Source organism: Elephas maximus, chromosome 3, assembly GCF_024166365.1.
Source record: "Elephas maximus indicus isolate mEleMax1 chromosome 3, mEleMax1 primary haplotype, whole genome shotgun sequence".
NCBI classification, from domain to species: domain Eukaryota; kingdom Metazoa; phylum Chordata; class Mammalia; order Proboscidea; family Elephantidae; genus Elephas; species Elephas maximus.
Window position 1 is genome coordinate 95,790,684 of NC_064821.1, and position 60,948 is coordinate 95,851,631.

The following is a 60,948-nucleotide window of genomic DNA, read 5'->3' on the forward strand; positions in this document are numbered from 1 at the left end:
CTTCCCTGCACTATCCCTGACCTCTTTATTGTTAAAGTTAATGGACTTTTTCTCTGACCTTATCCTACTTGACCTCTCAACCTCATCTGACATTGCTGATTACGCTCTTCTCCCTGACATGTTCTCTCCCCTTAACCTTCATGCCACCATATTCTTTTAGCATTCCTACCTCTATGGCTAAGGAGCCCTGGTGGCACAATGGTTAAACACTTGGCTGCTATACAAAAGGTTGGTGGTTCGAACCCATCAGCCGCTCTATGGGAGAAAGACCCGGTGATCTACTCCTGTAAAAAGTACAGCCTAGGAAACCCTACGGGGCAGTTCTACTCTGTCCTATAGGGTCATTATAGATTGGAACTGCTTTGATGGCACCTAGCAGCAACAACACTTCTACGACTGCTTCTTCCTTCTCAGTCTCTGTTGAGGGCTTTTCCTCTTCTGCCCACCCCTACACTGTTGGTCTTCCTTGGAGTTCTAGGCAGTACACTCCATGTACTCTTCCTTAGCTACCTCATTTTTTTGTCATGGTTTTGACCACCATCCCTACCTTGATGACAAACAAATCTCCACCTTGTGTGTATACCAGACTCACATCCACCTGGTTATTGGGCATCTTTACAGTCACCTCAAACTCAACATGTCCAGAACCAAACTCATCTTTTCCTAGTACACCTGCTTCCCTTTCCACTTAGCCCTTGAGAAACCCTCCCAGACTTTCCCTCTCATGCACCGCTCATTCATTGACTCACCCACCACACTCTATTTTCTCATTGTCTATGCACCTGGCCCCTTACCCTTCAGTACAGTGTATTGACCTTAACAGGCTAAATTGAATTATGTAGAAAGCCATTTTTGAGCACCAGCTCCATGCCTGTCCCTGACTAGACCATATCTGGAGACCAAAAATAAGCAAATACATTCCCCTCAAAAGCTTATAGTCCATCGGAGGATTTTACACTCCCAATTAGACTTGCATTCTTATGTTGTTGTTAGGTGCTGCCGAGTTGGTTCCAGCTCACAGTGACCCCACGTACAACGGAACAAAAAACCTCCTGGTCCTGTGCCATCCTCACAATCGTTATGCTTGAGCCAATTGTTGCAGCCACTGTGTCAATCCATCTCTTTGAGGGTCTTCCTCTTTTTCACTGACCTCTACTCTACTAAGCATGATGTCCTTCTCCAGGGACTGATCCCTGCTAATAACATGTCCAAAGTACATGAGACAAAGTCTCATCATCTCCACTTCCAAGGAGCACTCTGGCTGTACTTCTTCCAAGACAGACTTGTTGGTTCGTGCAGTTCAAAGTATATTCAATATTCTTCACCAACACGATAATTCAAAGGCATCAATTCTTCTTCAGTCTTCTTTATTCATTGTCCATCTTTTGCATGCATATGAGGCGAGCACTTTAGCCCTCAAAGTGACTTCTTTGCTTTTCAACACCTTAAAGAGGTCTTTTGCAGCAGATTTGCCCAGTGGAATACGTCGTTTGATTCCTTGACTGCTGCTTCCACGGGTATTGATTGTGGATCCAAGTAAAATGCAATCCTTGTCAACTTCAGTATTTTCTCCATTTATATTCCTATAGCTTTATCAACTTGCTGCTGTCCCCAAATCCCCTCTAAAATGCAGAGACCCCTAGGAAAAATCTCACTTTAAATCCTTACTGTCAGCTTAGTCATTGGTTAACCAATATCTACTCACATCTTAGTTTTAAATTAATACATTAATACCCTGGTTATCAGCTAGTAATTGAGTAGTTAATATTTGATTATCTACTAACATCTTGGAAACCCTGGTGGCGTAGTGGTTAAATGCTACAGCTGCTAACCAAGAGGACGGCGGTTTGAATCCGCCAGGCGTTCCTTGGAAACTCTACGGGGCAGTCCTACTCTGTCCCATAGGGTCGCTATGAGTCAGAATCAACTTGACAGCAGTGGGTTTGGTTTTTTTTTTTTTACTAACATCTTAATCATCTTTTAACATGTAACTTATAAGCCAAATATTTTATTTAATAGGTTACATCTTAGCACTTAGTAGTTTAGCTATTTGCAAAGCCTTAATTATTAATCAAAGGAGCCCTGGTGGCACAATGGTTAAGCACTCAGCTGCTAACTGCAAAATCGGCAGTTCAAACCTATCAGCTGTTCCACTGGTAGTAAAGGCCTGGAGATCTGCTCCCATAAAGATTACAGCCTAAAAAATCCTATGGGGCAGTAATAAGACAGAGGTCCCCAGGCTGTGGAAAATTCCGCTGCCTGAAGCAGCTTGCTTGGCACCGTCCTCCCCCTCCTCCCCATAGATAAACGTTAAAATTCTGGTCCCCTCTCCTTAACTGCTCCCCAAAACTAGAGGAAATTGGTGAAAACTGGTTTAGGCACCATGTTGACATTCAGGATAACCTTTTAGCTCGTTAAGTACCTCATACATAGTAACTTCCCCACCTCTGGATGGAGTTTAACTGCCATTTTCTGAACACACGATGCTTGACTTTATATGTAAACCACATTGTGCCTGTGTAGTACGATTAACAATGTTGCCATTGAACTTGCATGAACTTTCTACTTGTAAACTTCTTAAAAGTAACTTTCCCCCTGTAAACTTCTTAAAAGTAACTTTCCCCCTTGCCCTTCTCAAGCAGTCCTGGCAGCAGCAGCCCCAACTGTTGCTTTCCATGCAAAGTGAAATAAAGGAACCTTTCTACTCTCCTACCTTGGTCTGTCATTTCTTGGCTGAGACGTGTCATGCCAAGCAGAGCCTGGGGTTTCCACTCAGCAACATTTCTACTCTGTCCTATAGGGTCACTATGAGTCAGAACTGACTTGACGGCACACAGCAACAATTATTAATCAATACTTCAGTTATTTGCTTAGATCTTATTACTGCCTCCTTAGCTATCTGCTCATAGTTTAGAGTACGTTAGCAGACCAGAGATCATCAGGAAAAAGGTTGGGCACAGATCAGTTCTTTTTCTTTTGCTGAGTTCTCCTTTTACACCCAAGTGATTCTCTTCAACATCGACTAGTCCCAAGTCCTCAAAGAAAGGGAAGTCCCACTCTAATCCCTTATTTGCTCCCTGAACTGGGTTGGAAGGTGAAGGGAGAAGGGTAAGACTCGAAGGGACTTCCTATACAGTTAGGGTTGGAAAGAACACTCATTCATCAACAAATATTTTTGTGTGCTATGTCACTATGAGTTGAAAATTGAGTCAACAGCAACTAACAACAAAAACTTATATGTCAGGTTTTGCACTAGGTTCTAGGGATATAACAGTGAACAAAACAGGCATGTTTCCTGCATTATGGCACTTAGAGAATAGTGAGAAGGTCAAACATTAAACAAATAATAATTAAAAACAAAAAACCACCATTGCCATTGAGTCGATTCCAACTCATAGTGACCCTGTAGGACAGATAGAACTGCCCCATAGGATTTTCAAGGAGCAGCTGTTGAATTCAAACTGCTGACCTTTTGGTTAGCAGCTGAACTCTTAACTACTGCACCATCGGGGCTCCAAACAGATAATTATACCAATTATTATATAATTGTGGTTATGATAAGCACTAGAAAGAAATACAGGAAACTATGAGAATGTATTCTGGGGTTTACGGACAGATAACTTCCCTGAGGAAATGACACTTAAGCTGAGAGGTGAAATTTTAGAAAGAGTTAATCAGGGGAAAGGGGTGAGGGAAGTCCTAAGGCAATGGAATGGTTTAGGCAAAGGCCCTCGGGAAGGAAGATGCTTGACAGAATGGAGCCACTGTGGCTAGAGCCAAGTGGGAGGAGAAGAGGTAGAGAGATAGGTAGGGGCTAGATCATGCAGGAACTTCTGGCATGCAGGTGGGAAAGGATAGTAGCCTGACTTAGCATGGCAGAGCCTGGCTTTATTAGGGGCATGAAAACCTTCCTTACTGTACCAAATCTGAAGGCCAGAGAAAACCCCTGGGGCAGAGGCAGATATTGAACTACTGTAGGAGCTGTAGATTGTTCTGGAGGCTGCCCAGAGAGTGGGTAACCATGGAGACATTTGTGGAATGTAGACAGACCTGAAACCTCCCGGCTCCAACAGAGCTGGGCATGGGGGAGGGTTTAGCTGGGGAAGGGATCAGAAGGAATTGCAGAGACCTGAGGAAAATGTTTGATTCCCTACGAATCTCCAAGCTACTTGTGCAGATTTCTGGGCCCCAACCTGAGTAATTATATTACAGGTGGTCCAAAGGCAACACTTTAAGAAAGAAACACTGCCTTGGGTTTATCAAAAATTCTACACAGCCTCTTCTCCTTCCCACATTTCCTTTAGCCCCTACATCTTAGCCCTCCCCATGGCTTCTACCACTTTGTATTATCAGGTTAGAGATTTTGCTGCTGTAATAGGAACCCAAAGTAAACACAAGCTCTAATAAAGTAGAAGTTTATTTCTATTCCAAAGTAAGTCAGACTTTGCTCCATGAATTTGTCAGGTGCCCAGCTTGTAGTTCTGCCGTTCCTAGGATGTTGCCACCATCTGTGTGATCCAAGATGGCAGACAGCCTCAAACATACTCCTTTGATGGCACAATATGACATCTTACAAATCAGAAAAACTTAGTCACATGGCAACACCTAGCCATGAGGATCACAGATAAAGTTTCTATTATGTGTAGCCATGTGCCCAGGTAAACACTGGGAGTTCCATTGACAAAAAAGAAGGGGAGAACAGATGTTGGGTGTAGGTAGGGACAAGTAACAATCCCTGAGCCACACTAAACATCTTTCAAATCTCTTAACTCTCCTTCTTGCTATTATCCTAGCTTGAGCTTCAGCACCCTTCTGGCTCATCTTCATGGCCCCAGCTCCCTCCTCTAATCAACTTTCCACATTGCAAGCTGAATGATGTTGTAAAAAGCAAATCTGAGCATACCACTCTCTGCCTCAGTGGTGTCCATTTAACCTTGGAATACAAGCTCAGTGCCTTAGTCTGTCATTAAAAGTCCTTGTGCCTCATTCTCCTCCATTCCCTACCTTTGGTGTTGCTGCAGCAACGCCAAACTGCTTGCCGTGTTCTTTTTCACGCTTTCTTCCATCGCACAAGTGGAAATTCTCTTGATATTCCTGTGCACTTTACCTCCTTGTATTCCTTGAGGATAGAATATCTGGTGTTCAAAAAACATTTGTTCACTGACTGACCTCATTGTCATTATCTGTGTCTGTTTCTGCCACCCAGGGATCTTTTTGAATGTTCCAGGAACTGTCTAAGCCTCGCACCAGCTAGGTTCTCCCTGAAAGACTCAAATTCTCCCAGGGAAGGAATTGACTACTCTGAGTGAGATGGGAGAGCCCAGTCAGAAGATCCCTTCCCCTTAATTCCCTGGAATATGAATACTCCCCTCTGATCACATGACCAATTGAACCCTCCTCATCATTCTGCAGAGGGAGTCCCAGGGCTACAAGGGACTTGGTATTCATGACAATTACATAGATCATACTTATACTAAAACTTTATTGTTGTTGTTGTTAGGTGCTGTTGAGTTAGTTCTAACTCATAGTGACCCTATGTACACCAGAACCAAACACTGCCTGGTCCTGCGCCACCCTCACAATTATTGCTATGTCTGAGCCCATTGTTGCAGCCACTGTGTCAGTCCATCTTGTTAAGGGCCTTTCTCTTTTTCACTGACCCTCTACTCTACCAAGCATGATGTCCTTCTCCAAAGTAAGTGAGACAGTCTTGTCCTTATCCAAAGTAAGTAAGACAAAGCCTTGCAATCCTTGCTTCCAAGGGACACTCTGGCTGTACTTCTTCCAAGACAGACTTTTTCATTCTTCTGGCAGTCCACGGCATATTCAATATTCTTCAACACCATAATTCAAAGGCATCAATTCTTCTTCAGTCTTCCTTATTCACTGCCTAGTTTTTGCATGCATATGAGGCAATTGAAAATACAGTGGCTAGGGTCAGGGGCACGTTGATCTTCAAAGTGACGTCTTTGCTTTGCAACACTTTATTCGTTGTTTCTCTGAAATTCAAATTTAACTGGGCATACTTTACTTTATCTGTCAACCCTAATCCAGGATTGAGACTCATGCAAGTGGGAGTTGAACTATATGGCCTCTAGGTCCTTTTCAACTCTAGGAAACAAAGATGCTAAGACTCTTATGATTTCCCTTAACCCTCCCAATGAAAGGAGAAACTCTTCTCAGGGTTACAGTAAAAGAGCTGAGAGAATAGTTAACAAGCTAATCAACATAACAAATGACAATACTCCCCTTACCAGCTGAGTAACCTTAAACCCATCACCCATCTGTCAGTTTGTTGTGCTGTGGTGTCCTGTGTGTTGTTGTTATGATGCTGGAAGCTATGCTACCAGTATTTCAAATACTAGCAGGGTTGTATTTGCTTTGGCAGTACATATACTAAAATTAGAATGATACAGGTGAGAAGATTAGCATGGTCTGTGAGCAGAAATGACATGCAAATTCGTGAAGTGTTCCATATTTTAAAAAACACTAAATAGACAATAGATAAGTGGAAACTTTGGTGAAGGGTAAGACAGTATACAATATTGGGGAAGCCAGCACAACTTGTCCAAGGCAAGGTCATGGAAGCTCCATAGACACACCGAAACTCTCTGAGGGACTGAATTGCTGTGCTGAGGGCTGTGGGGGCCAGGATCTCAAGGAACATTGAGCTCATCTGGCATAACAGAGTTTATAAAGAAAATATTCTACATTCTACCTTGGTGAGCAGCGTCTGGAGTCTTAAAAGCTTATGAGCGGCCAGTGAAGATACTCCACTAGTCTCACCCCATCGGGAGCAAGGGAGAATGAAGAAAACCAAAGATACAAGGTGTCATGGATTGAATTGTGTCCCCCCAAAAATCTGTCAACTAGGCTAGATCATGATTCCCAGTATTATATGATTGTCTACCATTTTGTTATCTGATGTGATTTCCCTATGTGTTGTAAAACCTATCACTATCATGTAATGAGATGGATTAGCGGCAGTTATATTGATGATATCTACAAGCTTAGATAGTGTCTTAAGCCAATCTCTTTTGAAATATGAAAGAGAGACGCAAGGAGAGAGACATGGGGACCTCATACCAAGAAAGCAGTGCTGGAAGCAAAGCGCATCCTTTGGACATGAGGTTCCTGCACTGAGATGCTCCCAAACCAAGGAAAGGCTAATGGCAAGGATCTTTCTCCAGAGCAGATAGAGAGAGAAAGCCTTCCCCTGGAGCCAGTGTACTGAATTCGGACTTCTAGCCTACTGGACTGTGAGAGGATAAACTTCTCTTTGTTAAAGCCATCCATCCACTTGTGGTATTTTCTGTTATAGTGGCACTAGATGGCTAAGACACAAGGGAAAGATTAGTCCAAAGGACTAATGGACCACAACTACCACAGCATCCACCAGTCTGAGTCCAGCACAACTAGGTGGTACCCAGCTACCACCACCAGCTGCTCTGACAGGGATCATAAGAGAGGGTCCTAGACAGAGATGAAGAAAAATGTAGAACAAAATTCTAACTCACAAAAAAAGACCAGACTTACTGGCCTGACAGTGACTGCAGGAACCCCGAGAGTTTGGCCCCTGGACACCCTTATAGCTCAGAAATGAAGTCGCTCCTGAGGTTCACCCTTCATCCAAGGATTAGACAGGCCCATAAAACAAAATGAAACTAAAGGGGCACACCAGCCCAGGGAAAAGGACTAGAAGACCGGAGGGGATATGAAAGCTGGTGATTCGGAACCCAAGGTCAAGAAGGGAGAGTGCTGACATGTCCTGGGGTTGGTAACCAATGTCACAAAACAATATGTGTACTAATTGTTTAATGAGAAGCTTGTTTGTTCTGTAAACCTTCATCTAAAGTACAATAATTAAAAAAAAAAAAAAATTACTAGCAGGGTTACCCGTGCTAGACAGGTGTCAGCAGAGCTTTCAATTCCAATGGTTATATACCTGGGAGTGGCATCGCTGGGTTTTAAGGTAATTCTGTATAGTTTTATAGGAACCACCAAGTTGTTTTTGATGGCAACTGCACCATTTTACATTCCTATCAGCAATGAATGAGGGCTGCTTTTGAACACTTTAAAGAGATCTTTTTTTTCCTTTTTTTTTTTATTGCGTTTTAAGTTTACAATTCAAGTCAGTTTCTCATACAAAAACTTATACACACATTGTTATGTGACCCTAGTTGCTCTCCCTATAATGTGACAGCACACTCCTCCTCGCCACCCTGTACTTCCTGTGTCCATTCAACCAGTTCCCATCCCCCTCTGCCTTCTCACCTTGCCTCGGGACAGGAGCTGCCCACATAGTTTCATGTTTCTACTTGAGCTAAGAAGCACACTCCTCACCAGTATCATTTTATGTCTTATAATAGCCCTGTCTAATCTTTGTCTGAAGAGTTGGCTTCAGGAATGGTTTTAGTTTTGGGCTAACAGAGAGTCCAGAGGCCATGTCCTCTGGGGTCCCTCCAGTCTCAGTCAGACCATTAAGTCTGATCTTTTTACCAGAATTTGAATTCTGCATCCTACTTTTCTCCTGCTTTGTCATGGATTCTCTGTTGTGTTCCCTGTCAGGGCAGTCGTTGGTGGTAGCCGGTCTCAGGTAAAGAGATCTTCTGCAGCAGATTTGCCCAATGCAATGTGTCGTTTGATTTCTTGACTGTTGCTTCCATGAGTGTTGATTGTGGATCCAAGTAAAATGAAATCCTTGACAACTTCAATCTTTTCTCTACCATAATGTTGCTTATTGGTCTAGTTGTGAGGATCTTTTTTTTTTTTTTTTTTATATTGAGGTGTAATCCATACTGAAGGCTGTAGTCTTTGATCCTCATCAGTAAGTACTTCAAGTCCTCTTCATTTTCAGTAAGTAAAGTTGTGTCATCTGCATATCCCAGGTTGTTAATGACTCTTTCTCCAATTCTGATGCCGAGTTCTCCATATTGTCCGGCTTCTTGCATTATTTGCTCAGCATACAGATTGAATAAGTATGGTGAAAGGATACAACCCTGACGTACACATTTCCTGACTTTAAACCACAAAGTATTCTTTTGTTCTGTTCAAACAACTGTATCTTGATCTATGTACAGGTTCCTCATGAGCACAATTAAGTGTTCTGGAATTCCCATTCTTCTCAATCAGTCGAATGCCTTTGCATACTCAATAAAACACAGGTAAATATCTTTCTGGTATTCTCTGCTTTCAGTCAGGATCCAGCTGACATCAGCAATGATATCTCTTGTTCCATGTTCTCTTCAGAATCTGGCTTGAATTTTTGGCAGTTCCCTGTCAATGTACTGCTGCAACTGGTTTTGAATGATCTTCAGCAAAATTGTACTTGCATATAATATTAATGATGTTGTTTGATAATTTCCACATTCTGTTGGATCACCTTTCTTTGGAATGGATAGAAATATGGATCTCTTCCATGCTTCTGTCAGTTTGTCATACTGCGGGGGCTTGCACATTGCTGTCATGCTGGAAGATGCGTCACTGGTATTGAAGTACTGGCAGGGTCACCCATGGTAGACAGGTTTCATCTGAGCTTCCAGACTGAGATAGACTAAGAAGAAGGACCTGGTGGTCTACTTTTGAAAAAAATTAGTCAGTGAAAACCTGTAAATAACAGCAGAACATTGTGTGATATAGTGCCAGAAGATGAGCCCCTCAGGTTGGAAGACACTCAAAAGACGAATGAGGAAGGGCTGCCTTCTCAAAGTAGAGTCAACCCTAATGATGTAGATGGATTAATATAGTAGTTGTCTGCAATTAATTTCGTTTACTGACCTTTTTGGAGGAAAGAAGCTTCCCTAGCCCTGCCATATTGTAGATGAAAAACATCATCTGGGACTCTAGAGTCCAGAGCAGTGGTTCTCAGTGAGAGGAGAAGGGTGTTTGTTACCCAAAGAACATTTGGTAATGTCTGGAGATATTTTTGGTTACCAGAATTTAGGTGATGCTACTGGAATATCGTGGGTAGAGGCCAGGAATGCTGTTAAATGTCCTACAATGCACAGGACAGCTCCCCACAGCAAATAATTATCTGCCCCAAAATGTCAACAAGTTGAGAAACCCTGGTCCAGAGTATATGGAGCAGGGTTCGTATCTCAGCTCTGCCACTGAGTAGCTGGGTAACGTGTGTGCAAAGTACTTCACATCTCTGGGTGTCAGCATCCTCCTTGGGACATATAAATTAGAATCGACTTGATGGCACACATCACACACACCTTATAAGCCTATCCATAAAGCACTTTGTAACAGTACCTGCTACATAATAAATATTCAGCAAATGATAGTTCATTTTTGGGGGGGGGGTTATTTAGATACTATTCTCCCCACTTAAAAGATGAGGCAATTGAGGCTCAGAGAGGGAAAGGATCGTCCAAGGTCAAGAGAAAAACAGTTCTAGTCATAGGGTTAATACACTTCACTAAGAATCTGTAGGCAGAGACTATAGTTTTCCAGTGTTTGGACCTAAATGAAAGATGGAACATAGTTCTTGGTGGAACATATCTGGTTAAGTGGAAAGAGAATTAATCTTTATTGAAGCCCACATACCTAAATCTCATCTCTAACAAGTAGGTATTATGATTTCTATTTTTCAGATGAGGCTAAGTGTGATGTCCAACATTACCCAGCAAGTCAGCTGCCAAGTAGAGATTGGAACCCAGCCTGGTCTGGTCTCAACGTCCTTACCTTTTCCTCTATGCCCTGCTTCCTGCACTCTGGTAACATTCCAGCAGGGACAGGAAGGGTTTAGAGTTAGAGACATTGACCCCGGGGGACGGCGAGATATTCCGAAGTATCAGAGAGAGTTCCAGAAGTGGCTGACTCCCAGCTGGAAAAGAACCCACGGAATAAAAATGCTTAATGATGTGTAAAGTGCTTGGACCAGAGAAGGAGGTAGGCAGAGGCAGTGTCCTCTTGAGCTTTGTAGACAGGCAGACCCAGGACAAATCCCAGTTTCTGCCTCTTGGCTGGGCCCTTGGGTGAGTAATCTAACCTCTTTGACCCTCAGTTTATTTCTACATAAAATACCCATATTTATTTATACATAAAATGCCTATATTTCAGAATTATTTGTTCATTTATTAATTCTTCCTTTCAAGCAGGATTGACCCATACAGCCATGTAAGTTGTCCAGCAAAAGAGACAAAGTACGTCCAGTGGAAGGGACAAGTGGGGGCTGAAATCTATTCTGAGCTCTAATTATCAGTCCTTGTCTTTGGCGTAAAAATAAAAAAAAAAACAACAAAGGCTTCGTGGTATAAAAGGAGCCTTGGTGGTGCAGTGGTTAAGAGCTCAGCTAGAGGAGTAGTGCAGATTGTGCTCACTTCAGTCTTGGCTTCACAGCACTTAGCCTAAAGCCTGGCTCTGATTCCTAAGTGAGGTGATGACACACAGAAGACACATTCAATTAATGGTACATGTATAACCAGGATAATGAGTGCTGACAGGAAGAATGGTGCCCTGAGAATTGGTCACAGAAGGGCTTCCTAGAGAAAAGGCCATAAAGAGTGGAGAGGCTTTAGATAGGCAGAAGGAAGGAAGTGAGGCTCTCTAGGCTAAGAGACATGGGCAAAAACCTGGGAAAGAGGAGGTTCTTCCCCAGGTCAGACTGGCTGAATCAGAGCCTCCTTTAGGAAAGAGACAGGTATAGCTGGAGAGATAGGGAGAGTTCAGATTTTAGAGGTCAAACTGGAATTATTGGGGCTACTTCAACAGCTCAGAGCAAGCCTTTTGAAGATATCTCTGTTGATAAGTTTGTGGAAGGGAAGAATCGTGCTGTTGTGCAAAGAAAAAAGAACTGCACGATTCTTCCTCAAAATTCAAAAGAATTCTATTCAACATTATACTGGAGATCCTAGACAATGTAATAAAACAACAAAAAACAAACAAAAGGCATCAGATATGAAGGAAAAAGTAAAATTGACTTTATTCACAGGCAACATGATCAAGTACATAGAAGATCCTAAGTAAATCTACAAAAAAAGAAAAACTACTAGAACTAATAAGTGAATTTAGCAAGATTCAAGGTGAATATACAAAAATCAGTTGTATTTATATATACTAGCAGCAAATAATCAGAAAACCACATTTAAAAAACCCACCTACACTAGTTAAAAATAAAAAGAAATACCTAGAGATAAATTTAACAAAATATGTAGAACACCTGTACGCTAAATGCTATAAAATACTGCTGAGAGAAATTTAAGTACTAAATAAATGAAGAGATATATCATGTTCATGGATTGGGAAACTCAAGATATTCATTCTCCCCAAACTGATCTGCTGACTCATGCAATCCCAATCAAAATCCCAGCAGGGTTTTTTCTTCGTAGAAATTGACAAGCTTATTCTAAATTTTATATGGAAACGCAAAGGACCTAGAATAATTAAAACAATTTAAAAAAATAAAAACAAATTTGGAAGATGTACACCACCTGATTTCAAGACTTATAAACAAACAAAAAACACAAATCTGTTGCCATCAAGTCACTGCTGACTCATGGAGACCCCATGTATTACAGAATAGAACTACTCTATAGGTTTTTCTTGGCTGTAATTTTTATAGAAGCAGATTGCCAGGACTTTCTTTCACAGCACCAGTGGGTGGATTCGAACCACCAACCTTTAGGTTAGTAGTGAAGCACTAACTGTGCCATCCAGGGACCTTTTATTTATAAAGCCACAGTAATTAAGATGGAGTGCCATTGGCTTAAGCATAGACACAGATCAATGAAATAGAATAGAGCTTCCAGAAATAAATTCACACATCTGTGGTTAATTGATCTTTATCAAAGGTGTCAAGTTAATTCAGTGGTGAAAGGATAGACCATTCAAAGGGTGATTCTGGAGCAGCTAGATATCTGTATGTAAAAAATGAACTTCGACTTTTGCTTTATACCTTACACAAAAACTAAGCCTAAATGTAGAAGCTAAAACTAAAAAGATCCCTGGGTGGTACAAACGGTTTGCACCCAGCTGGTAACCAGAAGATTGGCTGTTTGAACCCTCCCAGTGGCACCATGGAAGAAAAGCCCTGGTGATCTTCTTCCTCAAAGATTGCAGACAAGAAAACCCTATCAAGCAGTTCTAATCTATAACACATCGGGTCGCCATAAGTCAGAATCGACTTGACAGTACAAGATGAGCACAACAAAACCACAAAACTTCTAGAACATAGAAAATATTTGTGATCTTGGAGCAGGCAAAGATTTTTCAGATAGAAGACAAAAAGCACTGACCATAATAGAAAAAAGTGATAAATTGGTTTTTATCAAAATTTAAAATTTCTGCTTTTCAAAAGCATCCTTAAGAAAATGAAAGGGCAAGTCACAGACTGGGAAAAAATAGTTATATATATCTGACAAAGAACTTGTATCCAGGATCTACAGTAAAACCTGTGAAAGCCAGAACCCATGTTCCTTCTCTTGTCAGAGAAGGAAAACTCAAATATTTCCACTAAGAGAGTGATAGAAAAGTGGTACAGTGGAAAACAAGGCCGTCCAGCTGAGTTCTGGCTCTTACAGGTTTCACTGTATAGGAAATATTACAACTCAATTAGAAGAAAACACAATTTCAAAAAGGGCAAAACAGACATTTTGCCAGAGAAGATAGACGAATGGCTAATAACCCATTGCCGTCAAGTTGATTCTGACTCATAGTGACCCTATGCGACAGAGTAGAACTGCCCCATAGGGTTTCCAAGGAGCGGCTGGTGGATTCGAACTGCCGACCCTTTGGTTAGCAGTCAAACTCTTAGCCACCGCACCTGACACTGCACCTGACACAAAGGAGGACATATTATATGGTTCCATTAATAAACAACTCAAGAACAGCAGAACTAACCTATCGCGACAGACAGCAGAGCAGTGATGCCTGGGGAGAGGATCGGGCAGGAGGGTAACTGGAGAGGGGCACAGGGGTTGGTGACAGGTGATGGAAATGTCCTGTATCTTGACTGTGGTGGTGGTTACATAAGTGTATCGCACATGTCAAAACTCAACAAACTGTACACTTAAAATGTGTGTATTTTATTGTTTGTAAAATATACTTCAATAAAGTTGATTTAAAAAGAAAAACATTCAAGAGAGCATCATTGTTTGTAACAGCAAAAAAAGTTAGAAGTAACTCAGATACTCAGGAAAACAGATAATGGCTCATCACATATTCACAGGAAACCCTGGTGGCACAGTGGTTAACGGCTACAGCTGCTAACCAAAAGGTGGGCAGTTTGAATCCAGCAGGCACTCCTTGGAAACCCTATGGGACAGTTCTATTCTGTCCGTTAGGGTTGCTATGAGTCAGAATCAACTTGACGGCAAAGGATTGGGTTTTATATATTCACAAAATGGAAAATTACATAGTGGCAAAAATGAATGCATTAGATAGAACATACACACCAGCACAGACAAAACTCACAAACATAAGACTGAAAAAACCAGGTTCCAGATGAATACATGCAGTATGATGCCATTTATTTAAAATTTAATCACATGCAAAACAATTCCAAGATCCATACACATGTGATAAAACCATAAATAACAGAAGCATGACAATGATAAATGCCAAATCCAGGAGCGTGATTACCTCCTGGGAGGAGGGAGCCAGGGAGGACTGCACAGGGGACTTCAAACTGGATTCACAATTTTTTTATTTCTTACACTGAGAGTACACGGGTAGTCCTTGCATTAGTCTTTATGTCATTTTGTGTGTCTTAAAGATTGTATGGAAACCCTGGTGGCACAGTGGTTAAGTGCTATGGTTGCTAACCAAAAGGTCAGCAGTTCAAATCCACCAGGTGCTCCTTGGAAATTCTGTGGGGCAGTTCTACTCTGTCCTATAGGGCCGCTATGAGTCGGAATTGCCTCAACAGCAATGGGTTTTAAAGATTGTGTAATAAAACAAACAGCAAACTAATGGAAACCCCAACCGAAAAGGGAGCTACGGAGGGTGGCTACAACAAGGGGCTAAAGTATAGCAATGATTGTGAGAATGGCATAGGCAGGGGGAACGTTTAGTTCTGCTATACATAAAGTCACTGTGAGTTGGAGTCGACTCGATGGCACCTAACAACAACAACAGTGAATTGGGGAAAGAACCTGGTTGGTTTTTTGGAGATCTTGGTCATGGTCCCAATTTGCCCAAGGATTTGGTGTTCCACCATGGCAAAATCACTTCTCTCTGAGACAGAGCCTCATTCTGGAAGAGAGGGAAAATAATCCCACTTCAGTATCAAATGAGAGCCCCTGAAAGGCGCTGGCACCCAGAGGAAGCTTAATGCCTGTCCCCATTCTTCCTTTGTTTCTCCACCGACGGAGAACTGCAAGCTGGTGCGGAAGCCAGGCCGGTGATGGAAGGAGCATAGGTGGCCGCGTCCACCAGGACTGCTCAGCTGGAGGCAGGAGGGAAGGGAAGATGGCAAGGGCTGCTTGCCCGCCCCCCCTCCCCGTCCCCCCGCCGTGTCCTGATCCCAGGGACCTGCCTCGAACCGCACTGGAGGCCGAGCCTAAAAAGCAGAAAGGGCTGCTCCCGTAGTGGGTTACGTCTGTGTGTCTACCTCAGTTATCTGAGGTCACCGAGTGGCGCTGCCAATCACAGGGAGTGGGCCTTTCTTTCCCTACCTTTCTTGAGGCCACAGTGCTGGAGTTGAGAGCCCCTGTTCCCGGAGCAAGGTCTTGAGGGCACTGGCTTTGAAGCCTCAGAGAGGGTGCTTCCAGTTATGGCTCCCCACGTGCCAGGCTTCAGGCTTTTCCATCTCCAGTGATCTTAGTTTCTGCCCTGATGCACAGAGAGGAAAGCGACCTGCCTGAGGTTACAGAGCAGGTGACTGGAACTTACTATTGTATAACATTGGGCAAGTTAACTAAACTCTCTGGGTCTCAGTTTTCCTATCCATAATGTGGGTGCATAGAGGCTGGAGGACATTATGCTGAGTGAAATAAGTCAATCACAAAAAGACAAACGTTGTTTGAGACCACTATTATAAAAAGACAAGAATAGGTTTACACACAGCAAGAAACATTCTTTGATGGTTACCAGGGAAAAGAGGGAAAAGGAGGGTGAATCGCTAGATAGCAGACACTTGTTAATTCTGCTGAAAAGAAAGGCAATACACAATATGGGGGAAGTCAGCACAACATGACCAAGGCAAAGGAAGACACTGAGAGGTACCCAAGAATAAAGGGCAACTATTTTTTTTTATGGTAAATGCTATAACATGTACAATCCTGCAACAACAGTAATAAAAAAAAGTAATAATTTGTGAGTGGATACATAGGTAGATACGCATTCAAAATAGGTGTGGGAGGACATACGGGAGTACACCTGCATACATATATAGGTATGGTTGTTCAGATACAAATATATCTGTAAGGGCTGCATGTATATTTATAAACATATATGATAGAGCACATGGGGGCATAGTGTAGAAACTTCTTAGACATTACCAAACACCTTTTGGGACTAAGCTACTAGGCTTGAAGTTTAAGGACCATAATCTTGGGGGACATCTAGGTCAAGTGGCATAACATATTTCATAAAGATAATGTTCAACATCCTAGTTTGGTGAGTAGCATCTGGGGTCTTAAAAGCTTGGGAGCAGCCATCTAAGGTACAACTATTGGTCTATTCCCATCTGGAGCAAAGGAGAATCTACATTTTAACAAGATCCCCAGGTAATTCTTATGTATCGTAAATTTTGAGAAACACTGCTCTACTGGTGGTTCTTGCAGTTGGTCCCTAACCATCACCATTAGCATTACCTAGGAACTTGTGAGAAATTCAAATTCTCAGCAGGGCTTTGAACCAGAAAAAGCCAGTTTGAAGCCCTGAAAGAGCATCACCCTAGAGCCAGCATTCTGAATTCAGAGGCTAGCCTCCTAAACTTTGAGAAAATTGATTTGCTCTTAAAGCTACCTACTGTGGTATCTCTGTTATAGCAGCACTGAGAAGCTAAGAGGCACAATTATCCCTGCTTGCCTCATTCCACAGGGTTGTTGGGAGAAACAAATAGATTTTTAGCTGGAAAGGTGCTTTGGAAACTGTCTGCAGCTTCCCAATTTTGCCGAAAGCCAGGGCGGAGTGTTTCCTTCCTCCCAGCTGATCTCCACAACTTCGGGAGGATTCACTCCTTCCCACAGCATTCTGTCTCCCCACCCCCTTTGCTCTTCATCTGATAAATATTGTTAGCTGACTCAAGAGTCTGCCTCCAAAGGACAAATACTGTATAAGACCACTATTATAAGAACTCAAGAAATAGTTTAAACAGAGAAGAAAATATTCTTTGATGGTTACGAGGCGGGGGGAGGAGGGAGAGAAGGGGGTATTCACTAATTAGTAGATAAGAACTATTTTAGCTGAAGGGAAAGACAGCACACAGTACAGGAGAGGTCAGTACAACTGGACTAAACCAGAAGCAAAGAAGTTTCCTGAATAAACTGACTGCTTTGAAGGCCAGTGTAGAAGGGGCAGGGGTTTGGGGACCATGGTTTCAGGGGACATCTAAGTCAATTGGCATAATAAAATCTACTAAGAAAACATTCTGCATCCCATGTTGGACAGTGGTGTCTGCTGTCTTAAACGCTAGCAAGAGGCCATCTAAGATGGATCATTTGGTCTCAACCCACCTGGAGCAAAGGAGAATGAAGAACACCAAGGACGCAGGTAATTATGAGCCCAAGAGACAGAAAGGGCCACATAAACCAGGGACTACATCAGCCTGAGACCAGAAGAACTAGATGGTGCCCGACTACCACCAATGACTGCCCTGATAGGGAACACAACAGAGAACCCCTGAGGGAGCAGGAGAGCAGTGGGATGCAGACCCCAAATTCTCATAAAAAGACCGGACTTAATGGTCTGACTGAGACTAGAAGGACCCCGGAGGTCATGGTCCCCAGACCTTCTGTTAGCCCAAGACAGGAACCATTCCCAAAGCCAACTCTTCAGACAGGGATTGGACTGGACAATGGGATAGGAAATGATATTGGTCAAGAATGAGCTTCTTGGATCAAGTAGACACATGAGACTATGTTGGCATCCTCTATCTGGAGGGGAGATGAGAGGGCAGAGGGGTCAGAGGCTGGCCGAATGGACACGAAAAGACAGTGGAGGTAAGGAGTGTGCTCTCTTATTGGGGGGGAGCAATTAGGAGTTTATAGCAAGGTGTATATGAATTTTTGTATGAGAGACTGACTTGATTTATACACTTTCACTTAAAGCACATACACACACACAAGAGTCTGCCCCCAACTCATGGGGACCCCATGCACAACAGACAAAAATGCTGCCTGGTACTGCACCAATCCCATGACGGGTTGCAGATCTGACTGTTGTGATGCATAGGGTTTTCATTGGCTGATTTGCAGAGTAGATCTCCAGGCCTTTCCTCCTAGTTCATCTTAGTCTGGAAGCTCTGCTGAAACCTGTTCAGCATCATAGCAACACACAAACCACCACCAACAGACAGGCGGTGGCTGCACACGAGGTGCATTGGCCAGGAATTCAACCTAGGTCTCCTGCACGTAAGCTGAGAATTCTACCACTGAACCACCAGGGGGTCAAATCAGAACAAACTGGTTCAAAGCCCTGGTTGTACCCCACCGGACCACCAGCAGGAGTGGCTCCCAGGGGCACAGTTCTGATTCCAAACAAAAGAGGCAGAAGTAGCCTGATTAATCAGATCTAGCATTATTAGGGAACTTACAAGCAGAGGTTGTTGTGAAGATTCTCGAGACAGACACCTGAAGCACTGAGAGTCACCCGGGTAGAGGTCCATGCAGGGCAGTGCAGGAGCGAGTATATAAAACTTAGTGCTTATGTGCAAGGATATGTGCAGGGGAACCAGGAAAAACAGGTCTAATCTGTAATGGATAGTTGTTTTTGTATTAGTTAGTGGGTTTCAACTGGCATTACCATGAAGTCAGGTGTTCGGTGTGTTTTTTTCTCAGCCCGGGTCACTTGCTCAGTAAGGTACTCTGGTTCTCTCCCAGAGTCCTACGCCGTCAGAATCCATCTTGTATTGTTCATGACCCTCACAATCTGGGCACTGGGGCCCCTAAGAGGGTCAGATATGGGTCTGCCCTTGAGAAACACATGGCACGGTGGGGGAGTTTGAAGCACAGACAGATGGTCACAGTACAGGGAGGTGAAAAGGGAAATGTAGGGGCTGTGGGCTCAGAGGGGGCTCTGGCTGTTTCCGTCTGAGGGAGCAAGGAAGAGTTTTGAGAGGGTAGTATCCTCGCCTGAAAGGTGAAGATAATAAAACCTGCCTCAAGTGTGATTGTGAGATCAAATAAGAAAACTAAAAAAAAAAACAAACAAAACCCAGTGCCGTCGAGTCGATACCAACTCATAGTGACCCTATAGGACAGAGTAGAGCCGCCCCATAGAGTTTCCAAGGAGCACCTGGCAGATTCGAACTGCCGACCCTTTGGTTAGCAGCGGTAGCACTTAACCACTACACCACCGGGGTTTCCAAGAAAACTAAAGAGATTTGTTATTTTCCCTCAGAAAATCCTTCCTCAGAGCCGCATATTCCTGCGAACTAGTTGTGTGGCAAACTGTAATGGAGGTACACTTTGGTATTTTTATTTTATCAGATAGACGTTGGTGCTTCACACAGGTGGGAATTGGAATGAACTGGTTCAAGCCCTGGGTGCAACACAGGTCAGAGGCACAGTTGCACATCAGCATCTGAGGAGCTGACCTGGATGAAGACAAGGAATCTGAAGCACAGAGAAATGAAGCCAGGAACAGGCAAAGCTGGGACCTGAGCCCAGATCTCCTAATGCCCATGATCCATCACCCACACATCCAAAGTAAGGGATGGAGGAATGGGGGGTTGGTCCCAAGGCATCACATTAACTATTTCTATTCTGTCCACCATTGTGAAAACTGTGGAGAGCCAAAGATGTTGTGATCTTGAGCTAGCCTCTGCCCAATGCGTACAACGGGAGGTGTCACGTACAGTGGCTCTCACGCCTTTTCAACCTGTCCCAAATTAAGAAATAAATTTTATATCATAATCTAGTTCATGATACATACATGATGTATACATATGTAGCCAAAACAAAAATTTTATAAAAGAATATTTAACTTTTTTAAAATCTGTAGTACATTTTTTCTAATCCATTTAATTTTTGTTGAAATGCTGGTTGTGACTCAGTAACAGGTCCTTTTCAGCCCCAACACTCTATGATTGACTGAATGAATATAGACAGACTAAATAAATATGGACAAACTAGAGCTCTGGCTCAGGGTGACTGAATCAAGTTATGCCCCTCTCAGCATCTCAGTTTCCCCAATGTACTCTGAGAGGACAGACAAGTGATCTTTGAGGGGTTCATATAGCTCCTTCAGATTGTGTTTCTCTGCTCCTACTGAGAACACTGTGCGTGTGATCTGGAAATAATTTCTGAGAACGAGGAGGTCTGCTGGCTTTGCTCTGGGTGGTGTTACCATCTGGGACAATCCACAACCCCACCCCATCCTGCCCTGTCCCAGGCCAGTGGTGGGAGTGCGAACAGGACAGTGCATCAGCTAGCTGCTCAGGAAAGGGAAGACAGAGGCAAGGAAGCCAGAGGACGAGGGCATTTAAAAAGTCCACTGGAGAAGAGGCATTGTGTGCGGCGGCAGGTAGAGCAAGAGCTTCAGAACTGACCAGATACGGGTTAAAATCCCACAGGCGGGTTGAGGAGCCCAACGAAGTGACTTCTCTCTGGCCCTCAGCTTTCATCTATAAAACGGGTTTGAAAATCCCTGGCCTCTCTGGCCTGTGACGGTTAAGTAAAGTAGTATGTTAATCACCTCCGTACTGATCCCACTGTGTGGTGGCTTGTCTGTCTCCTGCACTAGCCTGGATCTCCCCTGAGATTCCCAGCACCCAACACAGTGCCTAGCACTGTGCCAGCGCTCAATGCAGATGTGGAACCCACATGTGGCTATTATCGCCCTGCCACCCTGACCATGTGTCTCTGAGCCCCAGAGCCCTTGTGCACACACTGGGAAAGCAGAGGCGCGAGTGGGAAGGGCGCTCCCTCCTCGTCGCCCCGCGGGTCGCCCCCGCCCCAGCCCGCCCCCGAGCTCCGGCCCCCGCCCCGCTCCCCGCTCCCCGCGGCTCTGCGCTCCTGGAGCCTCTCCGCCCGCCTCCTGCCGCTCCTCTTCCCCCTGCTCCTCCCCGGGTCCGCGTACCGGGGCGCCTCTCTCCGCCCTGCGGAGCTCTAGGACTCACCTGCGAGTCTCCGCGCCTCTCGCAGGTTTTCCCTCTGTCTCTATCTCTCTGCCCCTCTTTGTCTCTGTCTTCTTGCTTATCTCTGCCTCTCTGTTTCTGTCTCTGCTCGACTATCTCAGTCTCTCTCTCTCAGCCTCAGTTCTGTGTCCGTCCCGGCTCTCCCGAGCCTCGGTGCAAGCCCGGCCGCCCGTGCCTTCCTCCCGCCGTCCGTCCGTCCGTCCGTCCGCCCGTCCGTCCGGTGGCCCAAGGTGGCGGCGCTGGCGGGCCGGCACGGGGCGCGATGAGCGGCGCCTGCACGAGCTACGTGAGCGCGGAGCAGGAGGTGGTGCGCGGCTTCAGCTGCCCGCGGCCGGGGGGCGAGGCGGCCGCCGTCTTCTGCTGCGGCTTCCGTGACCACAAGTACTGCTGCGACGACCCGCACAGCTTCTTCCCCTACGAGCACAGCTACATGTGGTGGCTCAGGTACCAGCCCCGGTCTAATCCCAGCTTGAACCCCACTCTAATCTCAGTCCCCTCACCCTACCTCAGCCCAGCCCAGTGCTAAACCCAAACCACACCTTAATCCTTTTCCAAATGTCTATTGCAACATCAGCACCCCCATCCCCCTTACCCCTTCATACCTAGTACTGACCCCAGTTCTCACCCTATCACCAAGCCAACCATCCTCTGAGGTGTTACTGTACCCCTTCACATTCCATTCCCTCATCCTGACTCCAGCTATTATCCAGATACATGCTTGAACCTCACCACAATTTGATCCCAGAACAACCCTCACTCCATCCACACTCCAAACTTCACTCTACCATCACCCTCAACCCAACCCTAAATCAATACCTACCCTCCCCCTAACAGCAAATTACCATCTTCCAAACTTCACGAGAAACTCAAACTCCATCCCAGCCGTCATCCTATTGCCCACCAGGGCCCCTGTTCTAATATCAGTACTAACCTCACCCCTACTCTTACCCAACCCCCCAGTGATGACCCCAGCTCTCTCACTCTTTCTCCTCCTCAACCCTCCCTGCAGCCTCATCTCAGCTCCATCCCCGCATCCTGACTCCTAACATTATCCAGACCTATAACCAAAATGGAAACCCTGGTGGGTAATGGTTAAGTGGTACAGGTGCTAACCAAAAGGTTGGCAGTTCCAATCCACCAGGCACTCCTTGGAAGCTCTATAGGGCAGTTCTACTCTGTCCTACAGGGTCGCTAGGAGTCAGAATTAACTCAACAGCAAAGGGTTTGGTTTTTTGGGTTATAGCCAAACCTCAACCCTAAGCCTGAACCTTCACCCAATGCTACCAACCCAAGACTAGCCTGAGGCCCAGCCTCAACTCTATCCTTTCCTCTCAGTCATTCTTTCAGCCACTCCTTACCGAGCACTGACCATGTGCCAAGGCAGGAGACCTGGGGGTCAGAGCTGACTCCAAGATAATCATGAGTTGATGGCATAATGCCACAGCAGATGCCACCTCAGGCAATATCAATAGAAGTGCAGTTTGGGTGAATTCCCACCCACAGGACCTCAGTTTCCCCCACTTGTTCCAGGAAGGAGTTGGCAAGATCAGCTGTAACAATCCTGGAACCTTTGGGGCTGAGAGGGCAACAGATCTCAGTACCACTGGGCCTCCAAAGGCTTCACCCAATAAACAGGGCTTGAGGCTGAGCCTGCTCTGGGAAACAAACACCAGCAAAACTGGAGTGAGCCATCTCAGTAGGTAGTGAACTTCCTGTCCCTGGAGGGGTGTGCACAGAGGCCACATACGCACTGGGTGGGAAAGGACAGCACCATATGCTATGAAAACCTCTCTGAGCCTCTCTTTTTTCACCTATCAGATGGGGATGATGATCAGTCACTGCCCTGATTCCCAACCAGGGCAGTGGTAAGGATCAAATAAGATAACAGAGGTGAAATCACCTCGGCCCGTGCCGCTGACAATTACAGATACTGTTGCTTTTTCTAAGCTGCTCAATCCATAACTGTAAAGGTTTTTCAGGTGTATATTTGATGGCTACCTGTAACTCAAAGAATCATATTAACTTATTCCCTGTTCATTCATATATTCGTTAAATTATTACAGCCTTAGGTTTGTGCCAGACACTGGGGACACAGAAATCTGTTATTCTCTACTGCTGAAGAGCTCACAGTCCATTTAGAGAGCTACGATATGCACCTAAAGTAGAGCAATGGAGTATTTGTTGGAAGACAGCTAAGACCCAGTACTTACTTATTGAAGTATGATGGTTCTGCCCTCCTTTTGAGGTACAGAGACACTGTGGAGCTTTTGGGCTAGTTGCAACCTGGTCCAAACCTTAGCTCTGTCAAGCTCTATGGATATGGGCAAGTTATTTAATCTCAGAGCCTCTTTTTCACCCTTAAAATGGAGATAGTAATACTTGTCTTGTGGAATTGTGAGGATTAGGTGAAATAATACATGTGAAAGTGACTAGCGCATATGGTAAGTGCTCAGTAAAAATGAGTTCCCTTTCTCTGGGTCATAGGTGGGGAAAGTGAAGCTCAGAGTATGAAAGTGGCTTGTCCAAGATTCTTTAGCAGTGTCATAGCAGATTGAGATTTAAAGAACATTGCCTAGGACCATCTAAGTGCTAGATGCTTTCACACACTCACAACCCTGGCATGAGTTCTCTCCATTTTACGCATAAGAAAACTTGAGAGAGGTTAAATTACTATCAGGGAGCCTCCCAGTGAGGGGAAGTGGCAGAGCTGGGAAAAGATCTCAGGTGTGTCTGATCCCAAGCCAGGGCTTGTTCTGCTCTGTTACTGTCTACATCTAGCCTTATTCTTTCATAACCTACTCTACTCAGATCATCTGAAAACATGCTCACTGGCCCTTTACTCTCTTCTTTACTGTGCTGGCCCTTGAGGATACAGAGTTGAGTAATCCCCTTAGCACTCAACCAGGGCCCAATTCCTTTTCCACCACCCCCTTCCCTGCATAGATCTCTGCCTCTTCTGGGTTCTTCTGTTGCCTTGGAAACCCTCTTAATACATGGAGTGCTTAGTGTTTCAGACAATGGGGTAGAGTGTTGGATGGGTGACTTCCCATGTCAGTGTACCTTCATTATGTGACCCCCAAAGGCAGCTGGAAGGTTTCAGCATTCAGGGCCGACACTTTCTGGGTACAGGACATATGTAATGTGGCCCATAAAGATCACAGACAATTGCAAAGTGGATTAGGGGAACTGAGTGCCCTTGGACATCTGGGTGGTCAGTGTGTTCCAAACCCTGAAATGATTCTTTTGTCATACTTCTGACAGCCCAACCCTTGGATGGTGGAGACCTAGCTTTGTCCTAGACTCCATTTGGCCCTTTTCATGGGAAGAAAAAAAACTAAACTAAACCTGTTGTCATCTAGTCAATTCCGACTCATAGCGACCCTATGGGACAGAGTAGAACTGCCCCACAGGGTTTCCAAGGAGCGGCGAGAGACCTTTTCATTAGCAGCTGAGCTCTTAACCACTGTCCCACAATGGCCCCTTTTCATGAAAACTATGCTTTAAAAAATAAAAATCTCCAGGTAAGCACCATTTCCTTGGAATGAGAGTACTCAAGGAGAATTACTGTCTTTAAAATGTGTCTCAGGAAGTAAAGCTTCCCTGTGAAGAAGCAACTGGTGCTATTACACTGTCTGGTCCAGCTTCCAAACAGCCTCCATATGCAGTTCTGGTTTTTTCCAGGAAAGAGCCATAAGGCAGCAGCCTTGCTGGAGGGCAGATTTGGTGGTCAGGTATATACTCTATGTCTTCACAAATGAAGAAAATGAAGTTCAGAGAAGTGATTTTTCAGCTTATATGTTGCAGAGCCAGGAAACGAACTTAGAACTGCCCGACTCCAAAGCCCATGTTTGTTTGGCTGCCCTTCCAGTTCTTTCTAAGGGGTCACAGTGAGTTTTCTATCTTTCATAATCATAAAAATCTTGACAGTTGCTGCCAAATCGATTCTGATTCATGGTGACACCATGTGTGTCACAGTAGAACTGTACTTCATAGGGTTTTCAATGGCTGATTTTTTGGAAGTAGATCTCTAGGTCTTTCTTCCAAGGTACCTCTGGGTGGTCTCCAACCTCCAGCGTTTTTCAAAAAATGATACTTTAGATGTTTCTCATTAAACAGTTAGTGTACAAGTTGTTTTATGACATTGGTTAACAACCCCACGACATGTAAACACTCTCCCTTCCCAACCTTGGGTTCCCTATTACCAGCTTTCCTGTCCTCTCCTGCCTTCTAGTCCTTACCCCTGGGCTGGTATGCCCCTTTAGTCTCATTCAGCCTCCATCCTTTTGGTTAGCAGCCCAGCACGTTAACTGCATCACCCAGAGACTCCTTCATAGTCATAGATCATTGCAATCCTAAAAGGCTGGCGGCACTCTAATCCAGTTTCCCACCCAGGGCAGGGATGTCTAACTTCACTGACAGATACATTCATCTAGGTGTTCTGCCAAAACCTCTCCAATGACAGGGTACTCACCACCTCTTGAGGCTGTGCATTCACCGTGGGCCAACTCTGATTATTTAAAGTTCCTCTTATACTAAGCACGGATTTGCCCTCTTTGAACCTTTACTTTTGTTGCCAGCTCCGTCCTCAGGATTGGTTCTGTCCCCATACAGACCAGCAGAGACTGTAGATAGAGATGTGCTGCTCCCTAATTGTCCTTCGATCCGTGGCATATTCCCCCAGTTCTCTTACCTACACCTTCAATTATCCCATTTTGAGGCCCATTTCTATCCAAGTGCCTATAGGTATCCTTTTTTTTTTTATTGTGCTTTAGGTGAAAGTTTACAATTCAAGTCAGTTTCTCATACAAAAACTTATACACACATTATTATGTGACCCTACTTGCTCTTCCTATAATTTAACAGTGCACTCCTTCTCTCCACCCTGTATTCCTTGTGTCCATTCAACCAGCTCCTGTTCCCCACTGCCTTTCATCTCACCTCCAGACAGGAGCTGCCCACATAGTCTCAGGTGTCTACTTGGGCCAAGAAGCTCACTCCTCACCAGTATCATTTTCTATCTTGTAGCCCAGTCTAATCTTTTTCTGAAGAGTTGGCTTTGAGAATGGTTTTAGTTTTGAGGTCCCTACAGTCTCAGTCCGACCATTAAGTCTGGTCTTTTTACTAGAATTTGAGGTCTGCAACCCCCTTTTCTCCTGCTCCATCAGGGATTCTCCGTTATGTTCCCTGTCAGGGCAGTCATTGGTGGTAGCCGGGTACCATCTAGTTCTTCTGGTATTAGATATCCTTTTTAAAGGCTAGGGTCCCAACCTGTGCACATTTCTCCCAGAAAACGGCCCTATAAGCAGTAAGTATATCTTAAAAAAGAAAACAATGTTTAATTAAAGTACTTAAAAGACCTACAAAGTACTACATCCTCAATGTGGAAAGGACAGGACAAACAAAAAGGAAAAAGAAATCATGGGTAATCCAAGGCCTTGGTTTGGGTTCCCCAGAAGAAGACCTTGAGACACGAGTTTGAAGGCACATTGTTCATATGGAAGATGACCCCGGAAAACACAGGTAGTGAGAAAGGGAAAGGAAGGAGGTATAAAAATAAAGGGTATATTACCAAGCAAGCCACCACTGAGGGTAACCATAGCTTAAGCTTGCTGAACTCTGCCAGCCAGCATAGAATGTGTACCTTACAGTTATCCCACCTGAGGGTGAGATAGCTGTGGTATTTACATACCAGCTCCTGTCAATCGTTGGTTGTGGGTTGTTGAGGGGAGGGAGGCATTAATTCTCCTGCACTCTGGCCTGTCCAATGTGTAGACAGAGTCTGCTTTGGCCCCAAATAAGGCCTCAGGCAAAGAGATTCAAATGCCAGCAGTTGAAATTCTGGCCAGAATATTCCATAATGATAAGACTCAGTGGGACATGGACAGAACATACACAGCATGTGCTATGCCCAGCCTGTTCACATTTTGGTGTATTTCCTTCCAACCTTTTATATATAGATATTTATGTTTAAGTTGGAATTATGCTATATATTCAATAGTGCATCCTGCTCTTTTCACTTAACATATCTCATAAGAAAGAATTTATCTATGGCCTTAAATATTATTTGAAAACATGTTTTTAATGGCTCTATACTATTCCATTGCAGGGATATCCTGCAATTTATTTAGCCATAGGAAGGCAGACTCCACAATTATAGGTGCTTGTGTTTAGCGGAAATTAGCTATCGACTAATTCTGTATTAAGTGGCAAGGGCAAGAGGCTGGTGCTGGAGTGTGAGAAGAGGCAGAAAAGCAGGGGAAGGAGTGGTGGTCAGGGAGGGCACACAAACAAAGCCTGTTGTTGTTGTTAGATGCCCTCGAATTAGTTCTGGCTCATAGCGACCCTATGTACAACAGAATGAAGCACTGCCCAGTCTGGTGCCATCCTCATGATCATTGCTATGTTTAAGCCCATTGTTTTGTGTCTTAATTTTTTATTGTGCTTTAAGTGAAAGTTTACAAGTCAAGTGAGTCTCTCATGCAAAAATTTATATGTACCTTGCTATGTACTCCTAGTTGCTCTCCCCACTAATGAGATAGCACACTCCTTCTCTCCACTGTGTATTCCCTGTGTCCTTTCAGCCAGCTTCTGTCCCCCTCTGCCTTGTCATCTCCCCTCCAGACAGGAGCTGCCCACATAGTCTCATGTGTCTACTTGAGCCAAGAAGCTCACTCCTCACTAGTATCATTTTCTATCTTATAGTCCAGTCCAATCCCTGTATTTGAGCCATTGTTGCAGCCACTGTGTCAATCCATCTCGTTAGGGGTCTTCCTCTCTTTCGCTATCCTTTACCTTACCAAGCATGATGTCATTCTCCAGAGACTGATCCCTCCTGATAACATGTCCAAAGTACATGAGACGAAGTCTCGCCATCCTCACTTCTAAGGAGCATTCTGTTTGTCTTCTTCCAAGACAGATTTGTTCCTTCTTTTGGCAGTCCATGGTATATTCAATACTCTTCTCCAACACCATAATTCAAATGCATCAGTTCTGTGCCTCCCTATCTCTTTCTAATGGGAGAGGATCTCATAGTGCCTGACACATAGCAGGCACTTGATAACATTTATCAACTGCCTGCTATGTACCAGGCCCTGTACAAGGTGAGGACAAAGCTAATTAAGCATGGTCTGACTTTGCTTTCAAGGAACAAATGAGGAGTATGTTGAATACCCACTGTGTGCCAAGCATATCACGTGTTTTAGGACACTGAGTGGTACCATGATCTGATCATTCAATTTTTCTTCAGATATGGAAACAGAGGCTCAAAGAGGTTAAATAACTTCACTGAGGTCTCACAGTGAGCTACTTACAGACTTGGGTCCAAACCCAGATCAATCCGATTCCAAAGCCCTTTGTTTATTGTCTGCCACATCAGGCTGCCTCACCAAGTGGGAAGTGCCAAAGGCCTTGAATAAAGTGTTCTGGGAAGACTGGCCTGTCATGGGAAGGAGGAGAAGGATGACCAAGGAAGCATTATCATGAAGAGGACCTTTGAGATGGGCCTTCTAGTCAGGCAAAATTCAGACATGGGGAACTGATGGGGAAGGATCACGTGGAGCAGAAAAGACTGTGCCTCCAAATGAGCCAGGAAACAATTGTCTGGAGACCAGGTAACCAAGGCCTGACTTGAAGCAGAGGCAGTGAGGTTGGAGGACGCTGAGGGAAATATGTCAGACGTGGAGCCAACAGGACATGATGACTCATTGGAGGTTGGGTCAGAGATTACTGTGAGGCTGGAAGGACCGCTGGTTTTTATCACAGGCCTCCTGTGTGTCTTGATTTAAAAAAAAAACAAAAACAGCAGTACTGGGAAATCATCTCCAGCTCTCTGGGATGGGGGCAGGAAGAGGGAGGGAGAGAAAGAGGGAAGAAGAAAGGGAACACACGTACTGAGTCCCTACTACATGGTGGGCTCTGAGTGATGTCATGTTACATATGTGATAAGTTCTTGGTACATAGTTGGTGCTCTTTCCCATGCTTAGGCCCAGAAAGTCTGTTCAAGATAGGTAAAAACCAGTTGCTGATGAGTCAATTCTGACTCGTGCGACCTCATGTGTGTCAGAGTAGGACTGTGCTCCGTAGTGTTTTCAATGGCTGATTTTTTGGAAGTAGATTGCCAGTCCTTCCTTCAGAGGATACTCTAAGTGAACTCGAACCTCTAACCTTTCAGTTAGCGAGTTAACTGTTTGCACCACCCAGGGAATCCTCAAGACAGGTAACCAAAACCCAACACCAAACTTATTGCCCTCAAGTCAATTGTGACTCATAGCGACCCTATAGGACAGAATAGAACTGCCCCATAGGGTTTCCAAGAAGCAGCTGGTGGATTCGAACTGCCAACCTTTTCGTTAGTAGCCTAGCTCTTAACCACTGTGCCACCAGGCCTCCTAAGACAGGTAAGGATACAACAAGAGTCAAAGTCAGCTCATTCCTACAGCACCTACAATGTGTCTACTACACCACACTGCCTCCCAATTCTTCCTGACAGTCAGCTCCCATACGGTTTTCTCTCCCCAGTATTGGTGCTCTGGTGGGCCTGTCCATAGCAGCGATGGTCCTCCTGGCCTTCATCATCACTGCCTGTGTGCTTTGTTACCTGTTCGTCAGCTCCAAACCCCATGCAAAGCTGGATCCAGGCTTAAGCTTACAGGCAACAGGTAAGAAAGAGGCCACTTCGTTTCTTTTGTGTATTCAGCAGGCTAGCATCTTTAGAGGCGAGATATTTAGAAATAATATTCAGGGCATTTGCCTGACAAGTGTTCCTGGAATATTCAGAAACAGCAGCACATTTCTCAGGAAGTTCGTTGTCTGAACATTTCCATCCCAAACTCTTCATGTGTTCAGTGTTTATTGAAATAATTTGATGTAGTCAGCCCTCCACATGTCACACAAGGACTAATCCATGTTGTGACCTTTTAAGACAACACGCTAATTCTACCCTGGTTAGTACTTAGGGATACAAATTATTTCTAATATCGTTGTTGTTAGGTGCCGTCGAGTCAGTTCTGACTCATAGCGACCCATATACAACAGAAGGAAACACTGCCCGGTCCTGCACCATCCTCACAATTGTTGTCATGCTCGTGCCCATTGTGGAAGCCACTGTGTTGATCCATCTTGTTGAGGGTCTTCCTTTTTTTCACTGACCATTTACTTTACCCAGCATGATGTCCTTCTCCAGGGACTGATCCCTCCTGACAACATGTCCAAAGTATGTGGGACGTAGTCTCACCATCGTTGCTTCTGAGGAGCATTCTGGTTGTACTTCTTCCAAGACAGATTTGTCTGTGTTTTTAGCAGTCCGTGGTATATTCAATATTCTTCGCCAACACCTCAATTCAAAGGCATCAGTTCTTCTTCGGTCTTCCTTATTAATCATCCAGCTTTCGCATGCATATGAGGTGACTGAAAACACCAAGGCTTGGTTCAGGAGCACTTCAGTCTCCAAGGTGACATCATTTCTTTTCAACACTTTAAAAGGTTTTTTGCAGCAGATTTGCCCAATGCAATGCGTCTTTTGATTTCTTGACTGCTGCTTCCATGAGTGTTGATTGTGGATCCAAGTAAAATGAAATCCTTGACAACTTCAGTCTTTTCTCCATTTATCATGATGTTGCTTATTGGTCCAGTTGTGAGGATTTTTGTTTTCGTTATGTTGAGGTACAATCCATACTGAAGACTGTGGTCTTTGATCTTCATCAGTAAGTGCTTCAAGTCCTCTTCACTTCCAGCAAGCAAGTTTGTATCATCAGTGTAATGTAGGTTGTTAATGAGTCTTCCTCCAATCCTGATGCCCCCATTCTTCTTCATATAGTCCAGCTTCTCAGATTATTTGTTCAGCATACAGATTGAATAGGTATGGTGAAAGGATACAACCCTGATGCACACCTTTCCTGACTTTAAATCACAGTGTCCCCTTGTTCTGTTGAATGACTGCCTCTTGATCTGTGTACAGGTTCCTCATGAACACAAGTGCTCTGGAATTCCCACCCTTCAAAATGTTATCCATAATTTATTATGATCCACACAGTTGAATGCCTTTGCATAGTCAATAAAACACGGGTAAACATCTTCCTGGTATTCTCTGCTTTCAGCCAGGATCCATCTGACATCAGAAATGATATCCCTGGTTCCACATCTTCTTCTGGATCCAGCTTGAATTTCTGGCAGCTCCCTGTTGATGTACTGCTGCATCCGCTTTTGAATGATCTTCAGCAAAATTTTACTTGTGTGTGATATTAATGGAAACCCTGGTAACAGAGTGGTTAAGTGCTATGGCTGCTAACCAAAGGGTCAGCAGTTCAAATCCACCAGGTGCTCCTTGGAAACTCTATGGGGCAGTTCTACTCTGTCCTATAGGGTCTCTATGAGTCGGACTCGACTCGATGGCACTGGGTTTGGTTTGGTTTTTGGTTTGGTGGTATTAATGATATTTTCGATAATCTCTGCATTCAGTGGGATCACCTTTCTTGGGAATGGGCATAAATATGGATCTCTTCTAGTCAGTTGGCCAGGTAGCTGTTTTCCAAATTTCTTGGCATAGACAAGTGAGCACTTCCAGCAATGCATCCATTTGTTGAAACATCTCAATTGGCATTCCATAAATTCCTGGAGCGTTCTTTTTTTGCCAGTGCCTGTAGTGCAGCTTGGACCTCTTCTTTCAGTACCATCAGTTCCTGATTGTACGCTACCTCCTGAAATGGTTGAACTTCGACCAATTCTTTTTGGTATAGTGACTGTGGATGTTCCTTCCGTCTTTTTTTGATGCTTCTTTGCATTGTTTAATATTTTCCCCATAGAATCCTTCAATATTGCAACTCAAGGCTTGAATTTTTTCTTCAGTTCTTTCAGCTTGAGAAATGCTGAGCATGTTCTTCCCTTTTGGTTTTCTATCTCCAGGTCTTTGCACATGTCATTATAATACTTTGTCTTCTCTAGCCACCCTTTGAAATCTTCTGTTCAGCTCTTTTATTTCATGATTTCTTCCATTTGCTTTAGCTACTCGACGTTCAAGAGCATGTTTCAGAGTTTCTTCTGACATCATTTTGGTCTTTTCTTTCTTTCCTTCCTGTCTTTTTAATGGCCTCTTGCTTTCTTCATGTTTGATGTCCTTGATGTCATTCCACGATTCATCTGGTCTTCGGTCATTAGTGTTCAACGGGTCAAATCTATTCTTGAGATGGTCTCTAAATTCAGGTGGGATATACTTAAGGTCTTACTTTTTTTTTTTTCGTAATATTACCCCAAACAATATAGAATTAAAAAGAAAATGTGCTGCTCCCAAAATTCAGTTAATTCAGAAACTAAATACGATATTTTTTGATAATGCATATTTTGGACTACCAATTCCATCATTAGTATAGGCCACCAAAAGCCTCTATTGTTGTTAGGTGCTGTCAAGTAGATTTTGACTCATAGTAAGCCCATGTGACAGAGCAGAACTGCCCCATAAGTTTGTCTAGGCTGTTATCTTTATGGGAGCAGATAGCCAGGTCTTTCTCCCGCAGAGCTACTGGGTGGATTTGAACCATCACCCTCTCAGTTAGCTTAACTATTGTGCCACCAGGCCTTCGTCAAGAGGTAACAGGATATTTTATAAAGCTGTAAGAATCTGTCAGTGTGATAGTGGCACAAAAATTGATAGATACAATCAGGAAATGCAGTTGTCCTCAATCAGGTGCAAATTTGCCCCAAGGGACCTTTGACCACATCTAGAGACATTTCTTATTTTCACAATTGGGGAAACATCCTAAAATAAACATCCCCTGACAACAAAGAATTATTTGGCACAAAATGTCAATAGTGCCAAGATCGAGAAACTCAAAAATAGACAGTCCAGAAACAGACTGAGGAAAATATAGGAATTTGATTAATGATAAAAGCAGCATTTCATGTCAGTAGGAAGGGGACAGACTTAAAAAATTGTACTGTGACAAGCAATATCCATACGAAAGATATAAAATTGGATTTCTTATGCTACTCATACCACACAAAAATAAAATCCAGGAAAGTCAAAGACTTATATGTGAAAGAGAAAAAAATCGTATACACACACATATCTATCTATCTGTACATATATATATACATTACCATATTTTATGCAAATAATGCAAGCCAAGAAGAAAATAAAAAATATCTTTTATGACCTCAGCATAAAGAAGAATTTCTTTATAAAAATTCAAAAATGAAAATAAAACATAAAAGACTTTCACTTCCAGGCAGATGGCGTAGACGTAGTTTTCTTTATTCTTCTTCCTAAGTACAACTAAGATCCAAAACATTATACATAAAACAAAGATAAAACGACTCTGGAAGGTGGAGAGAAGAAGGCAGACTGGATAAGCACTTGAGTCCTAAGGTATGACAGTGGTAAGCATCCTGCATTTTCTTTGTGCCTCATATATCCCAGACTTGGAGCTGAAGAAGCTGGCAACCTGGAAACGCAAACAGGCATAGATGACAAAAGCTCCTCAGTTAGCCAAACAACCAGGGGAGAGACACCCTAGTAAGACAGAAGACTTTTACACAATGACTGCTCTATACCACACAAACACTACAGAAAAAAACAGTAACTTTGCCCCCACTCATACCAGGAAAGGCCAAGTGAGGACCCTAGCTTGCATCCTCAGCAGACTATAACGAGCTGCCCCATTCCCATAACCACAGACTGGGGTATATCAGAGAAGGCAGAGTAGGGATCAGAAACCATGGAGGTCAGAAGGAAGTGACATAATATTTTTTAAAGTGCTGAAAGAAAAAAAGCTGCCACCCCAGAATTCTATATCCAGCAAAAATGACTATCAGGAATAAAAGGGAAATGAAGACATTGTCAGAGGAAAGCTAAGGGAATTTATTGCCAGTAGACCTACCCTAAAAAAATGACTAACGAAAGTTCTCTAAACAGAAAGGAAACAATAAAAGAAGGAATTTTGAAGCAAAGAAGTTTCCGGGATAAAATGAATGCTTCAAGGGTCAGCGGAGCAGGGGCGGGGGTCTGGGGAACATGATTTGAAGGGACTTCTAAGTCAATTGGCAAAATAATTCTAGTATGAAAACATTCTGCATCCCACTTTGAAATGTGGTGTCTGGGGTCTTAAATGCTAACAAGCAGCCATCTAAGATGCATCAATTGGTCTCAACCCACCTGGAGCAAAGGAAAATGAAGAACACCAAGGTCACACGACAACTAAGAGCCCAAGAGACAGAAAGGGCCACATGAACCAGAGACCTACATCATCCTGAGACCAGAAGAACTAGTTGGTGCCCGGGCACAATCGATGACTGCCCTGACAGGGAGCACAACAGAGAACTCCTGAGGGAGCAGGAGATCAGTGGGATGCAGACCCCAAATTCTCATAAAAAGACCATACTTAATGGTCTGACTGAGACTAGAGGAATCCCGGTGGCCATGCTCCCCAGACCTTCTGTTGGCTCAGGACGGGAACCATCCCCGAAGACAACTCATCAGACATGAAAGGGACTGGTCAGCGGGTGGGAGAGAGATGCTGATGAAGAGTGAGCTAATTATATCAGGTGGTCACTTGAGAGTGTGTTGGCAACTCTTGTCTGGAGGGGGGATGGGAGGATAGAGAGAGTTGGAAGCTGGCAAAATTGTCACGAAAGGAGAGACTGAAAGGGCTGACTCAATAGGGGGAGAGCAAGTGGGAGTACGGAGTAAGATGTATGTAAACTTATATATGATAGACTGATTGGATTTGTAAATGTTCACTTGAAGCTTAATAAAAGTTAATAATTGAAAAAAAAAAGAAGGAATTTTGTAACAGCAGGAAGGAAGAACAACAGAAAGAGTAAAAATATGGGTAAATACATTTTCCTTCTCCTCTTGAATTTTCTAAATAATGTTTGATGGGTAAAACAAATATTGCAACACTGTCTGATGCAGTTCTAAATGAATGTAGGGGAAATATTTAAGACAATTGTATTATAGCCAGTGAGGATCAAGGGAGATAAGGTAGCTACACTTTACTCGAACCGGGAAAATGTCAATACCAATAGGCTATGATGAGTTATGTATATATAATGTAATACCTACAGCAACCACTAAAAAAGTTATATGAAGAGATACACTCAGAAATACTATGTATAAATCAGAAATTCTAAAAAATATGTTCAACTAACCCACACAAAGGCAGGAAGAAGAAAATAGAAATGAAAAACAAAGAGAAAACAAATATTTTAATGACAGAGTTAAGCCCCACTGTATCAATAATTGCATTAAATATAAACTGTCTAAATACAACAATTAGCAATCTACACATACAATTTAATCCCAGTCTGAATACCCGCAGCATTCTTTAATGAGTTGGGAAAACTAATCATTAACTTTATAAGGAAGAGAAAGAGGCTTTGGATAAGTAAAGCATTACTGAAGAGAAAGAACAAAGTAGGAGACCTCGCACTACCTGACCTAAGAACCAACTATACAGCTACAGTAGTCAAAACAGCCTGGTACTGGTACAATGACAGACACACTGACCAATGGAACAGAATCAAGAACCCAGATGTAAATCCATTTACCTGTGGCGACCTGATCTTTGACAAAGGCCTCAAGTTCATTAAATGGGGGAAAAGATAGCCTTTTTAACAAATGGTGCTGGCAAAACTAGATCTCCATCTGTAAAAAAATGAAACAGGACCCATACCTCACACCATACACAAAAACTAATTAAAAATGGATCAAAGACCTAAATATAAAAACCAAAAACTATAAAGATTATGGAAGAAAAAATAGGGTCAACACTAGAAGCTGTAATGTATAGCACAAACAGGATACAAACCAAGATTAACACGATTAGCTAGACAAATGAGATCTCCTAAAAATTAAACACATATGCTCATCAAAAGACTTCACCAAAGAGGAAAAGAGACCCTACAGACTGGGAAGAAAATTTTGGCTATGACATATTCAAAAAAGTTCTAATCTGTAAAACCTATAGGAAAATCCAACACCTCTACAATAAAAAGACAAATAATCCAATTTAAAAATGGGCAAAGGTTATGAACAGACACTTCACCAAAGAAGACATTCAGGCAGCTGACAGACTCATGAGGAAATGCTTGCAATCACTAGCCATTAGAGAAAAGCAAATCAAAACTACGATGAGATACCATTTCACCCTGACATTACCAACATGAATTAAAAAAAAAAAAAAGCAGAAAATAGCATGTGTTGGTTGGAGAGGCTGCAAAGAGATTGTAACTCTTATGCACTGCTGGTGGGTATGCAAAATGGTGTGACCATTTTGGAATATGATATGGTGTTTCCTTAAAAAGGTAGAAATAGAAATATCATACGATCCAGCAATCCCACTCCTAGGAATATATCCTAGAGAAATAAGAGCAATCACAGGAATAGACATATGCATACCCATGTTCACTGAGCATTATTCACTATAACAAAACAATGGAAACAATCGAAGTGCCCATCAACAGATGAATGAATAAACTCTGGTATGAAATACTACACAATGATAAAGAACAATGATGAATCTGTGAAACATCTCACAACATGGATGAATATGGAGGGCATTATGCTAAGTGAAATAAGCAATCACAAAAGGACAACTACCACTGTTCTAAAAACACATGAAAATGTTTCCACACAGAAAGAGACAATCTTTGATGGCTATGAGGAATGGGAGGGTAGGGTAGAGAAACACACTAGATAGTAGGTAAGTGGTAACTTTGGTGAAGGGTAAGACAGTACACAATACTGGGGAAGTCAGCACAACTTGACCAGGGCAAAGTCATAGAAGCTTCACAGACACATTCAAATGCCCTGAGGGACTGAGCTACGGGGCTGAGGACTAGAGATCATGGTCTTGGGGGACATCTAGCTCACTTAGCATAACATAGTTTATAAAGTAAATGTTCTACATCTGACTGTGGTGAGTAGCGACTGGGGTCTTAAAAGCCTGTGAGCTAGGGGAGATGAGAGGGCGGAGGGGGTCAGAAGCTGGCCTAAAGGATACGGAAAGAGATTATGGAGGGAAGGAGTGTACTGTCTCATTGGGGGGGGGGGCAATTAGGAGTTTATAGCAAGGTGTATATAAATTTTTGTATGAGAGACTGACTTGATTTGTAAGCTTTCACTTAAAGCATACACACACACAAAAAAGCCTGCGAGCAGCAATCTAAGTTACATCTACTGGTCCTATTCTGCTGGAGCAAAGGAGAATGAGGACCAAAGACACATGGGAAAGATTAGTCCAAAGGACTAATGGACCACAACTATCACAACCTCCACCAGACTGAGCCCAGAACAACTAGATGGTGCTGGGTTACCGACTGCTCTGGCAGGGATCACAATAGAGGGTCCTATGCAGCAGGAGAAAAATGTAGAACAAAATTCAAATACACACACACACACACACACACACACACACACACAAATCCAGGCTTGCTGGTCTGACAGAGACTGGAGAAACCCTAAGAATATGCCCCCCATGACACACTTTTGATTCAGTACTGAAGTCATTCCTGAGGTTCACCCTTCAGCCAAAGATTAGACAGGTCTATAGGGCCAGCTGGAAACCCTGATGGCGTAGTGGTTAAGTGCTATGGCTGCTAACCAAAAGATCAGCAGTTCGAATCCGCCAGGTGCTCCTTGGAAACTCTATGGGGCAGTTCTACTCTGCCCTTATAGGGTCGCTATGAGTCAGAATAGACTTGATGGCAGTGGGTTTGATTTTTTGGTTTATAGGGCTGATGGAAACCCTGGTGGTGTAGTGGTTAAGAGCTACAGTTGCTAACAAAGGTTGGCAGTTCGAATCCACCAGGTGCTACTTAGAAACTCTATGGGGCAGTTCTCCTCTGTCGTATAGGGTTGCTATGAGTCAGAATCGACTTGATGGCAACAGGTTTGTTTGTTTTTTTTTTTTAATAACTATTAAATAAATAGAATTTGTAATTTTGAAAGTCTCCAAAAAGAGATATCCAGGCACAGATGGTTTCAGTGGAGAATTCTACCACACGTTTAAAAAAATATTAATACCAATTCTATATAGTCTCTTCCAGAAAATAAAAGAGGAGACAACACTTCTCAATTAATTGTATGAAGCTGTTATTACTCTGATACCAAAAACCAGACAAGGATAGAACAACAACAAAAACAAAAGACAGAGAGAAAACTACAGAACAATATCCATCATGAATAAAAAAATACACACATAAAAATCCTTAACAGAATATTAGCAAATATAAGTCAGCAATATAAAAAAAGAATTATACACCACAATCAAGTAGGGTTTATTCTAGGGGTGCAAGGCTGGTTCAGTATTTGAGAGTCAATCAATATGATCTACTATATTAGCAGGCTAAAGAAGAAAAATCACATGACATGATCATATCAATAAATGCAGAAAAAGCATATGATGAAATTCAACACCCATTCATGATCAAAACTCTCAGAAAATTAGGAATAGAGGAGAACTCCCTTAAACTGACAAAGGTCGTCTACAAAAAACCTACAGCTAACATTATACTTAATGGTGAAAGACTTAATGCTTTCCCCCTAAGATCAGGAACAAGGGAAAGGATGTCTGCTTTCACCACTTTTAATTCAACATAATGGTAGAAGTTCTAGCCAGTGCAATAAAGCAAGAAAAGGAAATAAAAGCCATACCTATTAGGAAGGAAGAAATAAAACTGTCTCTATTTGCAGATTATACGATGGCCTATGAATGCCGAAAAAACATTTCACAAAATTCAACATCATTCATTATAAAGTAAAAACCCCAAGGAATCTAATAAAACAAAACTCCTAGAATAAGTGAGTTCAGCAAGGTCACAGGATACAAAATAAACACACAACTCTATTTCTAACTGCTAGCAATGAACATATGGACACCAAAATTAAAAATACATACCATATAAAATCACTAAAAAAAATGAAATAGACATAAATTGAACAAAATATGTACAGGACGTGCATGCTGAAAACTACAAACCCAAAAACTACAAAACACTGAATAAATAAAAGAGATCTAAATAAATGGAGAGGCATACATGTTCATGGATAGAAGACTCAACATAGTAAAGATGTCAATTATTTCCAAATTGATATATAGGTTTAATGCAATTCCTATCAAAATCTCAGCAAGAATTTTTTTTTTTTTGGTAGATATAGACAAGGTTATTATTGTAAAATATATATGGAAAGGCAAAGGAACTAGAACAGCTAAGTTCATTTTGAAAATCAAGAATACAGTGGAAGGAATCACTCTACCAGAGTTCAAGAGTTTTTGTATAGCTATAGTAATCAAGACTGTGTGGTACTGGTGAAAGGATAGATAAAGATCAATGGAATAGCATAGAAAACCCATAGGTAGACTCACAGAAATATGCCCAACTGATTTTCGACAAAGGTACAAAGGCAATTCAATGAAGGAAGGATAGCCTTTTCAACGAATGATGCTGGAGCAATTGGACATACATAGGCAAAATAATGAACCCTGATCTAAGTCTCAAGACTTACGCAAAAATTAACTCAAAATGGATTATGGACTTAAATGTAAAACATAAAACTATAAGACTTTTAGAAAAAAAAAATGAGAAAATCTTTGGAACCTAGGCCTAGGCAAAGGGTTTTTAAACTTGCCACCAAAAGCATGATCCATAAAGGAAAAAATGATAAATTAGATTTCATCTAAAATTTAAAACTTTTGCTCCACAAAAGGCACTGTTAAGAGGATGAAAAGTCACAGATTGGGAGAAAATATTGACACACCATGTATCTGACAAAGGACTAGTATCTAGAATATATAAAGAACTCTCAAAACTCAAAAGTAAAAACACAAATAAATAAACAAAAAAAACCTATTCAATTAAAAAAATGGACAAAAGACATGAACAGATATTTCACCGAAGAGGATATAGAGATAGCAAATAAGTACATGAAAAGGTATTCAACATCAATAGCTAGCAGGGAAATGCAAATTAAAACTACTCATCTATCAGAATAGCTAAAATTAAAAATAGTGACAACACCAAATGCTGGCAAGGATGTGGAGAAGCTAGGTTACTCATACATTGCTGGTGGGAATGTAAAATGGTACAGTAACTCTGAAAAACAGTTTGGTAGTTTCTTAAAAACTAAGCATGCAACTACCATAAAGAAATGACCCAGCAGTTGCCTTCCTAGGCTTATCCCAGAGAAACCTGTATACAAATGTTCATAGAAGCTTCATTCATTATAGACAAAACTGGAAACAACCCAGATTTCCATCCACAAATAAATGACTAAACAAACTGTGGCACATCCGTACCACGGAATACAGTTACTACTCAGCAATAAAAAGGAACTACCTATTGATACATACAACAACTTGGATAAATCTCCAGAGAATTATGCTGAGCAAAGCAAAAAAAAAAAGCCAATTCCAAAACGTTACATACAAATGATTCTATTTATGTAACATTCTCAAAATGACGAAATTATAGAAATGGAGAACAGATTAGTGGTTGCTGGGGTATAAAGATGGTCTGGTGTGTGTGTTGTGGGGGCATGAAGGAGTTGGGTGTGGCTATAAGAGGGCAACATGAGGGGTTCTGGTAGTGATGGAAAAGCTCTGTATCTTGACTGTATTAATGTGAATATTCTGGTTATGATATTGTACTTTAATCTTGAAAGATATTTACCTTGGGAAAAACTAGGTAAAGGGTGCATGGGATCACTCTATGTTATTTCTTACAACTACATGTGAATTGTGATGCAATAAGTTACTTAATATTGCCCTTCTAGCCATAGTCTTTGTGACTCCCACACAATGATTGGGTGGGATTATGCAAATAAGATGCTTGTGGGCCACCAAGGGAGATTGGATAGCTTACTAATAATGCAAATAAGGTGCATGAAACCCTGCGAGGGTGGGGCCACGCAAATAAGGTGTTTGGAACTCTAATGATTGGTCAGTTTTGCCATCCTGCTAGGATTAAAAGAGAGCCAATCCTTTTTTTTTTTTTAATCCCAGAGCAGGGGGGGACCTGACTACCACCAGAAGGAGATAGGAGTGGAGCACATCCTTTAGACCGGGAATTCCTGCATTGAGACCCTCCTAGATCCAAGAGACACAGAGAGAGAGCTGTAACACTGAAGACAGTGAGACAGCAAGAAGCAGTGGCAGAGAAATGGCAGCAGCAAGGCAGCAGAACAATGAGAATGGCAGGACACTGGCAGGAGACAGCCTTGTGAGCTTCCCAGCCCACAGAGTGAGAAAGCTAAGTGCCTTCAGGCAGAGGCTTGCTGGCAGAGAGGGGTGCCTCTGAGCACGTGGTGGAGCTAGGCTTGCCAACCCACAGATAGAGAGCTGAGAGCTTCGGGTTGAGGCTTACTGGTGGAATGGGGTGCCTGTGGGCACTTAACAGCAGAGCTAAAAAAGCTTTGTAACACTTGCCCGAGCAGGGCAGAGGCCAGGGACCAGAGAGAGGCATGCCTGTGGGCATGGCTGAGAAGCAGCTGTCCTGATCGAAGAACTGTATCCTGAGCGTTGAGCCTGAATTGTAACTTGTTACTTCCCTAATAAACTCCATAATGGTGAGTATTGTGTGTGAGTTCTGTGTGCCATTGCAACAAATTATAAAACCAAGCAAAGAAGTAGAGAGTACCCTGGGAGGGATGGTTGGTGTCAGAATTGGTGAAAGGGTTGGAGGGTGGAGGCATGTCTGACCTCTGCCTGATAGGAATCAGCCTTGGGCTGTTGATCTTGATTCTCCTTCCCCCTAGTAAAATTAGAGGAGGTCAGACGCCACTGTAACACCATTTTTACACAAACCTACAATTATCTCAAAATAAAATGTTTCATTTTTAAAAAGAAAAAAATTGGCAAATTTGCCTGCACCAAATACAAATTTTGTCTACATCTCTAATGCAAAATACATCATAAGTAAAATTAAAAGACAGGTGATGAACATCAAAGATATATATCTGTATATGTTAGAGTCTTGAATTGATACCTAGAATATGTAAGTATACGTTTCAGCAAATGGAAAAAAAGGTAATCCAAAAAGAAGAAACACAAATAACCAGTGCACATGAAAAGATATTCAACCTCACTAATAATCAGAGAATGCAGTTTACGAATGATGTACCTTTTTTTTTTACATTGGCAAAAATCCAAAAAGGGATTATATTAAAAGTGAGAAGGTTGGGGGAAAATGCATATTGTCACACACTGCTGGTGAAGAGTATACATTGGTACAGCCCCTTAGTGGAGCAATTTGGCAGCATCTATTTAAGCCAAAAATGTATATACCCTATGACTCAGTAATTCCCATCTAAATGGCATTGCTTATCCTATAGGAAACAAACTAAATGCCCATCAGTAGAAGAACGGATAAGTAAAATGTTGTAGAGCATAATAATGAAATACTATACAGCAGTTGAAATGAATCAGCTCTAAATGTTTCCTCTCCTTTGCTTGTCACAATAGTCAGGGTAGATCTTATTACTGCCACATTTTACAAATGAGGAAACTGAGGCCGAAAGTCATCTGAAGCATAAGTGACAGCGCCAGCTTCACCTCTCCTCTTATGCCTATTGCTGTGAAAGGGGAATTCTTACTATGTGGTTTGAAACTTTACATTATGCACTATCTCATCTAATTTTTCCAACTACCCTGGTGAAAAAGAAAAAAAAAAGACCCAAACCCTTTGCCGTCGAATCGATTCCAATTCATGGTGACCCTATAGGACAGAGTAGAACTGCCCCATAGAGTTTCCAAGGACCACCTGGTGGATTCAAATTGCCACCCTTTTTGGTTAGTAGCTGTAGTTCTTAATCACCACGCCACCCTGGTGAGGTACCAATTATTATGACCCATTTACAGATACAAAAACCAAGTTTCCGAAAGGTTATGTAACTTGCCCAAAGGGTCACAGCTTGTGGAGCTGAAATTCAAGCCCATTTCTTTCTACCTTCAAGCCCTACTCTTTTCATTTCACCAGGCCAGGTCTGTGGGATGCTCTGGCTTGTGTCCTGCCCTCCTGTGCCTTCCCCTTCACCTCCACACAGCCTTTCTGGCTTCAAGGAGAGTTCAGTGCATCCCTTGGTCCCATGAATGAAAGCCACCCTTCTGCTTTTCACTGTTTAGTCGCCAGCAGGATTTTTCAGTAGACAGGGTTTGAGGCAGCTTGTGCTCTTGCTCTTTGCTTCTTGTTTTTAAGATGGAAAATGGATTTCCTGACCTTTTACTAAAAGATAGTTTTTAGCTCTCTCTGCTTTTGGCTCAAACTCAGTTCCTAGTTCTCCCTCTTCATTTTCTTTTTTTCCTTCTGAACCCACGGTAGCATCCCTAGAGCCTCCTTCCCCTCCTCTTGCATCTGAGACACTTTACAGACCCATTATCTTTCCTTCATCAGAACTTTGTCCCTTACTGAGACTTTCATTTCTACTTGTTCTCTCTTGGTCTTTAGTAGAACACTCCTAGGAAGCATGGAGAGAAGAGATCATCACCCCCATTTTATACCAGGGGAACTGAACTGGCTAAGCCCATACAGCTAGTGAGGGCATGTTGCTTCCATGTCAACCCAGGTCTCCCAGACCCTAAAGCCTGTACTCATGGTACTGTAATTAAGGATCTTGAATTGGGGGCACGGGTGGAGCAGGGAGTGCATTGGCAAGAGCAGAGTGGGGATGGAAAAGCAGTTTCTAGAAATGGGATCCACCTGTTTGCCCAGGACCTATGAGTTGATGGCCCCAGACAAAGGGCGGCGGGGAGATTGTCCACAGAAGCTGACAAGTATGTCCTTGGTGAAGGGTGAGAAGGGGTGGGCACAGCCCTGGGCTAAAACACCAGAGAACCTGGCTCTGTCCTGGCTTTGTCACTCCATTGTGTGGCCTTAGGCAAGTCACTTCTCTCCAAGGCTAACTTAATCCATAAAATGTGGACAATTATACCTACTCCCAATGGTTAAGGTTGTGTGTCAACTTGAGTGGGCCATGATTCTCAGTGGTTTGGCAATTATGATGTAGTTTGGTGGTTATGTAATGATAATTCCATGATGAGATCTGCTATGAGCAGCCAATCAGTTGAAAGGGAGTTTCCTTGGGGTTTGGCCTGCCTCCAGTATATAAATGGATGTTCCAACAAGGCTCTTGCTCTGGATCCTACACCCAGCTTGTTATCATCTGACTTCCAGTTCGTGGGACTTGAGCTACCAGCTTACTTGCCAATCTTGGGATTTGTCAGCCTCCACAGCCTGTGAACCAGCAGCCTGCTGTCTAACCTGCCAATCTTGGGTTCCTCAGCCTATGCAACTATGTGAGTCAGGAGAAGCCTCAGGCCTGACACCTGACCCACAGTCTTGGGACTTGCCAGCCTTTACAACTGCATGAGCCATTTCCTTGAGATAAATCTCTCTCTGTATATATATACATATAGGTAGATATAGATATGTTGTTGTTAGGTGCTGTCAAGTCGGTTCCGAAACACTGCCCGGTCCTATGCCACCTTTATGATGGTTGTTATGCTTCAGCCCACTGTTGCAGCCACTGTGTCAATCCATCTTGTTGAGAGTCTTGCTCTTCTTCACTGACCCTCTACTTTACCAAGCATGATATCTTTCTCCAGGGACTGGTCCTTCCTGCAAACATGTCCAAAGTATGTGAGACGAAGTTTTGTCATCCTTGCCTCTAAGGAGCATTCTGGCTGTACTTCCTCCAAGGCAGATTTGTTCGTTCTTTTTGCAATCCATGGTATATTCAACATTCTTTGCAAACACCATAACTCAAAGATGTCAATTCTTCGGTCTTCATTATTCATTGCCCAGCTTTCCCATGCATGTGAGGTGATTGAAAACACCATGGCTTGAGTCAGATGCACCTTAGTCTTTAAAGTGACATCTTTGCTTTTGAACACTTTAAAGAGGTCTTTTGCAGCAGATTTGCCCAGTGCAGTGCATTCTTGGATTTCTTGACTGCTGCTTCCATGGGCATTGATTGTAGATCCAAGTAAAATGAAATCCTCGACAACTTCAATCTTTTTCCTGTTCATCATGAAGTTGCTTATTGGTCCAGTAGTGAGGATTTTTGTTTTTGTTTTTTTACGTTGAGGTGTAATCCATACTGAAGGCTATAGTCTTTGATCTTCATCAGTAAGTGCTTCAAGTCCTCTTCACTTTCAGCAAGCAAGGTTGTGTCATCTGCATAATGCAGGTTGTTAATGAGTCTTCCTTCAGTCCTAATGCCCTGTTCTTCTTCATATAGTCCAGCCTCTTGGATTATTTGCTTAGCATACAGATTACCCAGAAAAAAATGGTGAAATGATACAACCCTGATACACACCTTTCCTGACTTTAAACCACACAGTATCCTCTTGTTCTGTTCGAATGACTGCTTCTTGATGTATGTACAAGTTCCTCATGAGCACTATTAAGTGTTCTGGAATTCCCATTCTTCGAAATGTTATCCACAGTTTGTTACAATCCACACAGTCAAATGCCTTTGTATAGTCAATAAAACTCAAGTAAACATCTTTCTGGTATTCTCTGCTTTCAGCCAGGATCCATCTGACATCAGCAATGATATCCCTGGTTCCACATCCCCTTCTGAACCCGAATTGAATTTCTGTCGATGTACTGCTACTTGTGTGTGATATTAATGATATTGTTTGATAATTTCTGCACTCAGTTGGATCACCTTTCTTTGTAAAAGGCATAAATATGGATCTCTTCCAGTCGATTGGCCAGGTAGCTGTCTTCCAAATTTTTGGCATAGATGAGTGAGCATTTCCAGCACTGCATCCATTTGTTGAAACACCTCAATTGGTATTCTGTCAATTCCTGGAGTCTTGTTTTGCACCAGTGTCTTCAGTGCAGCTTGGACTTCTTCCTTCAGTACCATCAATTCTTAATCATACACTACCTCCTGAAATGGCTGAATGTTGGCCAATTATTTTTGGTACAGTGACTCTGTGTATTCCTTCTATTTTTTTCTTCTTTTGATGCTTCCTGTGTCATTCAGTATTTTCCCCATAGAATCCGTCAATGTTGCAACTAGAGTATTGAATTTTTTCTTCAGTTCTTTCAGCTTGAGAAATGCCAAGTGTGTTCATCTCTTTTGGTTTTCTAACTCCAGGTCTTTTCACACGTCATTATAATACTTTACTTTGTCTTCTCAAACCACCATTTGAAATCTTATGTTCAGCTCTTTTACTTCATCATTTCTTCCTTTTGGTTTAGCTACTTGATGTTCAAGAGCAAGTTTCAGAGTCTCTTCTGACATCCATTTTCATCTTTCTTTCCTGTCTTTTTAATGATCTCTTGCATTCTTCACGTGTGATGTCCTCGATATCATTCCACAACTTGTCTGGTCTTCAGTCATTAGTGTTCAGTGTGTCAAATCTATTGTTGGCGTGGTCTCTAAATTCAGGTGGAATGTACTCAAGGTCATACTTTGGCTTTCATGGACTTGTTCTAATCTTCTTCAGCTTCAACTCGAACTTGCATATGAGCAATTGATGGTCTGTTCCACAGTCATGTCCTGGCCTTGTTCTGACTGACGATATTGAGCTTTTCCAAAGTCTCTTTCTACAGATTTATTTTATTTGATTCCTGTATAGTCCATCCAGCGAGGTGCAAGTGTATAGTCGCTGTTTATGTTGTTGAAAAGAGGTATTTTCAGTGAAGAAGTCGTTGGTCTTGCAAAATCCTATCATGCAAGCTCTGGCATCATTTCTATCACCAAAGCCATATTTTCCAACTACCAACCTTCTTTGTTTCCAGCTTTCATGTTCCAATCGCCAATAATTATCAATGCATCCTGACTGCATGTTTGATCAATTTCAGACTGCAGAAGTTGGTAAAAATCTTCAATTTCTTCATCTTTGGCCTTAGTGGTCTGTGTGTAAATTTGAATAATAGTCATATTAACTGGTCTTCCTTGTAGCATATGGATTATTATCCTATCACCAACAGTGTTGTTCTTCAGGATAGATCTTGAAATGTTCTTTTTGATGATGAATGCAACGCCATTCCTCTTCAATTTGTCATTCCAAGCATAGCAGACCATATGATTGCCTGATTCAAAATGGCCAATACCAGTGCCTAGGATATCAATGTTTATGTATTCCATTTCATTTTTGATGATTTCCAATTTTCCTAGATTCATACTTCATACATTCCATGTTCCAATTATTAATGGATGTTTGCAGCTGTTTCTTCTCATTTTGAGTTGTGCCACATCAGCAAATGAAGGTCCTGAAAGCTTGACTCCGTCCATGTCATTAAGGTCAACTCCACTTTGAGGAGGCAGCTCTTCCCCAGTCGTATTTTGAGTGCCTTCCAACCTGAGGGGCTCATCCTTCAGCACTATATCAAACAATGTTCCACTGCTATTCATAAGGTTTCTACTGGCTAATTCTCTTTAGAAGTAGCCTGCAAGGTCCTTCTTCCTAGTCTGTCTTAGTCTGGAAGCTCAGCTGAAACCTGTCTGCCATGCTTGACCCTGCTGGTATGTGAATACTGGTGACATAGCCTCCAGCATCACAGCAACACACAAGCCCCCACAGTACGACAAACTGACAGATACGCGTTACTGGTTTTGCTTCTCTAGAGAATCCAGCCTAAGATATTTCATACCGAGAGTGGTTCTAGAGAAACAAAATTGTAAGAATGTGATTTCTAAATTGGTTTTCAAGTCCGGTTAGTCTTAAAGATGTTGATGACTCTGCTTCCAGTAGTAAAGAAGGCACTGCTAATCCATGGTGTGAGATGGTGAAAGAAATACGTAAAATACCACCACCAATAGATCAAGTGTTGGTGAGAGGTGAGGCTCTAGGTAATCACATATTTGGTATTTTCCTACAATTTTGTGAGAATGAGAAGTATAAGGAAGCTGGTTGGTTGGGTCCTTTCTTCATTAGACAAAGTGGTGAAAGAAAGAGATGAGCTCAGGACTTCAGAGTCACAACTCAAGTGCCACATGAATGACCTCAAAGTTTCCACTTGTACCAGAAAGAAAGCCTTATTTCTTGTAGTATCAGAGCTGATGTTGCTGAAAACCAAATCCAGAGTGTTATCATAACAGTGGCTGAATTACAATGTGAATGAATTTCCAACCTTGAATGGTATCTGAAGTTAAATTGAAGGCATTGATTGGGAAGATATGGGATCCTGAAACTTGGGATGGAGACCTTTGGGCATTTCATCAGGAAGCTGAGCCTCTAAATTCCATTGAATCACTCTTGTCAACAGAACCAGCTCTCCCACTCCATCTGAAGAGATTACTTCATTTTTGTCTGCTAAGTCACTCCCCCAATAAAACTATTAGCCCCTCCACCCCTATCTGGTGAGATTAAACCAGCTGTGTCTGAAGAGCTTTTGTCTATCACCTGGAATAGAGTCTGAGTCATTGCCTGGGGAGGCGTCTGAGTCAGTGCCTGGGGCATTGAGTGAGGCAGATGCCTTCTAAAACTTTGCTGAATGTTCTTAGAACACATCCCCACTACCCGTTTTTGCTTCTAGACCTATAACTAGGCTTAAGTCCCAGCAAGACCCAAAAGGTCAAGCACAAAGTTTGACCCAGGAGGAGGTATAATACACTCCAAAAGTACTGCTTGACTTTTCTAACATGTACAAACAGAAACCTGGGGAATGTATGTGGGAATGGCTGTTAAGGGTGTGGGATAATGGTACAAGGAACATAAAGGTGGAACAGTCTGAGCTTATTGATATGGGCCCACTAAGCACAGATTCTTCATTCAGTATTTCAGCTCAAGAGGTTAGGAAAAGATCTAATAAATTCTTTGGTCGATTAGCTGAAGCATGGATTATGCAGTGGCCTACGCTAAATCAAGTTGAAGTAACCAGACCTACCGTGCTATACTGTAGAAGAAGGTATCCAAAGGCTTGGGGAAATTGGCATGTTACAGCGGATTTATCAAGGTAGACCCATAGACCCACACATAGAGTGATTAGAGAATACGTCTTTTACCACACTGTGTGGAACAAATTTGTGAAGGGAGCCCCAGCATCCTTGAAGACTTCCGTGATTGCTATTTTATGTAAGTCAGATCTGACAGTGGAAACTGCCCTAACTGAATTAAGACACCTAACTACAATGGGGCTGATTGAACCCTGTGGTGGAAGGGGCTAAGTGGTGTCACTCAATTGACAAAGACAAGTTGGGCATGGTTACCATAATTGACAACAGAGTCAAAGCAGTAATCAGAATAGTCTGACTCGTGTGGACTTATGGCTTGAGCTATTTAGTCACAGTGAAATGGATGGGAAGTCTACTAAATATTTACTTGATCTGTGCAAGCAGACGAATTCTAGGTCAAGTGAACAGCAGTCTAACTTGAATCACCAGAATAGAGTCATGGCCTCTCAATCAATTTCCAGACTTGAGCCAGTTTACAGACTCACAACCCCTTGAATGAAAGGGAGGCCAGGTTCCCTTGAGGAAGAACCCTGCTACACTGCCAAAAATTTATACTGTTAATTTTTCTCCCAGCCTTCCTCAAGGGTATGTAGAGCCTTTTACAAGTGTGACTGTTCATTGGGGAAAAAGAAATAATCAGACTTTTCAGAGATTACTGGATACTAGCTCTGAACTGATACTAATTCCAGGAAACCCAAAACATCACTATGGCCACCATTCAGAGTGGGGGCATATGGAGGTCAGATTATTAATGGAGTCTTAGCTCAGGTTCATCTCACAGTAGGTCCACTGGGTCCCTGAACCTATTCTGTAATGGTTTACCTAGTTCCAGAATGTATAATTGGAATAGATATACTTAGCAATTTGCAGAACTCCCACATTGGATCCTTGAAAAGTGGAGTAAGGTTATTATCATAGAAAAAGCCAAGCGGATGCCATTAGAACTGCCCCTATCTTGAAAAATAATAAACCAGAATCAATACCACATTCCTGGAGGGATTGCAGAGATTACTGCCACCATCAAGGACTTGAAGAATGCAAGAGTGTTGATTCCCACCACATCCCCATTCAACTCACCTATTTGGCCTGTGTAAAATACTGGTGGATCTTGGAGAATGACGGTGGATTATCAAAAACTTAACCAGCCAGTGACTCCAATTGCAGATGCTGTTCCAGATGTGATTTCATTGCTGGAGCAAATTAATAAATTTCCTCATACCTGGTAAGCAGCTACTGATGTGGCTAATACCTTTTTCTCCATACCTGTTTTGAAGGACCACCAGAAGCAGTTTGCCTTCAGCTGGCAAGGCCAGCAATACTACCTTCAGTGCCCTACTTCAGGGGTATATTAACTCTTCAGCCCTGTGTGATAATTTAGTCCGCAGGGACCCTGATCATCTTTCCCTTCCACAAGATGTCACACTGGTCCATTACATTGGTGACATTATGCAGACTGGACCAAGTAAGGAAGAAGTGTCAATGACTCTGGACTTACTGGTAAAACATTTGCATGCTAGAGGGTAGAAAATGAATTCCACAAAAATTCAGTGACCTTCCACCTCAGTGAAATTTCTAGTTATCCAGTGGTGTGGCGAATGTTGAGATATTCCTTCTAAAGTGAAGGATAAGTTATTGCATCTGGCCCCTCCCACAACTAAAAAGGAGGCACAGTGCCTGGTGGGCCTCCTTGGATTTTGGAGGTAACATATCCCTCATTTGGGTGTGCTACTCCAGCCTATTTATCAAGCAACTCAAAAAACTACTAGTTTTGAGTGGGGTCCAGAACATGAGTCACCTGAGAGCCCCAAATATAGCAGTTTGTAATTCTCAAGCAATTTCCAACATTTCAAAGGTTTTACTGGGATCAATTTCTTTGCTTTGAACTAGAATATCACCTCAGCGTGGTAATTAGCAGGGGCTCTCTCCTGCTGATCAGAGCTCTTTGATTAATACAAAATAGGGAAAAATTAGTACTTAATAAATGTAGTACATTATGTTGACTGAATCCTTTAAAACATGAAGCTCAAGGGAGAAGAAATAGAAAAACGAGGCCGGCCCTACTATTCTACCCCATTTTATAGAATGGTAACTGAGATTCAGAGAGGGAAGGGGGTTAGCCCAAGTTAACACAATGATTTAGTAGCATAATGAAGACTGAATCCTGGGTCTTGAAGCTCCTGGAAGCCAAATGGTTTTCCCATACGTTAACAGGGACTTTGATCAACCAGTAGGTGACCAGAGGCAGGTGACCAGGTCAAGTCTGGAAACCAGGTCATATGAGGGCCAGCTGAGGAGCTGGGGATGTTTGGCCTGGAGCAGAGGAGACTCAGAGCTCACAGCTAGGGCCCCAAATTTCTGCAAGGGTGTCCTGGGGCAGAAGGAGCAGACATTTTGTGAGCAACAAGAGAGCAGAGCTGGGATCAGTGGAGGAAGCCACAGGGAGGCAGACTTTGATTCAATAAAGGTATACTTTTCTTACAATGTGACCTGAAATACTCTTGTAAAGAGTGCCCCATCCCTCTAGGGTCATCAGAAAAAGACTAAATATGGGATTCAGCTGAGGGGATTCTTGCACTGAATAGAAGATTAAACTCTTCCTCTGTACTAGTTGGATGCCTTAAAACACAAGTTAAAATAACAAAAGATCCTAAGGAATCTACAAAACCAACCAATAAACAACCTTCTAGAACTAATAAGTGAGTTCAGCAAGGTCACAGTGTATAAAGGCAGAGCCAAACAGCAATAGCATTTATATGTACTAGTAATGAATGGTTAGAAATCAAAATTAAAAACACAGTACTATTTACAGTGGTTCCAAAAAAAAGAAAGAAATACTTAGGCATAAATCTAACAAAACATGTACAGGATCTGTATACTGAAAATTACACATTAGGAAATTTTCAGAAATTGCTTCCTGGTGAAGGAAATTAAAAAAAAAAGAGAGAGAGACCTAAATAAATGGAGAAGTATACCGTGCTCATGGATTGGAAGACTCAGATAGTAAAGGTGTCAATTTTCCTGTATTGATCTATAGATGTAACAAAATTCTTATCAAAATCACAGCAGCTTTTTAGTATGTACAGACAAGTTGATTCTAAAATTTATATGGAAAGACAAAGTAACTAGAATAGCTAGTTGCGTTGATTCTGACTCATAGTGACCCTATAGGACAGAGTAGAACCGCCCCATAGGGTCTCTAAGGAGCGGCTGGTGGATTCAAACTGCCAGCCTTTTGGTTAGCACCCAAACTCTTAACCACTGCACCACCAGGGCTCCTATATACATTGGACTTTGAACTGTATAAAGTTGGAGGAAATCACACTACTTGATTTTGTATAACATGAGTCAGAATCGACTTGACAACAACAGGTTTCATTTTTGGTTTATATAGCTACAGTAATCAGGACAAACACCCAGATCAGGATAGACACCCCAGCAATAGACTCACATCATAAGTATGCCCATCATATTTTTTATAAAGGTACAGAGGAATTCAATGGAGAAAGAATAGACTTTTCAATAAATGATGCTGAAACAATTGGACTTCCTTGGGCAAATAATAAACCTTTCCCTAAACCTCAAACCTTAAATGAAAATTAATTCAAAATAAATCATAGATCTAAATGTAAACCATAAACTATAAAAAAACTTGTAGGAGAAAATGTTTGTGATCTGTGGTTAGGCAGTGTTCTTAGGTAAAAAACCAAAAACATGACCCCAAATGAAAAAAATTGATAGATGGATCTTCATCAAAATTCAAAATTTTTGTGCAGCAAAAGACTCTGTTAAGAGGATGAAAAGACAAGCCCCAGGCTGGAAGAAAATATTCACAAAATACATATCTGACAAAGAACAAACAATACCGTTAGAAAATAGGCAAAAGACTTGAACTGACACTTCACCAGAGAAGATATATGAATGGCAAGTAAGTACATGAAAATATGTTCAATATTATTGCCATTAAGGAAATGCAAATTAAAGCCTCACTGAGCTCCCAATACACAGCTGTCAGAATGCTAAAGTAAAAAATACTAACAATACCAAGGGCTGATGAGAATGTGGGACAACAGAATCTCATACCTTGCTGGTGGCAATGTAAAATGGTACAGCCACTCTGGAAAACAGTGTAGGAGTTTCTCGTAAAAGTTAAACATACATTTACCTTACAAACCAACAATCACACTCCCAGGTAATTATCCTAGAGAAATGGAGTATATGTCGGCACAAAAACCTGTACATGAATGTACATGGCAGCTTTGTTTGTATTGGAAAAAACTGAAAATAATCCAAAAGTCCTTCAATATGCAAATGGTGCATCCGTACAACGGAATGTTATGCAGCCATTAAAAGGAATGAACTATTGATACACACAACGATTTCGATGGATCTTAAAGGTATTATGTTGCCAATCTCAAAAGGTCATAACGCTGTATAATTGTATTTACATAACACTCTCAAAATGACAAAATTATAGAAATGGAGAACAGATCAGTGGTTGCCAGGAATTAGGTTAGGGGGAAGGTCTGACCATAAAGGGGTAGCATTAGTAAGTTCTTTGTGGTGATGGAACAGTTCTGTGGCAACGTTTGTATAAAATTATACATGTGATAAAATTTCATAGTACATATACCTCCATCCCTAAAGATGCATGTAAAAACTGGTAAAATTGAATAAGATATGTAGTTTAGTTAATAGTATTCTATCAATGTCAATTTCCTGGTTTTGAAAATGTACTGTGGCTATGTAAGACATTATCACTGGGGAAAGCTAGGTGAAAGGTACACAGAAATTCTCTGTACTATTTTTGTAATGTCTTCTGAGTACTAAATTGTTTCCAAATAAAAAGTTAAAAATAAAAGCAAACGAACAAGGAAATGTATTGGCTTAGTAGGTGAAAAGTGCAGGAGTAAGATGGTCTTAAGGCATGGCTTGAATAAAATTCACAATGCCCTCAGACTTATAGTTCTATTCTCTGAGGTCCTCTCAGCTCCGCCCTCTATATTGTGTTGGCTTTCTTTTCAGGCTGGCTTTTCTCATGGTAGTAAGTTGTCTGCCAGCAGTCCCTGGAACTATATGCTTTCTTTTCCCTATCTAGCCAAGAAGAGAAAGAGGGCGCTGTCTATTCCTTCTACCACAAAGGGGGAAAAAAAAAGCCTGAGCTCTACTCTGATTGGACCATCTTAGGGCATGTGCCCACCCCTAAACCAATTATTGTGACCAGGGAATACTGTGCACTGATTTCAACGGCACTGGGTTTCTGGGGTTGCCCATCAATGTAGCAGAGGAATGGTATTACCTGATTGGCTCAGATCAATCTTGCCTCACTCCTAGAGCTGGGATGGGGTCAATCCCATGCAAGGTGAGAAGGGATGGAATGAATGTTGGGGTGCGAACCCCAATGTCCTATACAACTTCCTTCTTGAAATTCATTCTTCCCTTCGTTTCAGAAGCACCGTTCTTCTTGAATACCCTCCATCAATGTATATTAAATTATAGGAGTTTGCTATGCAAAGAAGGTGGAAAATGTCATTCCAAGAAGAAAGATCAGGAAAGGCCCAGAGATGTGAAGGAATGTACCCATTTGGGGAACAGTAAAATTTTTTTTTGAACATTTTACTGTGCTTTACATGAAGGTTAACAGGGCATATGAGTCTCCCAATCAATAATTTATATACAAATTATTCTGTGATGTTGGTTGCAATCCTTGTGATGTATCAGCACTTTCTCCATTACCACCTTGAGTTCCCCATTTCCATTTGTCTGGTTTTCCTGCACTTCCTGCCTTCTCATCTTTCTTTTTGGGCAGATGTTGCCCTTTTGGTTTCATATCGATAATTGTTCTAGGGAGTACTTTCTTTATGGGTGTTATTTATTTTATAGGCCTATTTTGGGTGAAGGGTTATCTCTGGGAATGGCTTTAGTTCCAAGTTAGAAGGGTGTGTAAGGGCCATAATCTTGGGGGTTCCTCCAGTCTCTATCAAACCAGTAAGTTTAGTCTATTTTATGTATTTGAGTTTTGTTCTACATTTTTTTCCCCACTCTAATAGGGGCCTTCTATTGTGATCCTAGTCAAAAAGGTCAGTACCGGTAGTTGGGCACCATCTAGTTCTTCTGGTCTCGGGCTAGTGGAGGCTGTGGTTCCTGTGGTCCATTAGTCCTTTGGACTGATTGCTTCCTTGAGTCTTTGGTTTTCTTCACTCTCCTTTGCTCTGTATGGAAGGAGACTGTCTTAGTCATCTAATGCTGCTATAACAGAAATACCACAAGTGGATGGCTTTAACAAAGAGAAGTTTACTCACTCATAGTCCAGTGGGCTACAAGTCCGAATTCAGGGCACTGGCTCCAAGGGAAGGCTTTGTCTGTCTGTCAGCTCTGGAGGAAGGTCCTTGTCATCAGTTTTCTCTTGGTTTGGGAGCACCTCAGTGCAGGAACCTCAGGTACAAAGGACACGCTCTCTGTGCTCCTGGCACTGCTTTCTTGGTGGTATGAGGTCCCCAACTCTCTGCTTACTTCCCTTTCCTTTTATCTCTTGATAAGGGATATAAAGGGAAACTCCCTTTATATTGGATCAGGGATGTGACCTGGTAAGGATGTTACAATCCCACCCTAATCCTCTTTAACATAAAATTACAGTCACAAAATGGAGAACAACCACACAATACTGGGAATCATGGCCTAACCAAGTTGACACAATTCAATCCATGACAGAGACCAATAATTGTATCTTAGATGGTTGCCCACAAGCTTTTAAGACCCTGGATGCTACTCACCAAAGTAGGATGCAGGACATTATCTTTATGAACTGCATTATACCTATTGACCTAGACATCCCCCGAGATTATGGTTCTCAGCCTTCAAGCCCAGTAAAGTGAGGTATTTGGTTATGTCTAGGAAGTTTCCATGACTGTGCCCATGTGTGCTCTATTATATATATGAATATACATGCAGCACATAAAAATACATATGTGGTGTACTCCCATCTACCCTCCTATACCTTACAGGATTATATATGTTATTTACCATAGTTGCCTTTATTCTTGCATACCTCTCAGTGTCTTCCCTTGCCTTGGTCACGTTGTGCTGATGTCCCCCTTATTCTGTATTGCCTTTCCCTTCACCAAAGTTAACACGTATCAACTATCCAGTCAGCGTTTTCCCGTCCTCCCTCTCCCACCCCTGGTAACCATCAAAGAATGTTTCTTTCTGTGTGTAAATCTTTTCTTGACCTTTTATAATAGTGGTCTCATACAATATTTGTCCTTTGGTTGACTTATTTCACTCAGCAAGCATAAGGCCCTCCAGATTCATCCATGTTGTGAGATGTTTCACAGATTCATCATTATTTTTTATCATTGCATGGTATTCCATTGTGTGTTATGTACTACAGTTTGTTTATCCATTCATCTGTTGATGGGCATTTAGGCTGTTTCCATCTTTTTTGCTATGGTGAATAATGCTGGAATGAACATGGGTGCGCATATGTCTATCCGTATCATGTCTCTTATTTCCCTAGGATATATTCCTAGGGGTGGGATTGCTGGATCGTATGGTATTTCTATTTCCAGCTTTTTAAGGAAGTGCCATAACATTTTCCATAGTGGTTGTACTATTTTTACATTCCCACCAGCAGTGTATAAGAATTCCAATCTCCCTACAACCCCCCAGCATTTGTTGTTTTTTGATCAGTGCCATTCTTGCTGGGGTCAGATAGTATCTCATTGTAGTTTTGATTTGCATCTCTCTAATGGCTAATGGGTAATGGGATACCCTAGTGACATAGTGGTTAAGCATTCAGCTGCTAACCCTGGTTTCCAGGGGCCCCTTGGAAACCCTATGGGGAAGTTCTACTCTGTCCTATAGGGTTGCTATGAGTCGGAATTGACTCGGCGGCAGTGGGTCTGGTTTGGTTGTTTTTTTTTTTAATATAATTTTTATCCTGCTTTAAGTGAAAGTTTACAAATCAAGTCAGTCTCTCACACAAAAACCCATATACACCTTGCTACACACTCCCAATTACTCTCCCCCTAGTGAGACAGCTGGCTCTCTCCCTCCACTCTCTCTTTTCGTGTCCATTTCACCAGCTTCTAACCCCCTCTACCCTCTCATCTCCCATCCAGGCAGGAGATGCCAACATAGTCTCAAGTGTCCACCTGATCCAAGAAGCTCACTCCTCACCAGCATTCCTCTCCAGCCCATTGTCCAGCCCAATCCATGTCTAAGAGTTGGCTTCAGGATTGGTTCCTGTCCTGGGCCAACAGAAGGTCTGGGGTCATGACCACCAGGGTCCTTCTAGTCTCAGTCAGACCATTAAGTCTGGTGTTATGAGAATTTCGGGTCTGCATCCCACTGCTCTCCTGCTCCCTCAGGGGTTCTACGTTGTGTTCCCTATCAGGGCAGTCATTGGTTGTAGCCGGGCACCATCTAGTTCTTCTGGTCTCAGGATGATGTATACTCTGGTTCATGTGGCCCTTTCTGTCTCTTGGGCTCGTAATCGCCTTGTGTCCTTGGTGTCCTCCATTCTCTTTTGATCCAGGTGGATCGAGACCAGTTGATGCATCTTAGATGGCTGCTTGCTAGCGTTGAAGACCCCAGACACCACTCTTCAAAGTGGGATGCAGAATGTCTTCTTAATAGATTTTATTATGCCAATTGACTTAGATGTCCCCTGAAACCATGGTCCCCAGACCCCTGCCCCTGCTATGCTGGCCTTAGAAGCATTCAGTTTATTCAGGAAACTTCTTTGCTTTTGGTTTAGTCCAATTGTGCTGACCTCCCCTGTATTGTGTCCTGTCTTTCCCTTCACCTAAAGTAGTTCTTATCCACTATCTAACTAGTGAATACCCCTCTCCCACCCTCCCTCCCTTCCCCCTCTCGTAACCACAAAAGAACGTTTTCTTCTCAAACTATTTCTCAAGTTCTTATAATAGTGGTCTTATACAATATTTGTCCTTTTGCAACTGACTAATTTCATTCAACATAATGTCTTCCAGATTCCTCACTGTTCTGTATCGATGCGTAGTATTCCATTGTGTGAATATACCATAATTTATTTATCCATTCATCTGTTGATGGGCACCTTGGTTGCTTCCATCTTTTTGCTATTGTAAACAGTGCTGCAGTAAACATGGGTGTGCATATATCTGTTCGTGTAAAGGCTCTTATTTCTCTAGGATACATTCCAAGGAGTGGGATTGCTGGATCGTATGGTAGTTCTATTTCTAGCTTTTTAAGGAAACGCCAAATCGATTTCCAGAGTGGTTGTACCATTTTACATTCCCACCAGCCATGTATAAGTGTTCCAATCTCTCCACAGCCTCTCCAACATTTATTATTTTGTGCTTTTTGGATTAATGCCAGCCTTGCTGGAGTGAGATGAAATCTCATTGTAGTTTTGATCTGCACTTCTCTAATGGCTAATGATCGTGTACATTTCCTCATATATCTGTTAGCTACCTAAATGTCTCCTTTAGTGAAGTGTCTATTCATATCTTTTGCCCATTTTTTAATTGGGTTATTTGTCTTTTTGCAGTTGAGTTTTTGCAGTATCATGTAGATTTTAGAGATCAGGCGCTGATCTGGTTTTTTTTTTTTAATGGCGAATAGTTACGAGCATCTCTTCAGGTGTTTGTTAGCCGCCTAAATATCTTTGTGGAACTGTGTGTTCATGTTCTTTGCCCATTTTTTAATTGAATCTTTTGTCTTCTTGGGAACAGTGAAAATTTTGGTGTGGAAAAACAGAGTTCCTGAGGGAAGAGTGATAGTGATGAAGCTGAAGAGAAGGGATGGGGCCAGTTCATGAAGAGCCTTGAATGCCACATCAAGGATCACGGATAATGGGAAGACACTGAAGGCTTTTGAGAAAGAACAGTATATAGACTGGCTTGTTCATAGAAAGATCTCTCTGACCTCAGCATGCAGGAAGGGTTGGAAGGGGCCCCAAAGGAGGCTGTTCCTGGGGTCTGGACAGGAGAAGATGAAGGTCAGACCTAAGACGGTGGCCATGAGGCTGGAGTGAAGTAGGCAGATTTTGTGGATGATGATGAGGTAGGCCTGAGCTCTACTCTGACTGGACTGCCTTACGTCATGTGCTTACCCCTAAACCAAAGACCTGGTGAAGTGTTAGGTTTTGTGAAGGTGTAGGAGAGGAGGTATGAGAGATGACTCGAATTCCTGGCTTGAGCACCTGATGTACTTTTTTATCCAATAAGTAAGGGATGCTCAACTCTGTCATATGCTCCTGCTAAGTCAAGCGAGATGAGGATTTAGAAGTGTTCTTGGGATTTAGTGACAAAAAATTTTAAGGTGTAGTGGGGCAGAAACCAAGTAAATTGTATCAGATAAGTCATGAATGCACAAGGTAAGAACTCTGTGAAATTAGCTGGGGTGTGTGAACCTGCTGGGGGAGGAAGGGGCTGCAGGAGAAAGCCCCATGTCTTCAGCTTGCTGTTTTACAGGCTCTGAGGAGGCACACCCTGACCACCAAGATGGGAACGCAGGCATCGCCATGGAGGTGACAGGAATGCACCCCCTTGGGCAAAATTACCCTTTCCTGAACCGACCACTGTACTGCAATGAGGAGTAGGCTCCGGATCCCAAGCACCTCCTACAGCACTGCTTCATGGCCACAGTGACCGCCAGTGACATTCCAGGAAGTCCTGAGGAGGCCCCTGTCCCCACCTCAGACTCACATGGACCAGCGCCATAAACATTCAATAAATGTCTCCACACCGTCCTCTTTTAGAGTCTCTGTGTGGTGAAAGGTGGGGTAAGGTATAATCAAAAGGGCTTTGGAGCAGAGCAAGGTAAATGAGGGCTTTTCCCAGCAAACCTGCCCAGGTCCTGCTGTGGACTCAGCTATACTGCTCTGCCTGACTTACTGGGGACCCCATGCAAGCAAGGCTGTCATAGAGAGAAGCCTGGGCCCTGTGGGGGGCTCAGAGGAGGCTAACTTAGTCTGGAGGTGTCAGAGAATTACAATCTGGTCTCCTTGCTTCAAAGCAGGTGTGTTTCAGAGCCCCTGGGAAGATTATTGGAACCCCTGGGTGGTGCAAACAGTTAAGTGCTCAACTACTCACCAAAAGGTTGGCCACTGGAACCCACCCAAAGGCCTGGCAATCTGCTTCCAAAAGACGATAGCCTTGAAAACCCTATGGAGCAGTTCTACTCTGCACACATGGGGTCACCATCAGTTAGAATGGACTCAATGGCAATGGGTTTGGGGTTTTTGGCTTTGGGGAAATGATCAGGACCTAGAAGGTGGTGACCCCGTTCCTGAAGTGAGCCTCTCCTGCTCTGAGGAATGGAATGGGAGGGAATGCAGTGTGCACAGGGGCCAGCCATGTTTATATCATTCAGTTTCTTAGATGGATAAAAGAGTGAATGAATGAATGACTGAGAATTAATGGTTAGCGATCCAAGCACAGACTCCAGAGTGTAGACTTGGCCAATTCCTGACTCTGTGGGCCTTAATAAAGTCTCTCTCTGATCCTCCCTCACTGGATTATTGTAAGTGTTCAATGAGGTGATGGATATGAACTCTCTTCATAAACATGAACGTGCTACAAAGACTTTTATTGTTAATTACAGATGGGAGTTGTCAATATAGCCTAGTGACGATCTCTCATTCCCACAAGCAGGGATAATAGTAGTATCACCTCACAGGGTTTGGGGGAGGATTAAATTACTTACTGCATGTGAAGTATTTAGAACAGTGTTGGCAAATGGAAAGCACAACGTGTTAGCTATTATTGTTTTTTTTTTAAGCTGATAGCAAGGGAAACTTAGGGCAGGATGCCAACTGCCACTC

The 60,948-nt window shown here is 42.6% G+C and overlaps 1 protein-coding gene and 1 non-coding gene across 2 annotated transcripts; both read left to right on the top strand.

Annotated features, from left to right (window-relative positions):
* The first annotated feature begins 6,372 nt into the window (after nucleotides 1-6,372).
* Nucleotides 6,373-6,482, top strand: LOC126074133 (U6 spliceosomal RNA). The gene has a single exon (XR_007516940.1). It is a non-coding gene; the product is annotated as a U6 spliceosomal RNA (small nuclear RNA).
* A 14,717-nt stretch (nucleotides 6,483-21,199) lies between these two features.
* SHISAL2A (shisa like 2A) lies at nucleotides 21,200-59,901 on the top strand. The gene is given in 3 exon segments (XM_049879272.1): nucleotides 21,200-21,688; nucleotides 29,762-29,901; nucleotides 59,597-59,901. Coding segments are annotated over 3 exon segments (573 nt in total). The 5' UTR covers nucleotides 21,200-21,506; the 3' UTR covers nucleotides 59,848-59,901.
* The last annotated feature ends 1,047 nt before the right edge of the window (nucleotides 59,902-60,948 follow it).